The sequence below is a fragment of the Mastigoproctus giganteus genome, chromosome 7 (assembly GCF_048544385.1).
Source record: "Mastigoproctus giganteus isolate SK-2022 chromosome 7, ASM4854438v1, whole genome shotgun sequence".
Classification (NCBI taxonomy): Eukaryota; Metazoa; Arthropoda; class Arachnida; order Uropygi; family Thelyphonidae; genus Mastigoproctus; species Mastigoproctus giganteus.
In genome coordinates this window covers 140,215,279-140,287,367 of record NC_143581.1, presented here as the reverse complement: position 1 = coordinate 140,287,367, position 72,089 = coordinate 140,215,279, and the positions used below count along the sequence as shown (strand labels likewise).

Here is a 72,089-nt window from a genome sequence, read left to right as displayed (position 1 = left end):
GTAAAGGGAAGGGTTTTTGCTTTCGTAAAGGTGACTACGGTAGTCTGAGACAGTATTTAAATTCTATAACCATCTCTAACATCACCAACTGATGTTACCAAAAGCAAATTCAAAATGGAAGCATTCAAAGAATTAATCTTAGAAACTACTAGGCTTTACATACCAACTAAGGAATATTGTTCAAGTTTAGGCCTAAATGGATGTCAGATGAACTAATTAGACATGTGGCAGAGAAGAAAAATGCATGGGAGTCATATAACTTAATGGGTGACATGGAAGCCTATGATAGATATAAGATGGTCTGTAACCAAGTCACAAAGGAGATTAGGCAGGCAAAGGCAGATTATGAAAAATCCTTGGCAAAGATGCAAAGAAAAACAACAAAGAGTTCTTTGCCTATGTAAACTCTAGAAGGAAAGGGATGAATCAAATTGATCCACTGGATATTGATGGTTCAACTGTTGATGATCCTGCTCAGGCGGCTAACAAACTGAATGAGTGTTTTGCATCTACATTCACCCAGGAGGAGTTATTCAGGGAGGGGAATGCCAGAGGTGAGTAAAACTCTGGCAGAGAGCTGGATGATTTTGTAATAACTGAGAGGAAAGTGGAGGAGAAATTGTTGAAGATAAACATAAAAAAGTCACCCGAAGCGAACGGATCTATCCAGTTATATTAAAAGAGGCAGCAAAGGAAGTAAGCAAACCCTTAGCCATAATTATGAGAGCTTCTTTGGACTCAGGGGAGATACCCATGGACTGGAGATGTACAAATGTGGCTCCAATTCACAAAGGAGGATCAAAGAGCAACGCAAGTAATTATAGACCTGTTAATTTAACTTCTGTTCCAGGAAAATTAATGGAGGCACTGGTTAAAGAAGCACTGCAGGATCATCTACACAACACTTCAGTTATAGCTTGGACACAACATGAGTTTGTTAAGGGAAAGTCTTGCCTGACCAATTTGATTGGATACTATGATGTGGTCACAAAGGAACTGGGTGCAGTGAATAACTTTGATATCATATATTTGGATCTTTGAAAGGCTTTTGACACTGTTGCACATGGAAGACTGCTGCACAAATTGGAGCAGTGTGGCATTGGAGGCAAATTGCTGCTATGGATAAAGGGGTGGTTGAGTGGGAGAAGACAGAGTGGTAATCAATGGACACTGCCCAACGTGGACTAATGTTATTAGTGGAGTCACTCAGGGTTCAGTATTGGGTCCATTGTTGTTTTCTGTATTTATAAATGATATTGATGATGGTATATCAAGCTTAATGTCCAAGTTTGCAGACGATACGAAGGTTGGCAGGGTTTTTAAGGATACTAATGACAGTACTCTGCTGCAACAGAATCTAGAAAAGTTGAGCAGATGGGCTGAGTGGTGGCAAATGAAGTTTAAGGTTGACTAAATGTAAAGTACCAAATATGGAAACCAGCAACCCCAGAGTGACGTATCAACTCTGTGGTACTAAACTGACAGTGGCAGAGAACGAAAAGGACCTGGGGTAATTGTGCAGGCAGATATGAAATTTTCTGGACAGTGCAGACAGTCTGCAAGAGTAGCTCATAGTGTCTTGTCAATGATATACAGGAATTTTTCTAGCAGAGATAAGGAGGCGATTATCCCCTTATATAAGGCAATGGTCAAGCCACACCTTGAGTACTGTATACAGGTCTGGAGGTCTCATTTTAAGGAGGATGTAGAGCTGTTGGAACGAGTACAGAGAAAGGCAATCTGGAGACTGCCCTTCTCTGTACCTAGTCTCCAGACCCTGTAAATTTTCAAATTACAGTGTCTGGAGACTAGGCACCTGCGAAGTGATCTGATTGAGGTGTATAAAGCCTTGAATGGTTTGAGCATGCTCAACGCTGATGGAATTCTTCCTCTTGCTCAGAATATTCATTTGAGAGGGCATAAATTCAAATTGAGAAAGGATAGACGTGCGGAAGTTGGCCTTTAGCCAGCTGGTGGTTGGTTGGTTGGTGGAAGAGACTTGCATCCTTTGTTGTGGAAGTTGATAACCTAAATAAATTTAAAGCTGAGCTGGCGAGGTACTTGGAAGGAACGGAGGGGTGAAATGGGAGCGTGTTTTTTTTTTTTTGGCTGATGCTGCATAAGCTTTCTTTCTTGCACCATATGACTCTACTAATGCCAATTTCTCCTCCACTTTCCTCATTTATTAAAAAATCATTAAGCACCCTGTGACAGTTTGATCAATTTCTGGCAGTAGACTATAAAACTACTACAGAGGTCGCTCACTATATCCAAACAGTAATCTTATACTCTGTGACCATGTCCTTCTGTTTGTCTAGTTCTCATTTACTGTCTCATTTCACTTCATATAATTATAGAAATCCTATTTTATTTCCAATTTCAAACAGCTAATGAAAGCCGTCAGCTTTTTTGCTGCTACTTTACTTCAAGTGTCGTCTGTCGTTATTCTGCTTGCAAGTTAGTGCATATGCATCAGATTGGCTCGCAACTAACTACTAAATAGTTATAAGATTGGCATCATTATGTATATCTCATATTGTGAATACCTTCACAACGAGTTGCCATGAAATGGCACTACCTCAAATAAGTAACGCTTCACCATAGGAGAAGTCTATTGTTACTTATTCTCAGCGGATGCCACCACTCATGGTAGTGGCATTTGCAAAGAATAAGTAACATGTTAACTCACTACGCTGAGAATAAGTAAGCATGTTAACTCACTGCACAACTTGAGGCAATTGCCCTAAAATGCGACGCTACCGTTATTCTATAACTCTTTTGAATGCTGCCCCCCCCCCGCCTTCAAACGAATTTCACACGGAATACACGTACATAAATATTTGGAAATACTGTACAGTATAAGGTATTTACTGTACTTTACTTTCTTTTTCGCATTCGGATATATTCAATGGGCTTTTGTTTTTTTAAACCGGCCGAGCTGAACTTTTCAATACGATTCTAATTTCGAATGAACTTCTGTTTTTAACGAATGACAGTTTCGCTTACTTTGATTATTAAAATCTTTCAATATGCCTACCTGCGTAATTCTCTACTATTTATTTCAAAATAGAAAATAATTGGCAGCTGTTTTCTTCTGCACTTAATTAAAAAAAAAAAGTCTGTAAAACGATTACCGTAGATCTGCACCATTCATCATATTACACGAGTTCACCATTGAGATACACAGATATATTCACGGAGAGTAGAAGAAGAGAAATCTTGGTACATATGGAGAAAAATTAATGTTAATAACTTTAAAAAATTGATTTAATTTCAGGAAAAAAATCGGTCATCACGTTTCTTTATAGAGTGAGTGATAACCTCCAAAGATGCACCCACGTGATTCGTGCAAGCTCTGCTATTTTGATAGGATAATGTACTGGCTTATAATTATCCTGTGTAGTGATCTTAAAGGTCACCTGGTCTACAGGATTAAGCAAATAATCTTGTTTGCTCACTCTTATTAGATGACTTTCAGTTCTCGTACCTATTTGCAACTTCTCCAGTTATCACCTAAGAGGTTTGATACAAGTTGAAGCTGCAGAGAATAAATTATGTGTGGTTAGTTCTTTTGATATAATTGGTGCTATATAATTAATTTTCCTAAGTTGCATAAATTTACCTTAATTGAAACAAACTGTCAGTTGGAGAATATTTGTGTTGTGCGCAATTCTACCGCCTTTCAAAATGGTAGTGTTTCTCCTATGTAAAACAAAAGAAAATTTGTAACACGATTATTGATAGATTGATACTTGAGTATAAATGGAGAAATTTTGGACGTTTTCAAAAGTAAGCCTTATATATATGGGTCATGTTAAGTTTCTACATACGGAGAGCAATTTATGTTAGAAATTCAAAATATATTTTGAATTTTTAATTAGTGTGTTTATTGCCCCACCCTTGCAGTTAGTCTTTGCAATCAGGTACCGATCGATCATTGCGAGTAGCAGTGATTGACCTCTTACCGGTTGTTTTTTTATTTGGCGTTAGAGTGTTCTCCCCCCCCCGCTGTTTTAAAATCGGAAAAAGAGTTTCAGATTTTAAAACTATAGCGGTGGGGAATATTATTATTGTTATTAGCTACATGGCACAAGGAAGTCTGAGGCTTGTGCTGTACCAGCCAAAAAAAAAAAAAAAAATTGAGTTACCCTGAGGGAGAGAGAGAGAGAGTCAAAAGTAGAAAGAAATCACCAAGAAAGAGAAGAATGATGATATCCAGCTCAGGACCCTAGTGTGCCAAGCCCTAGGGTCCTGGGCGAGATATATAAACACACTAATTAAAACAGTACGGTATACTAAAGATTTCAGAGCTTCCAATCCAGTGTTGAAACCAGGGGGGTAACCATGGGTGAGTTTTAATTCCGGTAGAATAAAATTCTCCCTCGGCGCAAATAGTAATTTTTATTTTAATCTTTAAAAGCTGGTACATCCGGTTTAATTGAGGGAGGAAGCGTACGTCATTGCAGTGATCGACAACTTTCGCTCTTCCCACTGCTTACGTTCAGTTTCTGTCACATGACCGGTCACAAGGGGTACCAGTTTCTACGATTGCAAAGGTAGCACGGGGGATTGCCGCTATGCTGAAGCGAGCGTCAGTTATCACGTGACCGATTTCCCAAGCAACGATGGCGAAGTAGCGTGGAGGGTAATGCCGTCCCACAACCGACTGCGTGCCGGCGTATCAGTTTCTAAATTTGCGTTGATCACAAGTCATCTCACGATCGCTTCTGCGGCAGTTGTCACGTGATCAGATCATGGCGAAGTAACGTTGTTTTTGTTATTTGGTTTTTAGGAACATTAGCAACTAAGCCATATTGCTCCTGGGATATGCGTTGGTCATTCCCTGACCTTTCCGCATATTTTTTTTTTGCTGGCTCTCAGGTGTGGGCAGCCTGGGAGCGGGATTGCTGGCACCCACCGGTATAGCACTACTTCCGGTGGGTGCGGGATTTTTGTGCATGAGGCACTTAAAATAGAAGACCAGGCCCAGCACCAAGTGAATATGGGCAGCCATTAGGGTCTATTCGCCAACGGGGATCGGCTGTACAGGTGACAGCTTCTCCCTGATGGCGAAGGGACCTTCCATACAGGTCTATTTTGCAGAGGTTCTGCACAAAGTCAACTTTATCAGGTGGAGATAGACGGAAGTCTAGGTGCCACCTTAGACATAATAATAATAATAATAAAAAAAAAAAAAAATGACCTTTCCGCATCCTCCATATTTTGTGGTCACGGGCTCGAACCCCGGTCTAAGCGGAGTGTCGGAGAAGCTGGAGTACCAATTTCTACGGATGCGATGCGATGATCGCAGGAGAACTACGTAATACATGTGAGAAAACAGTCAGTTTTCCGTTTAAAATGTATATACTGTAATTTCTTTTTAAAAATTGTTAGGAGACACTAGTTTACAGTGGTTTTCAACCAGGTGTCGCGGCACCTTAGGCCGCTGCAACAATATTCCAAGGGCCCCACGTAATTTGGGTTTAAGTTACTTAAACTTATTATTTTTTAAAATTTATGTGTTTATTTCATTATAAAAAGGTGTAGAGTATCTTTTTAATTTTGTGGTGATCTATAATTGATGTTTACTTAGTACCTCTATTTTATTAAAGAATAAAATTATTATATACTGTATACAGGGTGATTCACTACCAGTGCGACAAACTTGCAGGAGGTGTAGGGGGCACAAAGATGAATCGGAATCACACAGCATTGCAGGGTCCGAAATGCCTTCGTCATGCGGTAGAGGACGTTGAACGGGAGGTCGCGTGAACAGCGATCCTGCTGGAAGTCAGCATTTGCGAACCGTTTCTGTTGAAGAAACCAAGTAGCAAAAGTCCTCCGGAGTGGATAATCCGCAGGCTCCCATGATTGGACGCGTTGCAGATGCTATGAACTCATTTGGTTTGTTGACAGTATACTCCATACAGTGGATTGGGAAATACCCAATCGTTGGCCTATCGCTCGAGTACTCGTACTCGGATTGCCTTCTGCAAGACGTAGGACATTCTCCTCATTGTCTGGCGTCCTCGTCGTTCGCTCTCGATTCATGGTACCTCTCGTGAAACAACCAGTCTCACGTAACCTTCTGTGCACACGTGCGAAAATCGTATGATGAGGAGCACGCCTGTGCGGGAAACGTTCCTGGTACAAGCGCAGAGCGGCGCGCCCATTACAGTCCACAGCTCCATACGCGAGGTGCATGTCGGCCAGTTCAATGTTTGAATACTCGTCCATCCTACTGCCTCGGGAACCGGTTCGCAAATGCTGACTTCCAGCGGGATCACTGTTCACGCGACCTCCCGTTCAACGTCCTCTACCGCATGCATGACGAAGGCATTCCGGATCCTGCAATGCTATGTGATTCCGATTCGTCTTTGTGCCCCCTATACCTCCTGCAAGTTTGTCGCACTGGTAGTGAATCACCCTGTATATATAATTTGTATTATGAAATGTAATTTTTATAATTAATTTATTGTAACGACTATCATATAACATATATATATTTTTAATATTAGATATATACGAGTACACACACACACAGGGAGAAAATCGGATCTAACAATCAGAAAATTGAGTAGGGGTGCCGCTTTTACAAAAGGTTGAAACCACTGCGTGACTAGTAGGTGAATTTACTCATATGTAAACAGCAGGTAAATTGGCAAAAGTTGCACAGGCTCGCTTAACTTCAAATAGGCCTTGTATAAAAATTCCTCTTTCTTGAAGAAATCGCAATTTATTAAATTGTCGTCGTGACTGAAGTGTGTTTTACACGGATCAATTTATGTAAAAAAAAAGAAAATTAAATTCGAATTCAGCAGCAGAGGACTCATACGTCTAGAAAAAAAAAAAAAAATAATAATAATATATATATATATATATACCGAATGCATTTTTAATTTGACATTTAGTAATAAATCACAGCTGAAAATGCCAATCATGATACGCATTCCGACAAGCATTTTATCCACCCAGTCTTCTTTTTACAAGAATAGTTTTATCAATCATCCTGAAAGATTGAAGTTGGAATATCAGATGCTAATTTAGTTTTACCGGTTTTTTTTTTTTTTTTAGAAAAGGTTTCTTTTCCGACCGACCTGCGTTATAGTTTTTTCTGTCTCCAACTTAGCTGGTATCTTTTTTGTTAGGTGACACTCTCTTACCAATTGTCTTTTGTTTTGGTTTCATTCCACATCTATCAGTATGAAATGCAGAATAGCCATTTTCTGCCTGGAAACTTCGGTCACGTGAATGAATGGTCACATGATTGTTTTGTTAATGATATCGATGATGTTACTTACAAATCTTTTTCTAAAGCAGATGAAATTTATTAACTCCATTCAGTCATTCTAGCGAAAGGATGTCTCTGCATTAAATTGATTTGATAGGTTATCAGTTACCGCTCTTGGAAATAGTGACTAACATTTAACAACGAACATACACCTCTTGGATATTACACATAATTTAATGAAACACATAATTTAATTCGCTCAAAGACCTCGGACGTTGAAATTTTCGCCACATTTTTTGTTTAATTTTAATTGAAATTTTCTTCTTACTCAAAAATTGAAAAAAATTATAAAATACATTTTATAATCTTTTTATTATTTATGTATCTGTACTGTAATATTGCAAGACTGCATGAAGATAAGCTTAGAAGGCCCGAATGAGTTATCGGAAAAATTAAATTAATAAATGAAGTGATTGATATATATGCAAAGAAAAAGCAAAGAAGAATAAATTTATTATAATACTTGCATGTTTAATTATAATTTGAATGATTTTTTTTGCGAATTTTAATTGATGATTTAACTGTGATAATTGTCAGTAATGTGGTTTGTGTGAACTGACTGTTAGTATTTAGATGTTCAATAATAAATATTTCCTTTTGTTTCCTATTTTTATTTCTAATATTCTCTTATTATAACATTCATGAATATAATTTTTAACCGCAGGGGTTCACATCTGGTGAGTATGGGCTTGGCACACCCAGGGTCCTGATCTGGAAATCATCATTGTTCTCTTTCTTGTTGATTCCCTTCTCCTTTTGACTCTCTCTCTCTCTCTCTCTCGCAGAATAACTGGGGAATTTTTTTCTATGCTACTGTCTCCGTGGCAAGACGGTGAAAACCGAATAAGAAATTTGTTTTCTGATAAAATATGAAATAAAAATTAATGATTTTGTCGAAGACAATTTATCTTTAAAATCGAGTGAAATTCCCTTTTCAATTAAGAAAGCCACAAAATATCTTTGAAACCATTGAGATTAGCAGTGCTGAAGCTGAGCGAGATTTCAGCGTAATGAATAATATTGAGTGAATGAATGAATAATGTTGACAATTAAACACGTTGCAGATTATCGCCATACGTCTAAATGGAAAACCATTGCTTCAATTTGATCCGGATCGTTATGTCAAATCATTCCTCCGTAATAATAGCTCAGCTATTGAGCAAAGAAGATCGAAAACAAATATTAATAAAGAAGTAAATTGCATATGGAATTTTTAGAATAAAATTTTCTTGAATATTTGTGCAAATATTTTTTTTTCATGTAATCTGTGATTTTTGTGTACCTATTTTTAGAACATTTGTTTTTTATGTAATATTTGTTTTTATATTCTAGAATGTTTTGTGATAATTCGTTATTTGTAATATGGGAAATATTTTTATGTTATATTTTTATGCAATATTAAAATTTTATCATGAAAACTAATGTATGTATTACATTTCCCTAGTTGTAAAAAATAAAAATAAAAAAGTCGCGCGTCTGCGGTAGATGGTTTTATGTGAAACATACTTCGCGTTTCTTTTAGATACTGTATTTTGATTTGTATAAATTGCTTACGAAATAAAAGAGCTACAAAAGCTCTTTTGTATTGTAAATATTTTATTGATCATTCACAGATTTCCATAATTTCTGGAAGACAAGGTACAATGGATTTATGGTAACTAAAGTACGAGACATTAGCATTAGCATTAGCATTAGTAGAGGCATATGATGCAAGAAAGCAAGCTTATTCAGCATCAGCCAAAAAAAAAAACAAAAAAAAAACAACCCTCTCCCATTTCACCCCTCCGTTCGTTCGAAATACCTGTCCAGTTGAGCTTTAAATTTGTTTAGGCTATCAACTTCAACAACAAGTGATGGAAGTCGGTTCCACCAACCAACCACCCGCTGGCCAAAGGCAAATTTCCGCACATCTATCCGACATCCGTCCTTCCTCAATTTGAATTTATGCCCTCTGAGGTGATTATTCTGAGAAAGATGAAGAATCCCATTGGCATTGAGCATGCTCAAACCATTCAAAGCCTTATACACCTCTATCAGATCACCTCGCCGGTGCCTAGTCTCCAGACTCTGTAATTTGCAAAACTTAAGCCTTTCTTCGTAAGAGCAACCCTTTGTTCCATTTACTAATCTTGTTGCCCTTCTCTGTACCCGTTCCAGCAGCTCTACATCCTTCTTGAAATGAGGCCTCCAGACCTGTATACAGTACTCAAGATGTGGCCTAACCATTGCCTTATACAAGGGAATAATCACCTCCTTATCCCTGCTAGAAAAATTCCTGTATATCATTGACAAGACACCATGAGCTACTCTTGCAGCTCGTCTGCACTGCTCAGAGAACTTCATATCTGCCTGCACAATTACCCCCAGGTCCTTTTCATTCTCCACCACTGTCAGTGTAGTACCGCAGAGTTGATACATTGCTCTGGGGTTACTGTTACCCATATGTAGTACTTTACATTTGTCAATGTTAAACTTCATTTGCCACCTCTCAGCCCATCTGTTCAACCTTTCCAGATCCTGTTGCAGCAGCATAGCGTCAGTAGTGTCCTTAACGACCCTGCCAACCTTTGTATCATCTGCAAACTTAGACATTAAACTTGATATCCCATCATCAATATCATTCATAAACACCGAAAACAACAATGGACCCAACACTGAACCTTGAGGAACTCCACTAATAACATTAGTCCACGTTGAGCAGTGTCCATTGATTACCACTCTCTGTCTTCTGCCACTCAACCATCCCCTTATCCATAGCAGCAATTTGCCTCCAATGCCACACTGCTCCAATTTGTGCAGCAGTCTTCCATGTGCAACAGTATCAAAAGCCTTTCTAAGATCCAAATATATAATATCAACGTTATTCCCTGCATCCAGTTCTTTTGTGACTACATCATAGTATCCAATCAAATTGGTCAGGCAAGACCTGCCCTTAACAAAACCATGCTGCGTCTGAGCTATAACTGAATTCTTGTCTAGATGATCCTGCAGTGCTTCTTTAACCAGTGCCTCCATTAATTTACCTGGAACAGAAGTTAAACTAACAGGTCTATAATTACTTGTGTCAGCCTTTGATCCTCCTTTGTGAATTGGGGTTACATTTGCACATCTCCAGTCTATGGGTACCTCCCCTGAGTCCAAAGAAGCTCTCATAATTATGGCTAGGGGTTTGCATACTTCCTTTGCTGCCTCCTTTAATATAACTGGATAGATCCCATCCACCCCAGGTGCCTTTTTTATGTTTATCCTCAACAATCTCTCCTCCACTTTCCTCTCAGTTATTACAAAATCATCCAGCTCACTGCCAATGTTTACTTTACCTACATCATTCTCCTTCCTGAATAACTCCTCATGCGTGAATGTAGATGCAAAATACTCGTTTAGATTGTTAGCCACCTGAGCAGGATCCTCAACTGTTGAACCATCAATATCCAGTGGACCAATCTGATTCATCCCTTTCCTTCTCGAGTTCAAGTATGTAAAGAACTCCTTTCTGTTTTTCTTTGCATCCTTTGCCAAGGATTTTTCGTAGTCTGCCTTTGCCTGCCTAATCTCCTTTGTGACTTGGTTACAGACCAACTTATATCTATCATAGGCTTCCATGTCACCCATTAATTTGTATGTATCCCATGCATTTTTCTTCTCTGCCACATGTCTCATTAGTCCATCTGACAACCATTTAGGCCTAAACCTTGAACAATATTTCTTAGTTGGTATGTAAAGCCTGGTAGCCACCAATATTAGTTCCTTGAATGCTTCCCATTTTGAGTTTGCTGTTGGTAACATCATCAGTTGGTCCCACTGTATAGAATTTAAATACTGTCTTAGACCATCATAGTCGCCTTTACGAAAACAAAAACCCTTCCCTTTACCTCTGATGGTAGTTACCTCCTTGAGTAAATCCCACTTCAACACACTGTGATCACTGCCACCTAGTGGTTCATTTATCTGCAGGTTCTTAATGCATGAAGAATCACTACTGATAATCAGATCAAGAGTATTGCTCCCTCTTGTTGCCTCACGAACATGCTGATGTAGAAAACAATCATCCAATAAATCCACAAAAGCCTTGCTAGTGTGCGAGTGACCAACCCACAAATTCCAGTCAATATCTGGGAAATTAAAATCCCCCATTATAAGACTCTCTGATTTACTGGCCCACTCTATTTCCCTGTACAATATATTATTATACTCACCAGAGTCATTAGGCCTATAGCACACTCCTACTCTCAATTTTGATTTCCCTATGCTTATGTCACACCAAACTGACTCGACACTGCCCTGTCCATCGATGTCAACTGGCTTCACTTCCTTTGACTTTATGTGTTTCTTAATTAATAGCATAACCCCTCCTCCCCTCCTGTCCTGTCTATCCTTTCTATATACATTGTATTCCCCAAATTCCAGTTCCGCATTACTTATATCTGTGTGACACCACGTCTCTGATATCCCAGCAATATCTGCCTTTGATGTTTTGAGCAATACCTCAAATTCATCAAATTTATTTACCAAACTCCTAGCATTGGTGTACATGCAGGTATACATGCACCTGTTCCTATTCTTAGCTACCCTAACACAACCCATGTGTTTACTTGTAACGCAATGACTACCAGCAGTCTCTGAAATATCCTGCATCTTGTTTTTCAGACTTCTGCTCATTTGAATAGAAGCAGTGCAAGAATCACTTCCACCTCTGCCAGTGGCTACTGTTAATCTATTAGTCCTTGTATCCCCCCCAACTAGCAATTTTCCGACCCACCTAACACTGCCTCGACAGCATCAGCAAAAATTCTTGCACCCTTTCTATTTAAGTGTATCCCATCCCTGTAGAAGCAATCTCTCCTGTTAACAAGTACAGTCCAGGCTGAAAAAAATTCTACCCCTTGAGCCTTGCACAATCCCTCCAGGGCCGAATTGATCGACAGGGCTCTCATCATATACTCCCTCCTATCGTGTCTGGGCAGAATTGCAGACACTTTCAAGTTCAACCCTAATTCACGGCTTTTTTTCAACAGTGACCTGTACTTGCTAAGTAATTCCGCCGGTCTCCTACTCTTAATATCATTAGTGCCAACGTGTACAACTATATCACCCTTTGTGCCCTTAAAAGATGATATCCGCTCTACAACGTCATCAACCTTTGCCCCTGGCAGACATACCCTGGTCCTATTCCACCTATCCTTTTTACAAAGTATGTTCCCCGTTTCCCTGACAATAGAGTCACCAACAACTACTAGTTCCTGTGGGACCAGCGCATTCTGCCTAGGGGGCTGCCCCTGTGTTGCCTGATGACCAAGTGCAAGCTCTGGCGTTGATGTGGGCAGCTGAGAGCTTGATGGGCCCCTCAATTTATTTCCTTCGAGGGCATCCACCCTCTCCTTCAAGGTCTCATAAAGGCCCATAACAACGCTGAGTTGTCGCCTGATTTCCTTGCACTCCTTACATCGTGCACACACAAAGACATCCCCCTTGGCAGTATCATGTCCCGTACCCGACTGCTCCGCAAACATCAAGCAAACAGTGCATTTTAATAGACTGTGATTTGCAACTGCAACGTGTCTAAATGTCTCTGCACCTAACAACATATCTAAATGTCGGGACACCTAAAGGAAGGAATGTTAGGTGCCCCGAACAGCTGCATGTGCGAAAATATGAGACGAAATAAGAAATTGTTGACAAATCTTTGTATTGTTGCAGTCACATGACAAATACTTGCAATCATACTTACTGAAGGAAGTATGATTGTGACGTCATACTATTCAAAAATTCCAAAGAGTTAGAACTCGAGATATCCTACTGGTCACGAAAAATGCGTCAAGCGCTCTAATCATACTACTAGTGAGTGCTCCACACAGACTAGTGGTCTGAGCGTGGTAAGCGACTCTGGCAGACGCCGGATGACGTCACTTCCGTGACCGATCAAACATCCTCCCCCCCAAAGGATGTTTCACATCAAAAAAGTCGGCAAAAGTGCGAGCCCATTGCTAAAATATTCACAGCTCATCCCTGATTGTAGTTATATTTTTTGCTGCATGGTGGATCTGTGGTTGAGGGATGGGGCAGGGGAGTATGTGGGTTTTAAGAGTTGTAAGAAGAGCTTTTTCAAGTATCTTTAGATGGGTAAAGATGGTTGCTACTATCTGTTACTGCTCAAATTATTTGTTACTTGAACCTTGGGAACAGATCTCATCATCTGTTTTATCTACATAAACATGAAATACCCCTTGGCCAAGGCATATTTCCTGAAAATTGAAGATGCTAACAAGAGGATCTATAATGTATGAACTGAAATGAAGGACATCATCTGGGTCAGTTGTTCCTTTCACAGAGTAGTAACATATCTTCCTTCTCTGTGGTTCCTTTGACAAGAGTCTGCTAGAGGGCATCAAGAGGTACAATTGCATGCTGTCGAGCTGTGCTTGATGTAGATGTAGGAATATTTCCACTAGGGGAGAACAAAGAAAACTTCACCATATACAGCAGAAGACGAAGATCGCGGTGAGTATTAGCGATCAAGGTAGGAGCCTTTTCTTGTATGATTTCTATTTATTTATTTTATAGAAATGGAATCTGTTATTTCCTTAAATGCAGGAAAATGGAGTTATATTACTGAGATTCATTTTAACAATATTTCTGAGGTTTTTTGCTGAATCTGACTACTCCAACTTTCTGAACGCTAACAATGGCGATTGCTGTTGTTATTGTTTAAGGGTTGTTTGCTTCTTGGAGGGATTTTCTTCCGATGCTCACATCTGGCTGAACCTCAAAGGTGAGTGTGAGATTACAATTGATCTCACTAAAACAACATTCTATTTATGTAAGACTGTTAAGTGTGTCAAAACATTTGTAATTTTCAAATCGACTAACCACTCGACTTTACCACTTGATTCCACCCCTCCCCCCTTTGCAGAACGAAGCTTACATGCTTATACTGATCCTACAGAAAGAGCTACTTCATTTATGATTTATTTCTGGATTCCTTGGACCCTGAGAGTTAGAAGCTAAGCTCAAATTGAACCAATCTTCGATTAGTCATAAGTATTTGATAGACGAAAATAGCAGGAAATTCCAAAAAGAAAAGAGTACAGATTCAGACACTGGCAGCCATAATTTGCAACCTAAAGGGCATCATTCTTGCAAAAACAATAAAGGCCATTCTGAGGGTGCTATGGGTACACTGGACCCGGGTGGCAACGTTCAAGGGGTGCCTGAAAACCTGAAACTTAAATACACATATGAAGAAAATTTTAAAGGGTGATGCCAAATTGCGATTTGCACCCGGGTGCCATATTCCCTAGGAACTCCCTGGAAAACAATAAAGTAAATATGCAAATCAGCTCAGAGAATGAATCCTTCCAGCTTCTGCTTCAAAAAGGAAGTAAAATACAAAAACCCGAGCTACTACTGAGTCCCCAAAAATCTGAAAAAAATACCCAGGATTGTTACAAAATCAATATAGAGCACACAGATACTTTCTCCCAGGAAGGGCACTGCCCTGGATAAAATTATCATGACTAAGTTCCTTAAACTTCATCACTTAATGACAGATAAATCTTGCAGGGTTACAGCTACAACTAGAGAAAAGATAATCCAGTACTGGACAATACTTGAACATGCAATGACTGACCTGCACATAGAAAATAAAATTTTGAGAACATAATTAGAGACAAATTAAAATACAGAAGCAACAAACTCAATCTTATGCACAAGCATTAAAGAACAACAAGATTCCCAGTAAATCTAGGAAACAAGAAACTCCACCTAAACAGGATAAAGATGAAAAGTGTGGTGACTTGACCTTCTATAGGCTCTGAACTTAACACAAGTTAAGCCATAAAACAAGCCATCACAAATAACTTGGAAAATGAGTTTAAGTCAATTAAAATGAAGGGACTCAGGAAAACTGGACTGGTAATTGAAGCAGCCACTAAAACTGATGCAGACAAAATCAGGAATAATCCCAAGGTAAATAAGATGGGCCTGAAAATGGACAAACCCAAAATCAGAGGCCCAAACATTATTTTTTTTGAAATTGACAACAACAAGACCAAGCGTGATGTCATAGCAGAAATTTATGAATTGAAAGTGGGATGATAGTGGGTTCCGGACGCATGGGATACTATTGCAGAGATGGTACAGAAATTGCACTATCCCCGTTTGACAGTATCAAGAGTGTATCAGGAATGTGCCATTCCGGAATAACTTCTCATTGTGGACAGTGCTGTGGGCAGAGAAAGGTGGTGGATGAACGTGGTCATTGCACTGTTTTGCATTGTTTCAGCCAACTGGAGAGCAGTAATGGCACAAATCATTGCCTACTTTAATGTGCAAGGTGCCAGAAACGTCTCCACCAACAACTTCAGGCGATCTTTAGCTGCAGTAGGTTATGGAAGCCACCGACCCAGCAGAGTCCCATTGCTAACACCACAACACAGGACTCTATGCCTCAACTGGGCAAAAGAACATCAGCACTGGACCTTGGATGGTTGGAGACTGTCTCCTGGTCTAATGAGTCCCATTTACAGTTATTTTGAACAGACTGGAGGGTACGTATCTAGTGGAAACTTCACGAAGCTATGCACCTGTCATGTCAACAAGGAACTGTTCAGGCAGGTGGACAGTCGGTAATGGTCTGAGGCATGTTCAACTGGCACGTGTTGGGACTTCTGATACGTCTAGATGCATCTCTTAACGGTCCGGGTTATGTGTCCATCCTTGCGGACCATCTGCATCCTTTAATGGTCATCGTGCACCCACAGGGCGATGGACTCTTCCAGCAGGGCAATGCACCCCCAACAGGTTCGAAGAGCATTCCTCAGATTTTACCACCATGGAATGGCCTCCCCGTTCATGGGACATGAGCCCTATGGGATGCTTTGGAAAGGTCTATTCGAGCTTTGGATTCTCCACCCAGGAATGTGACGGAATTATGAACAGCGGTGCAGCAAGCATGAATGGAAATACATGGTGAATGCTTTCATGAACTAGTGGACTCAATGCCTTGCCTCACCGTGTGATTGCCCTTATCCGGCCGAAAGGTGGGCCTACCTGTTACTAGGTAGGTATCCCATGATTTTTGTCCATTCAGTGTACATTGGCTGGGGAAGCCATAGGTATGGGAAACATTTCTCAATACCTAAGTGCAATAAGCATTTGAAGTTTGTGTACACTTCAACACCTGCTCCCAAAAAAAGAGCGAACCTGTGGCCTCTATGCTGTCAGAGGCTACTCTACAAGGAATGTAAAAGTCCCAAGAGACGAAATGCTCAAATTGTAAAACAGCTGGGCTGCCTGTCTTACAATCATCTCCTTAGAGATCCCAAGTGCCCCATATATATATATATATATATATATATATCAAAGCAGTCAACCAATTTAAACAGAAAATAAATTATGGAATATTCCCATAATAAAAATAATGGCCAAGCCTTGAAGTTCTTACAAATAAATGCCCAGAGAGCCCATGCAGTTGCAGACCAAATCAAAATTATCATGGGAAAAAAAAGGAATAGGAAGTTTGTTAGGATAAAATAAATTCTTATTGTTTTAATAATAGTAAAATATAGGATATATATTATTATTAAATACTGCTGTTGCTATTATTGTAAATAAAAATAAATAGATAAATAAACATATATGCCTATTTAACTGAAATAATAAATTCATCTCACCACTTTCTGGTCTGCTGGCAACTGCCACTTCAGTTCACAACTTGTTTGTAACTTCTTTTCTCCAAAATAAATAGAAAAAAAAAAAAAAACTTATACTACTACTATTATAAATAAAATACTACTACTACTAGTAATAATAATAATAATAATTATTATTATAATTATTATTACTAGTAGTAATAATAATTATAATTATTATTACTACTAGTAATAATAATTATTATTATTAGTAGTACTAGGAGTCGAGTTGTTGAATGTGAATGGACAGGGAAAAATACATATTGGCACCTTTACATAAAAGCAGAAGCACCTGAAAATTGTTTTTTTTTTTGAGTCCATGTCAGCCTACTATTTTATATTTAGAATTAGATCTCTTTTCCTACAATCTCATATGTATGTGTGTAATAATAAGAATATTGTCATTATGTTTGGACTTGTGTTCACTGGTCCTAAACTTAACTATAATACTGTAATTTCTTTATGGGAAACGTATGAATAGGCCTATACAAAGAAATGCATACATACACATTGTACATATATGCCTATTTAACTGAAATAATAAATTCATCTCACCACTTTCTAGTCTGCTGGCAACTGCCACTTAAGTCCACAACTTGTTTGTAACTTCTTTTCTCCAAAAATTGACTTAATCTTTTCTCAAAGTACAGGTTGAGACGGCACCTCACTCATTAAAATTTCTTTTTAAATTTTACATCTTTTACAAGGTAACCAGCACAAAGCAGGGAGAGGAAGTCTAGTACATAAGCTCAAAATGTTTCTGGCTTGAGAATCAGCAACACCACTTTGTCGCTCGCTGGCATTATGAAGAGTCTCATTTAAACCAATGTGTAGTAAAACTTCACTCACTCACCAGTGTGTAGGGACCCTTATGCTCCTTTTTGCAATGCAACTGAGTAGGACATGATACAGTTATAGGGGATGCCTTTGTGTGTGTTCACTGCAAAAAGCATGAGAAGGTTAAGGGCAAACTCAGTTTTGATGAGATTATATGAGGGTTTGAAGAATAGGGTTAATGCCCTTGAAGGTTAAAAGAGAGGGACTCATCAAGGTCTCAGCTGCCCAGCCCAATGTTTGAGTCCATACTCCAGCATCAGACAACTCAAAGACATCCTCTGCAGTAACAATTCTTGGTTCTACAGGAAATTGCTATAGGTGGTGATTTAATTGTCATGGAAATGTGAAATATATTGTGCAAAAAGTATATGTGGAGTAGTACTAGGATATGTCTGCCAGAGGCCAAAGTAGATGATGTAGAACAACTATTGTCTTTTAAGAGCAAAACAGTGTTATTGTTAAACTGATTGGCTCTAATTGTATTAAGCATAGGAGATCTGAGGATCAGAGATAATGCAGGATCATCTACAGAGGAATGTAGTTATACTGTATTCAGAGAATGGATTTATTAAATTTCTTTCCACTATTAAATAAAATTAAATTTAAATTTCTTTCCATTGAAACTTTTCTTCTGTTTTGAGATTTCTTGGTAAGTTTTTTTCACAACTTTCTTTGGACAGTAAGAAACTTGGAGAACATTTATGTTTAACTTGCTTTTGAATCCTTTTTTATGAATCATTCTTAAAATCCACTTTCTACACTAGCATGCTCTTTGTTTGTTTGCTTGGTTGGTTAGTATACTCAATTTATCATTTAATGCTTTTTATTGATATTAAATACATTAAATAATTAAATACAGATTTTCCTCTTCTCTCTGATACATATGTTGATTCATCCGGATTTATATTTTTATAATGCTGATCACTTGGGTATAACCATGTGTACACAGTAATACATAAGATCACGAGTTTAATCTCATGCTATAATATGACTTCTCTTGTTACATAAATTAGCAGGAGATGGTTAATTTACCATATTTGTAATGCAGGGGCTAAATCTGTCGACCGGGCACCACCCAATTGGTCTCAATATCTGATCCACTTCTTTGGTAATTTTTCATTTACAGATTTAAGAATCTTGACCTTCAGTTCTAAAATAAAATCTTGTAACATTTATAAATAGTTGACAAAAAAAAAAAAAAAAAGTCCGACAATCCATCTCAGCTTAATTTTGTTTCGGTTTGTATGTGCAGTTTTCAATGGCCCAATAATTACAATTATGTAGTTAACGTGTCTGTCTACTTATCTTGAAAACTGCCTCATCACGATTGCTGGATAAACTTTCATGAAACAACCATCTGTTCCAGCTGAATTTCTGCTTCTAGGGAGATTAGCAAATCATCCTAGCCAGGTCTATCTTTATCCCATTCAAGCCCCCAGCACTCAGTCTTTGAGGGCTCTCTTCTTCTTCATTAAAAACTTCATTTGTAATGATCTCTATCCTTGCTTTTTTTTTTTGTACAATTTTAAAATGTAAACATACTTTTTTAAAAAAAATTTCCATAAAGTATTATTATTATTATTAGCCTTCATGTAGAGGTACCATGAGCTCGAGCCACAGTAAACAGAAAAGTATGTGCTACTGCACTCTGCACTGACCACTTGTTTATGTGTTGCCCCCTCCCCCAAGAAGTTCTAAATTTCACTGTATCCTAATTATTCAAATAGGAGATATAATGAGTACTTCTAAACTTTCCAGCTAAGCCAATTCTTTTGAGTGGTGCTAGTTCACCAGATTTAGTCTCTCCATTCTATATATGGTAACTACAGTAGGATTCTCATGGAGAAACCAACTGACTGATATTGAGGTTCTGACAAAAAAAATTATGCATTTTTAAAGGTTATTGTGACGAGTTGAATCCAGGTTCATCGTTGTGATCCAATAAACAAGGACACGGTCCAAGAATTTCACCATCAAATGTCCAAAAAAATTTAAAAGTCCAAGCATCAGCAGGCAAAATGATGTTTGCTGTTCTTTGGTACTTTATGGGCATTATCCCCATCATATTTTTGGAGAAGGAACGATAATAAATTAATTTCAGTACATTGAGGCATTAAACAAACTAAAAAAAAAAAAAAAATGAGTAGGCCTGACAATCAACAATGTTGCTTTGGTGCGACATTGTGTGGCCTCACGTGCACAATATTACCAAGAATTTCGTCTCTAAGATTTTCAGTTATTCTTCATTCAGCTTCTTTTAATTTTTTGGCCCAAAGTGACTTGGCATCCTTGTGACGCCCATAGTAACCAGAGGACAGAGGAATTTGCAACTAAAGAGGCTTGCAAATACACATGTAAATTACAAGCATTTGTATATCTCTTCATAGAGACTTCATAATGTATATATATTCTTGGCAGAACTTGCTAAGTGGCCAGTTAAGAATGTCTGCCAAATAATGTGCAAGCCTAGGGGATGCCATCTAAATGCTGACATGTTTATGTTCTGGAGAACCTTCTGGTTTGTTTTCCTTTAAGGCCAGCCCTGGATGCAAATAGAAGGCCTGACATAGTTGAATGGTCAATCAATGCAATTTAGTACATGCGTTTGAGCCCATATGACTGGTAAATTTATAGTTGTGCAAAAGTTATCACCAGAAAATATTCTGTACAGGATAATCATCCGGGATAAATTTCATAATGAAATAATTGCTCATGCTGCAGATTTAACATTTATTTCAGCTTCCACTATTAAGAGGAAGGGGGTATATTCAATATTTGAGAAGAAAAAAGTAATCAGTATATGATGAGTCATCTCACCCATCTTAATCCAAAAATCAGGTGGCTGAATATCATTTTCTTTCTTTAATGATAACACTCATATGTTGAATATCTTCATTATCACTCATATGTTGAATATCTTCAACATATGAGTGATAATGGTGTTGACTAACTGCCACAGACCTGTACGACTGCAAAGACTAATGCTATCCATACTAGCTCCACCAAACTGACTGTGTTCCTGTATGTGCATAGAGTTTTGTTCTGGATTCCTCTTTCACGTCAGACTAAGACGTAACAAGATTCCGACTGGTGACTGTATCTGAACTCATTTGTGAGGAGTACACAGCACCATTCCTCATTACTCCAATTATGATGTTATGACTACGATGTCAGGCACTCAATGTAATACAATCTCAAAGCATTAGAGATGTAGAGAGACTGGAAAATGTGTATGAGATGACATTTTCAGATTAAAACCATATAAGAATATTATTAGTGTCATGTAATGACTGTGTTCTATTTTATTTTTGCATTTAATTAATACATATAAAAAATTAAACCGTAAATATAAACATTGAACAACAAAAATTAAATCCTATTTTGAAACATGCATAATTAGTGATAAGGAACTGTTCTTGCTGCCCACAAGAATCCTTGCAGCTTGCAACCTTCAGCATTTTATCTGTTTTGGCCCCTGTTCTAATATAAATTATCTCTTATATTAAATCATTTAATATTTACATTTAATGAAATTGGAAAGCACATTACTTTTAGAAAATGTAATAAATAATAATACATGTATAATTCTTTTCCAGCTAAATCAAATGATTCTGACAGATCAAGTATGGAGATACTTGGCTACTTTAATTATCCAGATGGAGCGGTGTATACTGGCGAATGGAATGAAAAGTTTGTAAAGCATGGAATGGGACAGATGAAATTTCGAAATGATAACTTCTACATTGGACGGTTTGAGAATGGCCTTCCCTCCGGTCTTGGTCTCATGCATTTTTCAGATGGCTCGAAGTAAGTGGAAGATCTATACCACTAATTTCAATGGAGATTCACTTCTGAGAAACAGCTTACCATGGCTTTCAGCCCAGAAATTATTACAAATCTCACTTAATCAGCATATCATTTTTAAAGTGAGACAGACAGAAGTCCACTGTATTTAGATTAGATAATTTAGCAAAGTAAAATTCTGTTTTTAGCCCTTTGCAGCTCTTAAAAAGAATATTAATTTCATCATATCAGTAATGAAGGATTATGAACAAGTAAATAACTTCATTGATTCAAACCTTTTACTTCCTGAAGCTGTTGGGTGGTTCATTGAAAATCAAACTCAGCTGTGCATGTTTCTTATTGTTTGCGCCTAATCAGGACTAACAGCTATTATCAATCAAATAGTACATCAAGCAGATGTTCAGTTTGATTACAAGCATTTTTTTTTTTTTTGACATTTTAGAATGATATGTCATCATGCAACTCTACTTTAAAAAATTATACTTTTTTCAAATTTTCGGTAACCTAACTTTCTTTTACAAAAAAATGTTAAATATTATGAAGTATACCTTCATAGTATTGTATGTATAGTATACACTAAGTGGACAGAATTCATGGAATACCTACCTAGTAATGGGTAGGCCCACCTTTTGCCTGGATAAGGGCAGTCACACAGCGAAGTATTGAGTCTCCTAGTTTACGAAAGCATTCCACAGCTATTTCCATCCATGCTTTCTGCACTGCTGTCCATAATTCTTTCGCATTCCTGGATGGAGGATCCAAACCTTGAACGGACCTTTCCACAGCATCCCAAAGATGCTCCGCAGAGTTCATGCCCGGTAAACTGGGAGGCCATTCCATGATGGTAAAATCAGCAGAATGCTGTTCAAACCATGTTCTAATCACCACAGCTCTGTGGGGAATCGCATTGTCCTGCTGGAAGAGTCCATTGCCCTGTAGGTGCATGATGACCATGAAAGGATGCAGATGGTCTGCAAGGATGGACACGTAACCTGGACCATTCAGAGATGCTTCTAGATGTACCAGAGGTCCCAACTTGTGTCAGTTGAGCACGCCCTAGACCATTGCCGACTGTCCACCTGCCTGAACAGCTCTGTGTTAACATGATGGGTGCATAGCTTTGTGTGGTTTCCACCAGATACGCACCCTCTGGTCTGCTCAAAATAACTAGAAATGGGACTCATCGGACAAGGAGACCCATCTCCAATCATCCAAGGTCCAGTGCTGATGTCCCTTTGCCCAGTTGAGGTGTAGAGTCCTGTGTCGTGGTGTTAGCAATGGGATTCTGGTGGGTCAGCTGTTCCCATAATCTGTTGTGGTCAATGATTGCTTGATGGTCTTGGTGGAGACATTTATGGCACCTCCCTCATTGAAGTCATGGTGATTTGTGCCACTGCTGTTCTCCGGTTGACTGAAACAATACGAGACAGACATCGATAGCCACGTTCATCTACCACCTTTTCCTGCCCACAGGACTGTCCACAATGAGATGTTATTCTGGAAATGGCGTATTCCTGATACACTCTTGATACTGTCGAATGGGGATAGTGCAAATTTCGTACCACCTCTGCGATAGAGTGATCCATGCATCAGGCACCTGCTATCATCCCTCTTTCAAAGTCAATTAACTCGTGACATTTATCCATACTGACATTGAATTATGGTCTATGTGAATGCAGTGTACCTATGTACCTGCCAAGCTGTGGGTTTGTCCGCTAGCGAGAGGAATGACAGCATCATGTTGCCCAGGAACTAAGTATCCCACAAATTCTGTCCTTTCAGTATATAGTATGTATATAGTATACTTTCACAGCTTTTAGAAAAAATTTGATTATTTTTTTGTACTAGCATTGCCTGCTAATATGTAGCACCAGAAAATTATGTTTCTTTAATATTGTCTTTATTATTGATTATAAGCAGAAGGAGTTAAGATTTTGTTTGTTGTCATAGTCTGTTTTCTTAGTAGTCAAATTGCTAATTATAATTACCAAATCATTTACTGAGGTGCAATGGTGCAGTTCCTCTAAGGACCATGCACCATTAAAAACCAAACCAAACCAAAAATCCTCTAGGGACCGAAAAGTCACAGAAGTTCTGGAACAACACAATTGTTCATCTGGGTACCCATAGCCTATTTTTTAACACTTATAAAAATATACATGTCTGGTCTCTAGACTACCTAAGATCACATTGGTAATCCCAGAACTCATTTAATTCTATATTAGACAGGGAACATATTGATATCCATTATTATACATTATGTGATAGCAATTATATTGCTAAAATGTCTATTATAATGTGCAGTTGTATTGGCAGTAACTATTAGATGTGATTAGTTGCAAAGAATGAGAAACATGCAACACTGAGTTTGATTATCAAAGAGTTGTCCAATAATATAGCATTTTGATCAATGTTGGCAAAACGATGCAACTTCGGCATGTGAAAACCTAGAGTCAATAAGTTGCATATGTCAATGAAGTTTATTTGTCTTTAATACCAATTTGTATTAGTATTACATGCCAAAATGATGCAGAGGAAGTGAGTTTTTTTGCACCTACAAAAAAAAAAAAATATATATATATATATATATATATATATATATTATTCATACCTTACCCCTTCATCATAAAAGTGCCTATCTAATTCCACTTTGAACTTTACCAAACTATCTCGTCCACTGTTGCAGGCCATTCATTCTGTTTATTGACAACATGTTGCCCCCGAAAGTAAACTTCATATGATCCAGCATTTTATTTACTCACCAAAATTCTGTATTTGTGCCCACTGTTTCTTCTCTCTCTCTCTCTCTCTCTCTCTCTCTCTCTCTCTCTCTCTCTCTCTCTCTCTTTTGGCGCCTCCCTAGCCAGGTGGGCAGGAGCAGCAGTGCTTAGCACACGCTTCTTGAGTAGACCGGGGTTCGAGCCCGTGACCACCAAATATGGAGGATGCAGAAAGGTCAGAGAATGACCACCACATATCCCCGGAGCAATATGGCCTTAGTTGCTAATGCTCCTAAAAACAAAATAACAACAACAACAACAACAACTCTCTCTGTTTTTCCTTGGAAAAAGAGAGATGCCTAGTTGCCAAGCTTGGACAAGAAATAGCACTCCTTACCAATCTGGTTGCCCTTTTTTGAACTCTTTCTAGAACTTCTATGTCTTTTTTCCAAGTGTGGCCTCTAGGCATGAACACAATATTTTAAATACTGTCTCACTATTATCTTATATAAATGTATGATGACATCCTTTTCTCTGCTTGTAAAGGTCCTATATATATCATAGACAGGACACCATTTGCCTTCCTAGCCACTTATTTACACTGCATTGAAAATTTCATGTTTACATCTTAACCCCTAAGTCTTTTTTGACATTCCAACTCTTAACTCCATTCCTTCTAACTTGTAACCCCTATATGGTAAGTCCCCGACTTATGTAAGCCTGAGTTATGTAACTTCGGACTTACGTAATTTTTTTTTTCACTCAATTTTTTTTTTTTTTTTTTTTTTAGGATTGTAAAATTTAAAACAGTAAAAATATAATAGCCAAGGCTGCGAAATAGATATCAGTTTTTACAGTACAATAATAACATGTTTTTTTTTTTTCTTTTCTTATATGCCACTCCGGCTACGTCACTGCTCTTCCCAGATAAAGTTTTAAATTGAAATAATTAAAAATATATAACTCTTTCTATATATAAAACTAATTAATTGAAAAATATATAGCTATTTTTCTTTATTCTTCTGAGGCTATGTGGTTTTTGTAATTTTGGCATATGAGGAATATAGTAGCAATATTTTATTAGTCATTCCTGAGTTACGTAAAATTCGTAAAACACTATTACTGTATGTCAAAATCTTAATTTAGCAGCATTATGCTTCAGTTGCCATTTTTCAAATCATTTGTGAATCTAAGTCATTTTGAAGCAATATGACATTAACAACCTTGTCATTAACCACCCCTTCTTACCTTCAGCTAAAGTCTCTCTTTCTTCCCTGAAAAGATGACACCCAGTTTCTACTACTGCTTGTAAAAGAAACTTTTCTAATCAGTGGTAGAAACTGGCTGTCATATTTTAGGTTTTAGTATAACGTTTGAGGAACATCCTGCCCCTTCAAATCCACTACTGTTTCCAATATGCCTAAGTTTTGTCAAAGGATTTTTCTTGTTCGCAGCACAGACACAAAGTCACCTTGCTTTGATTTAATAGATGTAACTAGGGTTGCTGAGTGACCAGTTTTAACTAGTCAGTATATGAGCTTGCTGTCCAGTATTTGCTCAATTAACATGTCTAAATTTCTTACTCTGTATGTTTTGAAACCGTTATTGCTATTAGGGAGAACTGTATTCTGCAATCTCAATTATTCTTATATAGTCAGAATGATAAAATTTCAACTGTTTCAATGAAATATCAACTCATCTTCTATGGATAGATGAAACAATGTAAGTTGCAGATTATTATTTTGAATAAAGTTTCAGTTTAATTCCATTATATTTTAGATTAATATTTCTTACTGTAATCTAATTTTATTATTATTATTTTTTATCCTGGCCACCTAATTCAAGGTGAATTAGTTGGCCAGGGTAGATGTTGGAAATCTTAGGAATGTTACTCAAATCATTCAGATACAATTTTTGCATTGTGCAAAAATTGTTGTTTTTGAAAGGATCCATCGCATTGTGTTGTGGTCTTGGAAGAATCCATTGGAATGCGAGTAAAAATGAAATGCTGCAGACAAAAATTTGACTGATATAACAGAAAGATATTTATTGGAAGTAACATGACCTTTAATGGTATGAGTAGACTCAGTTTGTACAAACAGAACATGCTTCATATCACGAGACCATCCAGCCACTTGAGTGGTGGACACACGACAGTCTTTGATGCATAGCTTTGTGAGGTTCACACTACTCGCCCTGCCATCAGTACAAAACTGTTTAAAATGAGGTTAATTACCCCACGTTATTTTTTCACTATTCCACGGTTCAGTCTTGGTATTGGCAACATGACTCTAGTCGAATCTTTCGATTTTACTTTACAAAAGTGGCTTTCTGAGCAGACATCTATAGGCACATGACTACAAAATCCCCCTTCATGGTTGGAAATGGGTTTTTCTTTGCCTGATTGAATTTTTCAGTTATTTGCTGCACACTGGATCTTCTGTTCTCTTTCTTGCCAATTTTGTATACTTTCTGCCACATTTCTTCCTTTTAGAGCTATATTCTCTTTTTGTCTTCCATTCATCATATACACTTTTGAAATGGTTGCTTTCAACACCCTAATGATTTCCTTTGTTTTCTCAATTGTGGCTCCTGCCAATTGCATTCTCAGCAATAACACGATTTTTGAAAATTGGAAAGATCACTTGTCCTTCCCATGACCATTGGCTAAAAAGTGCTAGGAAAGCATGCATCCCCAGGGGCTCACATCTGGTGAGTATGGGCTTGGCACACCCAGGGTCCTGAGCTGGATATCATCATTCTTCTCTTTCTTGGTGAGTCCCTTCTACTTTTGACTCTCTCTCTCTCTCTCAGGGATACTCTGGAACTTTTTTCTTTCCTGGTGCAGCATAAGCCTCAGGCTTCCTTGCATCATATGGATATTAATAATAATAATAATAATTTATCTGATACCAAAGAACTTGTGATCACACTATGTGAAAATTTATATTTGCATGCATTTAATTATCTGTTGATGTCAATTGCAAAAGATTTCAATTTTTGGCCAGGGAGTGCATGCTTACTGAATACCCAAATTTAGTATTCAGTAAAACTAATTTTAAAATAAGTTTATATAGTTTGAGAATTTTTAATTTGACAGGTATGAAGGAGAATTCATGCAAGGATGGTTTCATGGACATGGCACTTTTTGGCGAAGTGATGGTATGAGATTTGAAGGAGAGTTTCGAGGAGGACGAGTCTGGGGAAATGGTATGTAATTGTATCCTTAGTGTCTGTCTCCTTTTTCATTAATAGTAATATATTCCAAGTTTCTTAGTAGTGATGAGCATATTCAAATGATTAGTTCAGTAATCGAAATGTTCATTCAACAATTTCATTTGAAATTTGAATGATGGAAAAACTTCAGCTACTTTAGTTTAGTAAGACGTAAAATTTGAGTTAGTATGTCTTATAGAGGGGCTGATTCCATATTAGACAGCCTGGACAGAGTGATATCTTGTAAACCTCTCTAGCAAGAAAAAAATCATATAAAAAAAGTTGTCTCGGAAATTGGTAGATAAGTCATAAGCAAATAAAACCAAAGATACATAAAAAAATCTTACAATAATTTTAAAACAGTGCTAAAACCTGTGAAAAATATAAATACAAAAATTCACAGCTCTGCTCTAATGTTATTTCCTTCCAAAATAGTTTTCTCCAAATTCATTAATATAATGAATTTGGAGAAAACATTATTCATTAATATAATGAATTAATATAATGAATATAATAAGCGAATTAAGAAATCAGTTGTCTTCCAAACATTTAAATAATAAAGTATTCTTTTGAAGAGGATATTTAATTTTGTAGTAGTTCTGTTTTTATGAAAAATGAAGCTAGAAGCTTCTCCATAACTGTGAGAGTTGGAGATTATTTTTTCTCCCATATTTGGAATCAGTTTGAAAAAATCAATCAGAGATATCAATCAATCAATCAATCAATCAATCAATCAATCAATCAATCAGAGCAAAGATAGTAAGAGAAACAAATGTTGATCAGTGTTATTATACAGGGAGTTCATTTTAAAATGTGACCGGAGTTTCACTTCATAATATTTGTTATAATAACAAGCAAATATGTAAAACAATAAAAAAAATTATTTAAATACAGTTCACAAAAGATACTGGAAGTACCCACCAGTCTACTGAATGCAAGCATTCACTTGTTTCACCATATTCTGTGCCACTTGATAATGAGTTATTTGATTTACTTTTGCAATAGCTTCTAAGATGTTCGTTTTCAGTTGTTTTATGGTGCAAGGGTTATTGTTACAAGTCCTTTGAAATGTGGCTACAGAAACAAATCTGTTGGAGATAGATCTGAGACATGGGGGGGGAGGGACATAAGCCCTGTGAAATCATCTGTTCTTCAAAAATAATTTGTTTGTGCAGTATGGCAAGTGGCTCTGTTCTGCTGAATCCAGGAATATCTCTCATTGACCTCAAGTGAAGCGATAAACTGCATTAAAATATTTTGATAAGTTCATGGTCATTCACCTGGTATGGCAAGTGGCTCTGTGATAAATTGCATTAAAATGTTTTGATAATGTTCTGGTGTCACAGTGTCCTCAAAGAATATTGGACAGATAATCTTGCATCATGAGAATGCACACATTTAGTGTGCATTCTCGTGATTTAATTGAATGCAATAGATTTTAGTGATATGCATGGGGATTGTTAAATTCCATAATTGATCATTTTCACTATTAACATAACAACTCAGGTGAAACCATGCTTGCTTCATCTGGAAAAACAAGTTTTGTCTAACATTTGAATGTTGTTATGGACAAAGGCTCTAAAACAATTATAGTAATGAAGCCTAGCAGCATGATCGATATTCCACAATTCATGGATGCAATATGCTCTCAAATGCAAGAAATGTGTAGCTTTATACCTAAAGACATGTTTTGCACTACCTAAAGACATGTTTTTCTGTTGGGACAGATTTCATAATGATTTAGAGGACTGCAACAAACCAAACCTCACACCTTCCAGCACATTTAGGACTGCATGCCTGTGATTATTTTTTGATCACACACACACACACAGATCCTTTCTCTTCAAAAATTCTAATACGATAGTAAATTATGGTTTTGTTTGACACCTCCACTTCAGTGAACACATCTTGGAATGCATCTTGACACAACGTATGTGATTTCTTACCAAAATAATGCTTCACTACGAAAATTTTTTGTTCAAGAGTAAGAACCATCGTTCTTGATCAAAACTTCACATTTCTCCCTGGCAGTACACCAACTCACGTCAGTTTTCTATAACTGCTCACTTGCTTAAAGTTATGCCTCACTGGTTAAACTCAATCAGCTCCTTCTACCAACGACTAATAAAATCTTGCACAAACAACATATATATATACATATACAGGCATACCCTGCAGTTACGACAGGTTAGGTTCTGGACCTTTGTCGTAAAGCAGATCACTACCTTTTTTCACTCGCAGATGCATGTGATGCTCAAAAGTCGCACAAAATTAAGCATAGCACTTACTGTTAACACTAGAGTTGCATTAAATATTAATGCAACAACTTACAAAATTGTGAAAGAAAGTCCCTCCACTCTGCATTTACATAAAGGCTTGTGACCTTCAAACATAAAATATAAACACTTTGTTTGGCAGCATTAAAGGGATGAAAAAATTTAGTAAGAGTAAAAGATAGGAAAATATAAAAAGTAGGAGGTTGCAGATACGATTAGAGGGGATTGATTATTTTAAAACCTTTAATTTGGACAAAATAAATGATAAAAACCTGCTTCTGCTTCAATACATTCACTTTGTCTGTACACCCTACTAGGTGTACAGTATAAATTTATTAAAGCAAATCTTAAGTGAATGGCACAAATTCTACATCATCTGGATCTTTTTTCGTCTACATGTATACACTTACTTGCAGGTGGTTTGGATGGATTTTTTGTAGACCTAGTTGATGTTCGGATACGACTTTCAGTTGGTATGAGAGGATGCTGTCTTTTATGAAAGTCGGAATCCAATGAAGTTTGAATTGTGGCTCTTCTTTTCTCTTCTCTGTAGCTTTCTCTATAACAGAAATATTGATCTAAAATACCATTTTAGATCAATATGTCTGCATTTGTTTTGGGACTTACTTTGGAACTTCGTTCAAAATCGGTATCCGCCTTTTCAAAAATGGACATAGCTCCTTCTAAAAGCCTGAATGCTTTTGAAAGTTTCAAGGACTAACTTATTATTATTATTATTAGCCATATGGTGCAAGGAAGCCTGAGGCTTATGCTGCACTGGCCAAATAAAAATTTCCCTATTACCCTGAGAGAGAGAGAGAGAGAGAGAGAGAGAGAGAGAGAAGTAGAAAGGAATCACCAAGAAAGGGAAGAATGACGATATTCAGCTCAGGACCCTGGGTGTACCAAGCCCATACTCACCAGATGTGAGCCCCTGGGGATAACTTCTTCCAAACACCTTTGTGTTGACTGTTTCACTTCATCCCATGCATCCCTAATAGTCGATGCCATCCAAGATGGTGAAGCCTTTCCAGCATGCTGTTAGTTATTAGTTAAGAAAGCACATCCAGTTGACATTAGCATTAGCATTAGCATTAGCATTAGTAGAGGCATTTGATGCAAGAAAGCAAGCTTATGCAGCATCAGCCAAAAAAAAAAAAAAAAAAAAAACCACTTCCACTTCACCCCTCTGTTCGTTCAAAATACCTGTCCAGCTGAGCCTTAAACTTATTTAGGCTATCAACCTCCACCACAAGGGATGGAAGTGTCTGTTCCACCAACCAACCACCCGCTGGCTAAAGGCAAATTTCCGCACGTCTATCCTACATCTGTCTTTCCTCAATTTGAATTTATGCCCTCTCAGGTGATTATTCTGAGCTAGAGGAAGAATCCCATCAGCATTGAGCATGCTTAAACCATTCAAGGCTTTATACACCTCTATCAGATCACCTCGCTGGTGCCTAGTCTCCAGACACTGTAATTTGCAAAACTTAAGCCTTTCTTCGTAAGAGCACCCCTTTGTTCCATTCACTAATCTTGTTGCCCTTCTCTGTACTCGTTCCAGCAGCTCTACATCCTTCTTGAAATGAGGCCTCCAGACCTGTATACAGTACTCTAGGTGTGGCCTGACCATCGCCTTATACAATGGAATAATCACCTCCTTATCCCTGCTGGAAAAATTCCTGTATATCATTGACAATACTCCATGAGCTACTCTTGCAGCCCGTCTGCACTGCTCAGAGAACTTCATATCTGCCTGCACAACCACCCCCAAGTCCCTTTCATTCTCTACCACTGTCAGTGTTGTACCATAGAGTTGATACGTTGCTCTGGGGTTGCTGTTTCCCATGTGTAGTACTTTACATTTGTCAATGTTAAACTTCATTTGCCACCTCTCAGCCCATCTGCTCAACCTTTCCAGATCCTGTTGCAGAAGCATAGTGTCAGTAGTGTCCTTGACAACCCTGCCAACCTTTGTATCGTCTGCAAACTTGGACATTAATCCCGATATACCATCATCAATATCATTTATAAATACAGAAAACAATAATGGACCCAACACTGAGCCCTGAGGGACTCCACTAATAACATCAGTCCACGATGAGCAGTGTCCATTGATTACCACTCTCTGTCTTCTCCCCCTCAACCACCCCTTTATCCATAGCAGCAATTTGCCTCCAATGTCACACTGCTCCAATTTGTGTAGCAGTCTTCCATGTGCAACAGTATCAAAAGCCTTTCTAAGATCCAAGTATATAATATCAAAGTTATTCCCTGCATCCAGTTCTTTTGTGACTGCATCATAGTATCCAATCAAATTGGTCAGGCAAGACTTCCCCTTAACAAAACCATGCTGTGTCTGAGCTATAACTGAAGTCTTGTCTAAATGATCCTGCAGTGCGTCTTTAACCAGTGCCTCCATTAATTTTCCTGGAACAGAAGTCAAGCTCACAGGTCTATAATTACTTGTGTCAGCCTTTGATCCTCCTTTGTGAATTGGGGTCACATTTGCACATTTCCAGTCTATGGGTACCTCCCCTGAGTCCAAGGAAGCTCTCATAATTATGGCTAAGGGTTTGCTTACTTCCTTTGCTGCCTCCTTTAATATAACTGGATAGATCCCATCCACCCCGGGTGCCTTTCTTGTGTTTATCTTCAACAGTTTCTCCTCCACTTTACTCCCAGTTATTTCAAGATTCTGTAACTTACTGCTAGAGTTGAATACACCTCTGGCATTCCCCTCGCTGAATAACTCCTCATGTGTGAATGTCGATGCAAAATATTCATTTAGTTTGTTAGCCACCTGAGCAGGATCATCAACACTTGACCCATCAATATCAAGTGGACCAATCTGATTCATCCCTTTCCTTCTAGAGTTTACATAAGTAAAGAACTCTTTGCTGTTTTTCTTTGCATCCCTTGCCAAGGATTTCTCGTAATCTGCCTTCGCCTGCCTAACCTCCTTTGTAACTTGGTTGCATATCAACTTGTGTCTATCATAGGCTTCTGTGTCATGTGTTAATTTGTAAGTATCCCATGCATTTTTCTTCTCTGCCATATGCCTCATTAGTTCATCTGACATCCATTTTGGCCTAAACTATGAACAATATTTCTTAGTTGGTATGTAAAGCCTAGTAGCTTCCAAGATAAGTTCTTTGAATGCTTCCCATTTTGAATTTGCTGTTGGTAACATCATCAGTTGGGCCCACTGTATAGAATTTAAATACTGTCTCAGTCCATCGTAGTCGCCTTTATGGAAGCAATAACCCTTCCCTTTACCCCTAATGGTAGTTACCTCTTTGAGTAAATCCCACTTCAGCACACTGTGATCACTGCCACCTAGTGGTTCATTTATCTGCAGATTCTTAATGCATGAAGAATCACTGCTGATAATCAAATCAAGAGTATTACTCCCTCTAGTTGCCTCCCGAACATGCTGATGTAGAAAACAATCATCCAATAAATCCACAAAAGCCCTGCTAGTGTGTGAGTATCCAGCCCCCAAATTCCAGTCAATATCTGGGAAATTAAAATCTCCCATTATAAGACACTCTGATTTACTGGCCCACTCTATTTCCCTGTACAGTTCCTTATTATACTCATCAGAGTCATTAGGCCTATAGCACACTCCTACTCTCAATTTTGATCTCCCAATGTTTATGTCACACCAAACTGATTCCACACTGCACTGTCCAGCGATGTCGACTGGCTTCACTTCCTTGGTTTTTATGTGTTTCTTAACTAATAGCATAACACCTCCCCCCTTCCTATCCTGTCTATCCTTTCTGTAGATGTTGTACTCCCCAAATTGCAGTTCCGCATCCCTTATATCTGTGTGACACCACGTCTCTGATATCCCAACAATATCTGCCTTTGATGTTTTGAGCAATACCTCAAATTCATCAAATTTATTTACTAAACTCTTAGCATTGGTGTACACACAAGTATACCTGCACCTGTTTCTATTCTTAGCTACCCTAACACAACCCATGTGTTTACTTGTACCACAATGGCTCCCAGCAGTCTCTGAAATACCATGCATCTTGTTTTTCAGGCTTCTGCTCATTCTAATAGAAGCAGTGCAAGAATCTCTTTCACCTCTGCCAGTGGCTACTGTCAATCTATTGGTCTTTGTCTCCCCCCAAGCTAGCAGTTTTCCGACCCACCTAACACTGCCTCGATAGCATCAGCAAATATTCTTGCACCCTTTCTATTTAAGTGTATCCCATCCCTGTAGAAGCAATCTCTCCTGTTAACAAGTACAGTCCAGGCTGAAAAAAATTCTACCCCTTGAGCCTTGCACAATCTTTCCAGGGCCGAATTGATCGACAAGGCTCTCATCATATACTCCCTCCTATCGTGTCTGGGCAGAATTGCAGACACTTTCAAATTCAACCCTAATTCTCGGCTTTTGTTCAACAGTGACCTGTACTTGTTAAGTAATTCTGCCGGTCTCCTACTCTTAATATTATTAGTGCCAACGTGTACAACTATATCACCTTTTGTGCCCTTAAAAGATGATATTCGCTCTACAACGTCATCAACCTTTGCCCCTGGCAGACATACCCTGGTCCTGTTCCACCTATCTTTTTTACAAAGCATGTTCCCCGTTTCCCTGACAATAGAGTCACCAACAACTACTAGTTCCTTCGGGACCAGCGCATTCTGCCTTGGGGGTTGTCTCTGTGTCACGCGATGCCCAAGTGCAAGCTCTGGCATTGATGTGGGCAGCTGAGAGCTTGATGGGCCCCTCAATTTAGTTTCTTCGAGGGCATCCACCCTGTCCTTCAAGCTCTCATATAGGCCCAAAAGAACGCCGAGTTGTTGCCTGATATCGATACACTCCTTGCATCGCGCACACACACAAAGACATCCCCCTTGGCAGTATCATGTCCCGTACCCGATTGCTCTGCAAACATCAAGCAAACAGTGCATTTTATAAGGCTGTGAGTCAGAGGACAACTGTCCCCCTCAGTTCTGCTCTGAGCCACAGCACTTCCATTAGCTTGAGCCTTTTGCTTTGCTGCTCTGGTCTGAGTCATGATTCTATTAATTTATTAATTAATTATGTTATGTTATTAATTATATTACGTTTGTAATCTAAGTCGTTATATGTATTTATTTAAACGTACAATTTAACTGCTAACGAAGTTCAACTAACGCTATCTAGTACGGTATATAACCTACGGTATATCTAGTACGGTATCACAATGGCGGGAAAGTTAATAACGGTAGCGGTAGTTACGAACACGTGGAAACCCTTACCGATACTTTTACAAGGCCGAGTAAAGAATAAATACACCAAATTATTCAAAAAATCACAAAATAATGTTATACTACTAAATTTAAATCAAAAGTTTTAGAAAAACAATAATTTCAAATCAATAAATAAGAAAAATCCACTTAGCGGCTTGGAACACGACCGTCACTAGTAGCCTCGTCAGCAGACTCCGTTAGTGGACAATGCAATGTTGAGTCAGTGTGGTGTGACATAAGCACTGGGAAAGGGAAAATGAGAGTAGATGTGTGTGTGTGTGTGTGTGTGTGTGTGTGTGTGTGTGTGTGTGTGTGTGTGTGTGTGTGTGTTATAGGCCTAATGAATCTGATGAGTACAATGAGTAATTGTGCAAAGAAACAAAGTGGGCCAGTAAATCAGAATGTCTTATAATAGCAGATTTTAACTTTCCAGATATTGACTGGAACTTGTGGGTTGGCACTCACACACTAGCAAGACTTTTGTGGATTTATTGGATGACTGTTTTCTACAGCAACATGTTTGAGAGGCAACCAGAGGGAGTAATACTCTTGATCTGATTATCAGCAGTGATTATTCATGCATCAAGAATTTACAGATAAAGAAACAACTGGGTGACAGTGATCACAGTATACTGATGTGGCATTTACTTAAAGATGTATCTACCATTAAGGGTAAAGGGAAGGGCTTTGCTTTCGTAAAGGTGACTGCAGTGGTCTCCAAGAGTTTTTAAATTCTATACAGTGGGATCAACTGATGATGTTACTAATGGTGAATTATAAATGAGAAGCTTCAGGGACTTAATCTTGGAGGATACTAGGCTTTTCATACCAACTACAGAGGGTTGATTCAGCATTTTGATAACAATTTTGACAGTCCTTTAAAACTATGAAATTCCGTGCAGCAACCACCAGTTGTGTTCTGTTTGCTTTCCATGCTCATGGACTATTGCACGACATCGCAATTTCCATTGAAGTAAAGCGTGCTGCAAAACTGCCAAGTCCTTCTTATCCCATTCCTGCTGGCAGACTTTCCACAATCCTTCAAAAGTTCTGGGGTGGCAGTTTCCGAGAGTTCTTTTCAAAAGTTTGAATGCACAAAAATCATGTGTGATTTAACAGGTGATTTAACCATCAGGTGATTTAACAGGTATATCTTCAAATGGGATTGAATGAATACCTCTCGCCACTTCCATTCTCTCCAAAACAGCGCAAGTGTAACGTGACGTGTGGTCGGACACCTTATCCTGGTGTACCCAGACCTTTTCTGCGTCAGACCCGTACAGTGTGGGTATTTCACGGTCAAACAATGGCTGTAGAACTTCAGTCTGGTAACACACTGAGTTGACTTTCCCGTTTTTAGTGACTCTAAGCAGCTCAAATTTGCTGTTAAAACAAAAACCAGCTACAACCATAAAACCTCGGCCAAAACTTTCCTTGCTCTGACGTGCCCATGTTGGGAAGGCCTTGTCACCCTTTTGACGGTAATAAATTGTCCGAATTTTGTTACAATCAGAAAGGTATACCCACGCTTCGTCCAATGTTGCTATGAATTTCCATCTTTCAGCTGCCAGATATTTTTTGTAGAGTTTTCAAGCATCGACCCACCGCTCTGCAATGTGCCTTGCTCCTAGGTGGTGTACGTTGGCCTTGCGCATCTTCTCCAGTTGCAAATTTTCGTTGATTATGCAAAAAACAGTTGACTGGGAGGTTCCCACATGTGACGCTATAGCTTTTGGGTTTTTGGATTTTCACCAACAACGAGCAACTGCACTTTTCTTACTACCTCCCTCGTTCGACTTGAAGCAGGTTGCAGTTTCTTTGGTGTTTGCCGCCCACTTGCAGCAGCTTCGCAGAATTTTCCTTTGCCATTCAAAACCTTATGGATACTAAACCGATACACTAAAATTTTTCGACTTGCACCTATCAATAATTTTCGCATAACTGTACCAGTGTCTCAGTAGCCAGGTGGGCAGGAGCAACAGTGCGTAGCACACGCTTCTTGATTAGACTGGGGTTCGAGCCAGTGACCACCAAATACGGAGGATGCGGAAAGGTCAGGAAATGATCACCGCATATCCCAGGAGCAATATGGCCTTAGTTGCTAATGCTCCTAAAAACCAAATAACAACAACAACAACAACAACAGCATAACTGTACCCCTCTTTGGAAAGCGTGATTATGTAACCTTCCAACCATGGGTCCAATTTCTGAAGCATATTGACATTAAAACAACCTCTACAACTGATGCACCTGTTCATAAGGTTTGGGATCGCACCTGTGTGGAAAAAAAAGTTACATTGCTGCCGTACGTCATAAGCAGGATTAATGTCAAAATCGTTATCAACCCTCCATAAGAAATACTGTTCAAGGTTTAGGCCTAAATGGATGTTAGATGAATTAAAGAGACTTGTAGCAGAGAAGAAAAATGCATACAAATTATCAGGGGACACAGAAACCTGTGGCAGATATAAGTTAGTCTTTTTTTTTTTTTTTTTTTTTTTTTTTTTATGAAAACCCCAAACACGAAAGGTATAGTACTTAGTACCGTGCATGGGTTTCAGGAGAAGTATGGGGGGAGGGGATGCCGGAAACTTTGCTCTAGAGACTAAACATGGGTTTCACCACTTCAAGCCTCCAATAAGCAAAGTGGTGGTATTTCACCAGTTGATGAAAGTCATCTACCAAGTCTGTAACTAAGTCACAAAGGAGGTTAGGCAGGCAAAGGCAGATTATGAGAAATCTTTGGCAAAGAATGCAAAGAAAAACAGCAAAGAGAAGGAGAGGGATGAATCAGATTTGTCCACTTAACATAGATAGTTTGACTATTGATGATCATGCTCAGGTAGCTGATAAACTGAATGAGTATTTTGCATATACATTCACACACGTGGAGTTATTCAAGGAGGAGAATGCCAGAAGCTTATTAAATTCTAACAGGGAGCTAAGTGATTTTGTAATAACTGAGAGCAAAGTGGAGGATAAATTGTTGAAGTTAAATATAAGGAAGGCACCTGGGTGGAGGGATCTATCCAGTTATATTGAAGGAAGCAGCAAAGGAAGTAAGCAAATCGTTAGCCATAATTATGAGAGCTTCTTAGGCTCAGAGGAAGTCCCAATGGACTGGAGGTGTGCAAATGTATCCCGAATTCACAAAAGGGGTTCAAAAGGTGACACAAGTATCTATAGACCTGTTAGTTTAACTTGTGTTCTGGGGAAAATAATGGAGTCACTGGTTAAAGAAGTTTTGCAGGATCATCTAGACAAGATCTAGACACAGCATGGGTTTGTTAAAGGGAGGTCTTGTCTGACAGTTTTGATTGGATACTATGATGTGGTCACAAAGGAACTGGATGCAAAAAATAATTTTGATATCATATACTTGGATTTCAGGAAAGCTTTTCATACTGTTGCACATGGAAGACTGCTGCACAAATTGGAGAGGTATGGCATTAAGGGCAAGTTGCTACAGTGAATAAAGGGATGGTTGAGTGGGAGTCAACAGAGAGTCGTAATCAATGGACACCGTTCTTTATGGACTAATATTATTAGTGAAGTTCCCCAGGGTTCAGTGCTGGGCCCATTGTTTTTTTGTGTATTCATGAACAGTATTGATGAGGGTATATCAGGCTTACTGTCCAAGTTTGCAGATGATACAAATGTTGACAGGGTTGTTAATGATAGTAAAGGCAGTATGTTACTGCAAATGGATCTAGCTAACTTGGGCAAATGGGCTGAGAAGTGGCAACTGAAGTTTACCATTGACAAATGCAAAGTACTGCATATGGATACCAGTAAACCAAGAGAAATGTACCAACTGTGTGGTACTACACTCAGGGAAGTGGAGAGTGAAAAAGACCTGGGGTAAATGTGCAGTCAGATATAAATGCTGAGCAGTGTAGACAGGCTGCCAGAGCAGGTCATGGAGTCTTGTCATGATATATAGGAATTTTGGTATCAGGGACAAGGAGGTGATTATCCCATTGTACAAGACAATGGTCAGGCCACACCTGGAATACTGTGTACAGGTCTGGAGGCCTCATTTAAGAAGGATGTAGAGTTGCTAGAACGAGTACAAAAAAGGGCAACAAGATTGGTGAGGGGAACAAAGATGTGCTCTTACCAAGATATGCTTAAATTCTACAAATTGCAGTGCCTGGAGACTAGGCACATGTGAGATGATATGATTGATTTGTATAAGGCTTTGAACAGGTTGGAATTCTGATGGAATTCTTCCTCTTTCTCCGATTAAGAACCTGAAGGGGCATAGATTCAAACTTAGGAAAGACAGTTGTAGAATAGATGTGTGGAAATTTGCCTTTAGCTAGCTGATAATTAATTGCTGGAACAGACTTCCATGTCTTGTTGTGGAAGTTGATAGCTTAAATAAATATTTAAGGCTGAGCTGGATAAGCATTTGGAGCGAACAGATGCATGAAATGGGAGTGTTTTTTTTTTTTTTGGCTGATGCTGCATAAGCTTGCTTTCTTGCATCGTATGCCTCTGCTAATGCTAATAATACACAGCAGAGTTTGCTATAGATTTATTGGTGCTACCCACACAATAAATATGAAAAAAATAAATGAAATGAAAAAATATCCTATTCTTTTCCTTGATTTGAGGTTTTGTCTTGGGTGAGAATGAAGCATTTCTTTCTTGATTTTCCTGTTTGCTAATGTGCTGTTATGTTTGGCTATGTAGACTGATTTCTTCTCTTTCGGTGTTCTTTGTTTGTTAGTTTGTTTGCAGAGAAAGTTTAATGCTAGCTTGTGAATTATCACGGAAACGATAATGGTAATCATATTTAAAGTTCACGCCTTGTTTTTCATTGATATTCCTGGAGCAATATGGCCTTAGTTGCTAATGCTCCTAAAAACCAAATAACAACAACAACGACAACCTTGCTACCATCTGTTATGCTGGCATGAGGTATCCAAAAGATTTTCTGTGGTTCCCTTTTTTTTGTGGACAATGTTGTTAATCCAAATTCCCAAGTTTCAGTGCACTTAAGTGCATGTAAATTGGATTTAGGTTTTTTGTTGGAGGCCTCAAAAGTCTGAATGGGATTAACATGCACATAAAAAAAAAAACGTAGCTGAGTGGTCAGGAGCGGGAGTGCAGTAGCACATGCTCTTTGAGTAGACCAGGGTTCAAGCCCCTGACTGCTGAATATGGTCGATCTGCCATCCCACACTGGACCAGCTTGGCAGATTATGGTCCATTTCCCTCAGCATGAATCGTTGAGGAGGCTTCCATCCTGCAGTGGGTTGATAATGGCTGCACTTTACCTTTAACATGCACATGAATGAGTGAAACTGGGAATTTCGATCACATGTGCAATCACTTTGACAAATTACCTTTCAGCCATCATCTCTTCCACAGATTAACTTTAGAATTATCATATAATCACATACCCAAAATTGCCAGAGACACCAGTAATATATACTACATTCCTACTAAGCCCAATTGGATCTATACATAAATTTCAGGAAAGATTTTGATACTTTTGCACATAAAAGATTTGAGCAGTGTGGCCAGGGACATTCCTAGGGTATGTGGTGCCCCGGGTGGCAATTGAAATTTGGTGCCCCCTTTAAAATTTTCTTCATATGTGTAAGTAAGTTTCAGGTTTTCAGGTGCCCCTTGAACATTGGCGCCCGGGTGCAGTGCACCCCTTGCACCCTTAGGACAACCCACCCCTGAGTGTGGCATTGAGGGCAAGTTACCTCTCTGAGTGAAGGGATGATTGAGGGGCATTCAACTGCCAGTAAACTTTCACCAAGAAGACAGAGAGCAGTTATTAATGGACACTGCTCTTTATGGACTAATGTTATTAGTTGAGTCCCCTAGGGTTCATTGCTGGCCCATTGTTGTCTTCTATATTCATTAATGATATTGATGAAGGTGTATCAGGTTTAATGTCTAAGTTTGCAGATGATACAAAGGTTGGTAGGGTGGTTAATGGCAGTAATCAAGGTAAGCTACTGCAGTGAGGTCTAGAAAAATTAGGCAGATGGGCTGAGAAATGGCAGTTGAAGTTTAACATTGAAAAATGCAAGGTATTGTATATGGGTTATCGTTCCTCATATCTTGTTCCCTATTATTTTCAGATCTATCAGAGGTCTCCAGGGCACCACTCCCTGGAGATCTTTGATGCTTGCAAGAAATAACCTCACTCTAGCAGGGCTCATAACATGGCACAGAGGTACCCCAACTGTATCATATTTTATTTTTGGACCAAAGAAAGTGAGAAGAGGTCATCCTAACTTACAAAACTTAATTCTCTGAAGGATACGTTTACCGCCAATCCTAGAAATCTTCAACAAATTAAGCACCCATTTGGATAAATTCTGTAAAGATAACCTTGCAGAAAGAAAACCCTAGAGAACTGTTATCAGCTGACGAATCACCTGATCAGTGAATGCCTTTCTACAACTAATTTTGTATAACTTTAATGTATATATATAATTTCAGCCTTATGCATATAAATGAAATTCTGTGTAAATTTTTAGGTCTTTTTCAAAATGTGTCTGAGTTAGTCTCAGGCAAGAGTAGCATAGATTTTTCTCCCCAAAATTTGGGTTTTTCATTCAGAAAACAGCAAATTGACCACAGAATACACACACTTTTCAAACATATTAGAGAGAGAGAGAGAGAGAGAGAGAGTTGCTACTGCCCCTTCATGGCCAAAGCCCAGGGGGTCACATCAGAATTAAATAATTAATTATGTACACAATGAATAAAAAGTAAAAATTAAAAAATGTAAAATTTTATTATGAATCCTTATAATATATATAATGCAGTATTAACTATATTTACATGCTGCATCATATAAGGTTAAATTTACAATAATATACACGATTGGCACTCATGCTTTTGCCTTCTCTGTGGAGATGCATCGATGCACTCTTGTTTAAAGATGCGTGTGTATGGTGAGACTTTACCCCCCATAAGTAGCAAACTAGTTTTGTCGTAGCACAGGAGAGCTTGGCAGATGGTGTGAAGAGAGGTGCATGAGTGAATTATATATGGTACCGAATAAATGCCAATGCACCTCAAACCGTACACCAATCAACCATTGTTGGTTGTTGTATGGTTGAAATACAATAATAGTATACACGATTGGAATTTAGAATATGATGAAAATTTATCTGTTTGCCATAATATTTACCTATAATTTAATGTGCTATGAGGGGCATCAACTGCCAGTCAACTTTCATCTAGAAATACTTGAGTTTGGAAAGTGAAAGTTGACTGGCAGTTTCGTCCCCATATATGTAGCTGCCTTCTAGAGCTATACATTTTCCTTATCTGTGGGTAAACTCTTTCTTTCTTTTTTTTTTTTTTTTTTTTTATTATGAAAACCCCAAACATGAAAGGTGTCAAAACCTATAGTACTTAGTACCGTGCATGGGTTGAAGGAGAAGTATGGGCTGCTGAACATAAAATCAAGCTTCTGCTTTATTAGGTGTGTTAGCATATATGCATAATATGCCTGTTGTCTTCACCATGTCCATCCGACTGCACATAACATCTCAACTTCCAGTCAGAGCAATATGGCCTTAGTTGCTAATGCTCCTAAAAACCAAATAACAAACAACAACAACTTCCAGTAGACAGATTTTTATGAAATTTTATGTATGGGCCTAATAAAATGATTTGTCTCGTAAATACAAATTTCAATGAAATGTAACCAATAGAAATCTGGCAATTATTATTATTGTATTATCATTGTTGCTCTTATATTATTTCTCCCTGATTGGGGGTTCCACCTTGTGAAGGGTATTGCTATCAAGTACACAGAGTGGTTGTTATGTGGTGTTACTGTTGGTCAAGGAACTCTCTGACTATCCTACAGATGTTCAGGATTGCCTTGTCGGTCATTCGATGAGAGCCTTGTCGATCAATTCGGCCCTGGAAAGATTGTGCAAGGCTCAAGGGGTAGAATTTTTTTCAGCCTGGACTGTACTTGTTAACAGGAGAGATTGCTTCTACAGGGATGGGATACACTTAAATAGAAAGGGTGCAAGAATATTTGCTGATGCTATCGAGGCAGTGTTAGGTGGGTCGGAAAACTGCTAGCTTGGGGGGAGACAAAGACCAATAGATTGACAGTAGCCACTGGCAGAGGTGAAAGAGATTCTTGCACTGCTTCTATTAGAATGAGCAGAAGCCTGAAAAACAAGATGCATGGTATTTCAGAGACTGCTGGGAGCCATTGTGGTACAAGTAAACACATGGGTTGTGTTAGGGTAGCTAAGAATAGAAACAGGTGCAGGTATACTTGTGTGTACACCAATGCTAAGAGTTTAGTAAATAAATTTGATGAATTTGAGGTATTGCTCAAAACATCAAAGGCAGATATTGTTGGGATATCAGAGACGTGGTGTCACACAGATATAAGGGATGCGGAACTGCAATTTGGGGAGTACAACATCTACAGAAAGGATAGACAGGATAGGAAGGGGGGAGGTGTTATGCTATTAGTTAAGAAACACATAAAAACCAAGGAAGTGAAGCCAGTCGACATCGCTGGACAGTGCAGTGTGGAATCAGTTTGGTGTGACATAAACATTGGGAGATCAAAATTGAGAGTAGGAGTGTGCTATAGGCCTAATGACTCTGATGAGTATAATAAGGAACTGTACAGGGAAATAGAGTGGGCCAGTAAATCAGAGTGTCTTATAATGGGAGATTTTAATTTCCCAGATATTGACTGGAATTTGGGGGCTGGATACTCACACACTAGCAGGGCTTTTGTGGATTTATTGGATGATTGTTTTCTACATCAGCATGTTCGGGAGGCAACTAGAGGGAGTAATACTCTTGATTTGATTATCAGCAGTGATTCTTCATGCATTAAGAATCTGCAGATAAATGAACCACTAGGTGGCAGTGATCACAGTGTGCTGAAGTGGGATTTACTCAAAGAGGTAACTACCATTAGGGGTAAAGGGAAGGGTTATTGCTTCCGTAAAGGTGACTACGATGGACTGAGACAGTATTTAAATTCTATACAGTGGGACCAACTGATGATGTTACCAACAGCAAATTCAAATTGGGAAGCATTCAAAGAACTTATCTTGGAAGCTACTAGGCTTTACATACCAATTAAGAAATATTGTTCAAGGTTTAGGCCAAAATGGATGTCAGATGAATTAATGAGGCATATGGCAGAGAAGAAAAATGCATGGGATACTTACAAATTAACACACGACACAGAAGCCTATGATAGATACAAGTTGATATGCAACCAAGTTACAAAGGAGGTTAGGCAGGCGAAGGCAGATTACGAGAAATCCTTGGCAAGGGATGCAAAGAAAAACAGCAAAGAGTTCTTTACTTATGTAAACTCTAGAAGGAAGGGGATGAATCAGATTGGTCCACTTGATATTGATGGGTCAACTGTTGACGATCCTGCTCAGGTAGCTAACAAACTGAATGAATATTTTGCATCGACATTCACACATGAGGAGTTATTCAGCAAGGGGAATGCCAGAGGTGTATTCAACTCTAGCAGTAAGCTACAGAATCTTGAAATAACTGGGAGTAAAGTGGAGGAGAAATTGTTGAAGATAAACACAAGAAAGGCACCCGGGGTGGATGGGATCTATCCAGTTATATTAAAGGAAGTAAGCAAACCATTAGCCATAATTATGAGAGCTTTCTTGGACTCAGGGGAGGTACCCATAGACTGGAAATGTGCAAATGTGACCCCAATTCACAAAGGAGGATCAAAGGCTGACACAAGTAATTATGTACCTGTGAGCTTAACTTCTGTTCCAGGTAAATTAATGGAGGCACTGGTTAAAGAAGCACTGCAGGATCATTTAGACAAGACTTCAGTTATAGCTCGGACACAGCATGGTTTTGTTAAGGGGAAGTCTTGCCTGACCAATTTGATTGGATACTATGATGCAGTCACAAAAGAACTGGATGCAGGGAATAGCTTTGATATTATATACTTGGATCTTAGAAAGGCTTTTGATACTGTTGCACATGGAAGACTGCTACACAAATTGGAGCAGTGTGACATTGGAGGCAAATTGCTGCTATGGATAAAGGGGTGGTTGAGGGGGAGAAGACAGAGAGTGGTAATCAATGGACACTGCTCATCGTGGACTAATGTTATTAGTGGAGTCCCTCAGGGCTCAGTGTTGGGTCCATTATTGTTTTCTGTATTTAATAATGATATTGATGATGGTATATCGGGATTAATGTCCAAGTTTGCAGACGATACAAAGGTTGGCAGGGTTGTCAAGGACACTACTGACACTATGCTGCTGCAACAGGATCTGGAAAGGTTGAGCAGATGGGCTGAGAGGTGGCAAATGAAGTTTAACATTGACAAATGTAAAGTACTACACATGGGAAACAGCAACCCCAGAGCAACGTATCAACTCTGACAGCAACGTATCTACACTGACAGTGGTAGAGAATGAAAGGGACTTGGGGGTGGTTGTGCAGGCAGATATGAAGTTCTCTGAGGAGTGCAGACGGGCTGCAAGAGTAGCTCATGGAGTATTGTCAATGATATACAGGAATTTTTCCAGCAGGGATAAGGAGGTGATTATTCCCTTGTATAAGGCAATGGTCAGGCCACACCTAGAGTACTGTATACAGGTCTGGAGGCCTCATTTCAAGAAGGATGTAGAGCTGCTGGAACGAGTACAGAGAAGGGCAACAAGATTAGTGAATGGAACAAAGGGGTGCTCTTACGAAGAAAGGCTTAAGTTTTGCAAATTACAGTGTCTGGAGACTAGGCACCAGCGAGGTGATCTGATAGAGGTATATAAAGCCTTGAATGGTTTAAGCATGCTCAATGCTGATGGGATTCTTCCTCTAGCTCAGAATAATCACCTGAGAGGGTATAAATTCAAATTGAGGAAAGACAGATGTAGGATAGACGTGTGTAAATTTGCCTTTAGCCAGCGGGTGGTTGGTTGGTGGAACAGACTTCCATCCCTTGTGGTGGAGGTTGATAGCCTAAATAAGTTTAAGGCTCAGCTGGACAGGTATTTTGAACGAACAGAGGGGTGAAGTGGAAGTGGGTTTTTTTTTTTTTTTTTTTTTTGGCTGATGCTGCATAAGCTTGCTTTCTTGCATCAAATGCCTCTACTAATGCTAATGCTAATGATTGCAACTTTCTGGAGTTCCTTGTAGGTGTTAATTGGGAGACCATAATTTGTTATGTAGGGTCTTTGGCACCATACTAGTGGTTGACATGATGGTCTGGATGGTAATTACTTATTGCATAGCCACATCTCTCTGATCTTCTGTCTTAGATTCATGTACTTCCTATTTTTTTCCTCATGGGTTTTCTGGAGGTTGCCAGTGTTGGGCACTGCTATGTCAAGCAGATAGGTAGCGTTTTCCTTCTTGTCCACAAGGGTTATGTCCTGTCTGTTATATGGGATTGTCTTATCTGTTATTATGGCCTGGTCCTAGTATAGGTTGGAGTCTCTAGTACTGCCTGGGGTTCGTATAGTACAGTACACTTTCTTTGATCAGCTGGTATTTCCTTGCTAACTTCTGATATATTATCCTGGTTACCTGGTTGTGCCTACGGGTGTACTCAGTCTGGGTGATCCTGCAGTGATGTGCTGGCTCATTTCTGAGGCTAGGTGGCATCGTCGACATGTGTCATCTGACACTCAGGGCTCCTTGGCGATATATTTTCCATAGTTTCTGGTGTTGATTACCTGGTCTTCGATGGTGAGCACGAATCCTTCATCTTGGGGAAGAGTGTCCCGTTTGTGAGCCATGTGTTGGAAGCAATTTTATCTATGTGTGAACTTGATGGAGGTCATTATAGTGGCTGCCATGGAATATCTTCCTTGCCCATCGTTCTAGTTTGGTTTATGCCATCTGGGCTAGAGGGGACTCCTTGCTTAGGTTGAGTGGGGTATGCCACTTGTCTATATTCCTTATGGCCTGGTAGAGTGCTGCTGCATGTTTCTGGAAGTAATCTTCAGGTTAGCTATTGCTGTTTTCTTTTGCTTGATAAGGTCTATCAGGTCCCTTCCTCCCTCTTCCCTAGATGTTTTAAGTCTCTCCACTGCTGACTTCATGTGGTGTTGGTGGCTCTTGGTCACCATTGTCCTTGTTATTATTATTATTTATTATTATTTTCATGTAATAATTTGACTCCTAACTTGTTAATTACCTGCTCGTCAGTGTGAAATTTGTGATTTCGTAATGGTTTCTTCATTTTAGGGAAGGGGAAGCAGTCTGAAATAGGGAGAATAATGTGAGTATTGCAAGTTTCAATGCCACACTGATTGCAAAGTCCACTGTGAGACCAGCATTGCAAGCAGGAACATTGTTGGCCAGGAGGTGGATAGCTTTCTACATCTCTTAAATTTGATAACCTCTCATAACTTTCCAGTAGGTTTCTGTAGCACTACTGCTACTATTACTGCCCACTGATTCTGTTGCCTTTTGAGAGATCATCTGTAAGAATGATACCTTTAGAGTCCCAGAAGACAACCTGATCTTGTTAGCAGACAGTTATACCTTTTTTGGAGGTGGTGAAGGTGAATGTTTCCATTGTTTGTTCATCTGATTTGTTTCTGGGTCATAGTAACATACAGTCAGTCCTCGTATAGCACGATAGTTGTGTTCCAGAGATCCTCATGCACTATAAATAACAGGCCCTATGGGAAAAATAGGGTTAGGTGCCGACCACCCAAGATTGAACACACATTTGTAACCAAAACATTACCAAACAATAAATAATCGTAATAAAATATGTAAGTATTTTATTACGACTATTACGTAATAAAATATTGCTAATGGTTTTGCTTCTATTGCAAGTAAACTTGTTCTTTGTTTGATCTTCTATCCAAACAGGTGTTCCATCTCTTCCACTTCTTTTTGTCTTGATCTGGATTTTGTTACACTTTGAGTTTTTCCTGCTATGAAAGTTGTTTTTATTTTTTCTGCATTCTTTCTAATTCCTGGCGTAGCCTCATTTAGGCCTGTAGCACTTGCAATATCATATGGTCTTTCATTTCGCTCACAGTGTTTCACAATTTCATATTTTTTTCTCTATCGACAGAGGCGGACTGGCCATAAGCCTTACCGGGGAAACCCCCCGGTGGGCCAGAGGCCAATGTGATTTTGGCCATAACCACTAGTATGAGGCCACTACAAATTTTCCTGGGTAATAATTTTTGACCCAGTCCACCTCTGTCTATCGATATTGCTTTTCTTTTTCTCTCTGAATCCGTAGTGTCTTCACCAGGATGCTTCCTTTTCACAACTTTTAAGTATTTTACTCATTTTTAGGGAATAAAGCACAATTACAAAATGAGGAGGCACGCTTAATACACATAAACAAAGCTGCGTGCTTGTAGCAACTGAATAAACAACACCGTAAAGGCAGAGACACATTATTAACACCTCACTAGCTCACATTTCACTAAAGCACATTTCTGGGGGTTACTACCATAAAACAATAAAAACAATTTCCAGTTGTGTTTCTGCTAGTGGAATCTGTTATAAATGGGTAGTAAACTCTATCTAATTGCATTTGCTATAATACTGATAGCTGGAATTGTGTTGGTTTTTACGTTATTATGGTGAAATGTGGTTCCCCTTCACTGATATAAAAAACATAAATACATTTTCAGAATCTTCTCTTCATTGCTATTGTGTTTTGTTCAGTTGGGGTGATTCCGCGTTCTACTGCCATTTCTTGTAACCACAAAGGCAAATCGTGCATAAGCAAATTCGGTTTGTGTTATATACGATATCGTTCCCGTATTTATAAATCGCGTATGATCGAATTCGTGTAATGTAAACACATGTTATATGAGGACTGACTGTACTTAGCATTCCTCCCTTGTCATAAGTTGGTAAAAAAAAAAAAAACAACATTCTCTCTACAAAGCTTCAACAATTGTATGGTACACTCTTTTCTTGGAGCTTTTGAGGCGGTGTCAACAATCTCAGAACCCATCAGGCTGCCACGTGCAAAAAAGATCCATGGCTAATGCTCACATCATTTGCTGTTAAATTTATACTAATTAAAGTACACAACTATCTTTGAGAACTAGCTGTTTCACTTTAGCCACAATGCCAGGATCTGTGGCTGAGATGAGTCTTTCTTCTCTTGGATCATCATATGCATTGCTTTGCCCCACCCGAACTGTCTGTCTTTTCCAAGTTTTTTCAGTCTCATATGATGAGCAATCTTACCCATATGCAGCATTCTCTCCTCAAGGATTTGTTTTGCTTCTTTGCCTAGCAAAGGAAATTTTATACCAGATCAGACCTCAACCTTCTCTAGCATATCACCTCTCATATTCATGGCTCTATTATTATTATTATTATTATTATTACTAGCCACATAGTGCAAGGAAGCCTAGAGAGAAGGATGATGATATCCAGCTCAGGACTCTGGGTGTGCCAAGCCCATACTCATCAGATGTGAGCCCCTGGGGGTAGAGTTCAGTAACTGATGGATCTAGAAAAACAAAAAAATATACATTAGCTTATGACACATAGTAGTAATATATACATAACACCAAATCCCTAACTCAAATACATTTATTTCTAGGTGAGAATATTTTTCTTCTGATCGCAAGATATTGTTTTTGATAAAGAAATGTTCAAATATTCGACCTTTGCGAGTGGCACAGTGGATATAATCAACATCCTCCCCATACTGAGCAGAAAATTCCCAGGTTCAAATCTTCTCAATAACGCAAATTTTTATGGGCTAATTTCCTGTGTTTGAGTTAACCGGACTCAGGCTTGGGTTGCATGGTTTTTTTCTCCTGGAAATTTAGGTGTTTCATTCAGTAAACAGCCAATCAACCACAGAATATATGCAATTTACAGACACAACATACTGTTGCCTCATAACCTGAATTGCTCTGGTGCTTAACATGTTCATTTCAAATATCATGATCTATAAAGGTTATCAGTGGTATACCAGAATTAATTTAAAACTTACTGAATGAAGAGGAGGTAAGTGCTAATAGAGATTCAGAGATGCGCAGTAGTTGGTGGTAAGTAAGTGAAATGTGTGTCCATGTTGTTGTTCAGAAATTAAGCATTCCAAAATCAAAAATTTTCAACATGATGAAAAGAAGGAAGTCTAGGGTTTCAAAATTCTGACTGGAGTGCACTCATTTTGAGAGTGTAAATGATGAGGGGTTACCTCATCTCCCCATCATACTCTAGAGAATTTCAGCAGCCACAGGAAAACCTGTGACTGTTCCTTATAGCACAGAGAGAGAGAGAGAGATGAATTCTACGAACTTTCACAGAAGAGCTAGCCCACAAGCTTTTGATAATAAAACTGAATATACTCACCAGGTTTCAGGGTGAAATTATAGATTCAATGGAAATCAGTCTTGCGGAGTGACAAGTCATGCCATACAATCTTTCCACTCGTGGATATGCATTTACCACCTGAATGTGTTGTTCCAACTGTGAAGTTGAAAAAACCCACTCTGGAAGAGAAACTGTTGTGTTCAGGAGATGTTTTTGGTCATACAGACTAGGTCCACTGGTCAAAGTGTAGAATCATGAATAACCAATTTTCAGTACAGTGCTTAACAGACAAAAAGGAATGGCTCAATTATAATCATTTTCCCATGTACATATAGATATAGCATCACTATGAGCCACATCTGTGCCTGTAGGTTTTGATTTCACAACCTACATAAGGGAGAACTTACCACTTTACAGTTTATTGTGCAGTATAATATTATATTGTGCAGTTTTTTACTTGATTGGGTGCTATACAGTGTCACAATGTAAATTTTAAAAAGAAAGAGCAGAAATAATTTAAATAAAAGTACATAGTGGTAGTTCTTTTTGAAGATTTTGCTGTAATACACTACTGTGTGAAATGCGAAAAATGAAGAAAAAGGGGATCGACTTTTATGGGCATGTTTTGTTGCAGTGCCCCCAAAACCTCTCCCAGGCTTCTAGACTACATGCAAGAGAGGGCAGTTAGTTTAATTAATGACCCATCTCTGACAAAAAAGGGTAGCCGTGGGGATAAGCACCAGACTGCCAGTAACGATGACATGGGTTCGAGCCTGGGGAAAATAAAATTTATGATGGTGTATTGTCGATGATATATAGGAAATTTTCTAGCAGGGGTGATTATTCCCTTGTATAAGGCAATGGTCAGGCCACACCTAGAGTACTGTATACAGGTCTGGAGGCCTCATTTCAAGAAGGATGTAGAGGTGCTGGAACGAGTACAGAGAAGGGCAGCAAGATTGGTGAATGGAACAAAGGGGTGCTCTTACGAAGAAAGGCTTACGTTTTGCAAATTACAGTGTCTGGAGACTAGGCACCAGCGAGGTGATCTGATAGAGGTGTATAAAGCCTTGAATGGTTTGAGCATGCTCAGTGCTGATGGGATTCTTCCTCTTGCTCAGAATAATCACCTGAGAGGGCATAAATTCAAATTGAGGAAAGACAGATGTAGGATAGACGTGAGGAAATTTGCCTTTAGCCAGCGGGTGGTTGGTTGGTGGAACAGACTTCCACCCCTTGTCGTGGAAGTTGATAGCCTAAATAAGTTTAAGGCTCAGCTGGACAGGTATTTCGAACGAACAGAGGGGTGAAGTGGAAGTGGTTATTTTTTATTTATTTATTTATTTATTTATTTTTTTTTGGCTGATGCTGCATAAGCTTGCTTTCTTGCATCAAACGCCTCTACTAATGCTAATGCTAATGCTAAAGTCTCTCTGTCTCACATGTTCTGTTTCTGCAGCATGCCTTTTCTATAGCTACTTGCATGAAGAAGTATCTGTAGAAAAGTTCTGAATTGGCTTCTACATTTCTTTCCCTCTCTTCCAAACCAGGTCGAACACATGCTGTAACCAGTCAGCATCCTTTTACTGCTCAACTTCAAACTTACAGAACCAACTTTTCTTCTTCCTCATTTATTCCTTCAACTTCCGTTTTCTCGAACAATCTCCCTTCATACGTATATCCTGAAAATTGCAATGTACAGAAATTAAACTCCAGTATCAAGAAGTATCTTCTTTCATCTTCTCAACCTTTGACCCATGCACAATACTAAATATTATATTTTCTAATACCTTTCATGCTTGGGATTTTCATTAAAAAATATATTTATATGATCCTAGAACCATTCCTTCACAATTCTGGGCTTGTGACATGGGGTCTTGTTGAAAGAGTCCATGGCCATATAGATAATAGACAAAACGTGGTTCAGAACAGTGCTGAGGTAGGATCTGGTGGAGAGGGTGTGTTCAATGAGAATGAGGGGGACCCAGTGATGTCTACGAAAGCATACCCCAAACCATCATACCACTGCCACCAGCCTGTTTTCATGTTACCATGCAGTCTAGTGGCAGCTGTACACCTTCTTGCAATTGAATATGCATTTATCCATCAGCATAATGGAGCTGGAACCTTGATTCATCAGACCAGATGACTCTTTTCCAATTGTCCAGTGTCTAGGAATGGTGCTCTTGTGCCTGCTGCTGACATAGGTGTCAATGGAAGACGAACATAGGCACACGAAACAGATCACTAAAAAGGCCTCTGTGGTCAGGAAATCTATCCATATTTGATGCCGCCAACTCAGAACAATTATAACTTTATAAAAATATAAATGAAATAAAATTACGAATAAAATAAAATAAATATGTAAAATCGACTGTAAAGTATAGATTAAAATCGTTAAGCCCATACTACTGTAAAACTGAAGCTTTCAGCAGAATCTGCCGAAAGCTTCAGTTTTATATTGAGGAAGGCAGCTTATGTTGAGGAAGTTCTACTTATGCTTAGGAAGGCAGCATCTGCCTTCCTCAACATATGTAGTGCTGCATCAACAATTCATTATAAAGCACTAAGCCTTCCCAGCAGACCCAGGGATGTACTATGGTACCTGCACATACTCCGTTTCCCATATGTTAGCACCGGAAGTGGAATGGGGGCTGTACGACCTTAAAACATTCATCCCTATCCAGGATAACGGTCTCAAACATTACATTAATCCTACAACCGTTATCCTTATTCAAGCTAAGATCACCCAAGGAACAAATTCTTAGGCTCTCCAGCCACTTCCGGTTCCAGAAACCCTCTACCTTATCTGTAATTACAGCTCCTTCAGCTGTCATACCCCCGGTTTCCCAGGCATGTTCCGCCATGGCCGACCCCGAGAAATTAGCCAACCTAAGTGCCCTACTATGCTCCCCCAGTCTACCCCTGCGGGCATGGAAGAGGTATGAGGATGATAAGTTTGCTATATAGGGGGACGTGGGCCAGAGGTTCTCAATTGGCTTAATAGTGGCTCCCCCTTTATAAAGTTTACCTCCGAGGGCGAGCGGGGGGGGGGGGGGTGCCTGCCATTTTTGAATGTGGTTTACAGGGTAGGCCGACAATTAAAAACAAGAGTGTTTAGGAAGGAGATGTGTCGGGCCCAGTATACTCATAAGAAGAGTGTGGTTAGGGCTTTAATGAGCAGGGCTCTTGGTTGCACTGCTCTTCCTTGGAGGATAGGGAGGAAGAAATCAAGCGAGTCACGGCCGACCTTATGAGATGTGGATACCCCCAGAATGTGATTGAAGATTGTTGTGGACATGGTACTCGGAGGGAGTACCTTGCTCCATCACATACATTCCCTACTATCTGGGTGTGTTGCAGCCAATAGCCCACATTTTACAGTTGCACCAATTACGTTGTGTGCAGCTTCTGGGGCGGAAGCTGCACATGGTGATGGCTGCTGTTAAAGACCCTGTTGTGGGAGTTGACAACAGTGGAGTTGTCTATAAAATTCAGTGCCCAGATTGTAGGGGATGTTACACAGGTGAGATTAAGTGCAGATTACAAGATAGACTGGGGGAGCATAGTAGGGCACTTAGGTTGGCTAATGTCTTGGGGTCGGCCGTGGCGGAACATGCCTGGGAAACTGGGCATGGTATGCCAGCTGAAGGAGCTGTAATTACAGATAAGGTAGAGGGTTTCTGGAACCGGAAGGTGGCTGGAGAGCCTAAGAATTTGTTCCTTCGGTGATCTTAGCTTGAATAGGGATAAGGGTTGTAGGATTAATGTAATGTTTGAGACCATTATCCTGGATAGGGATGAATGTTTTAAGGTCATACAGCCCCATGCCACTTCCAGTGCCAACATATGGGAAACAGAGTATGCGCAGGTACCATAGTACATCCTGGTTCCTGGGAAGGCATAGTGCTTTATAATGAATTGTTGATGCAGCACTACTTATATTGAGGAAGGCAGCAGATGCTGCCGAAAGCTTCAGTTTTATAGTAGTACAGGTTTAACGATTTTAATCTATACTTTACAGTCAATTTTACTTATTTATTTTATTTTATTTGTAATTTTATTCAGTTTTATAGTAGTACGGGTTTAACAATTTTATTCTATACTTTACAGTCGATTTTACTTATTTATTTTATTTTATTTGTAATATTATTTCATTTATATTTTTATAAAGTTATAATTGGTCAGAGTTGGCAGCATCAAATATGGACGCAAACAGATCGCCTACTTTGTGAGCCTATCTGCATGAGCATCCACTGGATGGCATATGCTCATGCAACCATTTCTTTGTGTGCCCTGGTTATAATCTGCTGTTAATTGAAGACCACCACCTCAATAGTGGTGGTCTCCCCATCCGAGCACGGTGGTTTGTGTGTCCCTCTTCAGACTAGTCCCAGGCTCACTTGAACTCACTACGTGGCCAACAGTGCCTGCAGTTCCCAAGATGCTGCCCCAGCACGACAGATTATTTCCCATTGCATGATCTTCATTACTGGCAAAGTGAGAGGCACTACTGTGCTGTCACTATATATACCGTGCCAATGGGTGACATCACTCCTAGGTGCTGTGGGATGTGTCCACTCATGGAGACTGAGGTGATTATAATGCTTTGGCTCATGAGTGTGACTAATTGAGTACTGATTTTAAAGGCAAAAAACAGAAGTTGGCTTATAGCATACCTGAAAATATAAACAAAAAAATGTGTTTCGCTGTAGAACAGTGAATTGAATTGAATTGAAACTGTATAATTTTCATGCTTTTTTGTGATCTCTCTCCTTCCATCCCCTCCTCAGATTTATTAGCATTATTGTTAATTCTGAAATATACTCTCTGTGTCTTTATCAGTTTTGCTATTAATCAAATGTTAAAAGCACATGCTGCATTATTAAACTTACTTGCAATGCTTTATTATTAAACTTACTTGTGATTATTTATTATTAAACTTACTTGTGATGCTTTATAATTAAACTTACTTGTGATGCTCTATTATTAAACTTACTTGTGATGCTTTATTATTAAACTTACTTGTGATGCTTTATTATTAAACTTTACCTGTTGCATTTAAATGTTGTACTGAAACTGAATTTGCTTCCATGTTTCATGTGTTTAATAGTGCAAGTTATATACCATTAGAGGTAGAGTTGGTTTTTAGAGAGAAAGAGAGAGTTTTTTTTTTTTTCGGAATAAGAATTTAATGTCACACTTTATTGTTGATAAAAAAAAAAAGAGAGAATCATGCAGAATTATTTCGTATGATTTTTCAGTATGCTTATATATCTACACCGGTGTTAACATAAGAAACAAATAATCACTGTTTAGATATGAATATCTTCTAGACTTGTAAATTATTTATCATCTATTTGTGAATGAAATTGTAATACAGTGAAGTAAATTTCTGTTACTTTTCGCCATCAGACAACATTTGAATTACGCCAGAGGCAGTTAATTCTCTGAAAAACTATATATTTTCATAATGGAAGCTAGTTATCAGTCATTTATGGAAGTATTCATAGATAGGAGAGGTTGTTGCTAATTTTTCGATCTAAAAGAACTGTCAAAACAGATCAGAATCAAACAAAAAGAACAGTAGCTTCTAAAAGAGTTTTAATGAAGAAGACTGTTAATGCCTTTCTTTTGTAACTATTTATCCAGGCTGTGATGCTTGAAGGATCAAGAATGTTTTTTATTTAAATGCAAATATTGGATTACCTTTAGCATTTGAGGTGGCCACCAAATGCAATAAAATATAAGGTTTCTTTTAGAAGAATGTATTGAAATAATCAATTATGGCAATTTAATAATCAATTTTATGGAAATTTGGTGATTACAGCATTGATATCAGCTGACAACACATGACATCATTGACATCAACTGACATCATGAATGATGAAATGATGACCACACACACACACACACACACACACACACACACACACACACACACACACACACACACACACACACACACACACACACACACACACACACACACACATCGATTATGTATATATAATGAAAATTCCATATTCGATTATTGAAATAATCAATTATTAATCATTCCATTATGCTCATCACCAGCATTATATGCTTTGTATTTAATTTGCTTGTATGCTAAATCTTGTAAATGTTACATACTGAAATGTACTCCCTTTATTTGTTTAGAGAAGTTTGTCTTTGTTTATTAAGAAAAAGAGCACTACACATTTAATGAAAATACATCTTTCTAAAGAACACTCAAGTTCTGTGACATATGCATGTATCAAGGGAAATCAGACTTGGCTATACTAAGCACCTTCCCACACTTTTTTTTTTTTTACAAACATGTTTTATTTGATTTTAAGGTTAAAGGAGGCACAGGAATTTTTCGGAAAAGGAAATTTTAAAAAATTCATATAAATGTATGTGTGGTGCAGCATTTTTTGTAGTGCGAAACAAGAGGTTCAAGCTGAGTGCCTTGTATTTTTGAGATAAAAAAAGGCCACGCTCAACAACATCCCAGCACAATGAAGTAGTAATGACACCCAAATGTGAATTAAGATGCTATTGATTTTGATAAAGAAATAGATGTTTATTTTATAACTACAATTGTCCCCTGACTTTTGGCATGTTAGCATAATTCACATTGATGCCAGTGAAATTGGCTGTCTCTTTTTAATTTCTTAAGAGTTAAAAGATCATTTTTTGCACGTGACCATTTCAGTGTTATTTGAATATTTGTGCATTGGTAGTTTTTAATCTGCTGTTGGACATAATTTTGTACCCAATAAAAAATATTATTTTATCTGTGGGATTAGTTTTATATTTCTTTCATGTTAAAATAATAATTGGGCACCTCATATAAATAACATTTTATACCTATGACCATGAAATAGCATCATCCCTACTCAAGGTCGCACACCAGTCTATCTGAAGTAGACTGTACAATGTGAGCTATATATGCTCATGAAACTCTGGCAAATTTGCAGGGTGGGGCTTCTTTGCCATCCACATTTGACAAAGTTTTGTCATAGTTTATCAAAGTTGTTTTCTTTTATTGTTGATAGAAATTAGATAATAAAATTTTCTTTTATGGTTGATAGAAATTAGGCAGTGTTTGAAGTAAGGCTACTTTATAATTTAAGGATATATATACACTGCGCCCCATGCAGTTAAACCTGTTCAAGATTAAATTTTCTTCAGTGTGTATAGCTTAGTTTACCTCATGACGACAACCTTTCTTAATTTGAAAGGGTAAGTGGTATTAAAGAAAAAAACTGAGAGCCTATAGTGCAGACAGGATACAAGAGTGGCTCATGGTGTCTTATCAATGATATACAGAAATTTTGCTAGCAGGGATAAGGAAGTGATTGTCCCCTTGTATAAGGCAGTGATCAAGCTACACCTTGAGTACTGCATACAGATCTGGAGGTCTCATTTTAGGAAGGATGTAGAGCTGGAATGAGTACAGAGAAGGGCAATGAGATTGGTGAGTGGAATAAAGTGCTGCTGTTACCAAGAAAGACTTAAGTTTTGCAAATTGCAGCATCTGGAGACTAGGCACCTGTAAGGTAGTAGTACTAGTAGTAGTAGTAGAGGCATGTGATGCAAGAAAGAAAGCATATGAGCCAGTAGCGTAGCTACCTTTTTCGGGCCTGGAGGCAAAGAACATGTTTCGGCCCCTACTTAATTAATGAAAATTGCAAAAAGACGAGACAGCTAAAGACGTTGGGCCTCTAAAGGGCTTTGGCCCGGAGGCAATTGCCTTGCCTGCCTACATGGTAGCTACGCCACTGGTATCAGCTTATGTAGCATCAGCCAAAAAAAAAAAAATTTACACTCTAAAAGTTTGTTCAGTTTCTCCTTGAATTTATTTAAGCTATCAACTTCCACAGTGACAGATAGACGTTTCTTCCAGCAATCAACTACCTGCTGGCTAAAGGCAAATTTCCACATATCTATTCAACAACCGTCTTTCCTCAATTTGAATTTATGCCCACTCAGGTTCGTATTATGAGCAAGCGGCAGAATTCCATCAGGATTCAGCATGCTCCACCCATTCAAGGCCTTATACACCTTAATCAGATCACCTAGCAGGTGCCTAGTCTCCAGCCGCTGCAATTTGCAGAACTTAAGCCTTTCTTGTTAAGGGGGTACCTTCGTTCCACTCACCAATCTTGTTGCCCTTCTCTGTACTTTCTCAAGCAACTCTACATCCTTCCTAAAATGAGGCCTCCAGACCTGTATGCAGTACTCAAGGCATATCCTAACCATTGCCTTATACAAAGGGATAATCACCTCCTTTTCCCTACTAGTAAAATTCCTGTATATCATTGATAATACCCCATGACCTGCTCTGGCAAGCCTGTCTGCATTGCTCAGAAACCTTCATATCTGACTATACAATTACTCCCAGGTCTTTATCATTTTCTACCACACAGCTGGTACATTTCTCTGGGGTTGCTTCTACCCATATGCAGTACTTTTGCATTTGTCAATGTTAAACTTCAGTTGCCACTTTTGAGCATATCTGCTAAACTATTCTAGATCCTGCTGCAGTAGCACACTGCCATTACTGTCATTAACAAATCTGCCAACCTTTGTACATCTGCATATATATTCATCAATATCATTGATATTGTATATTTATCAATAACATTGCAAGTAGAGATAGGGACGTGATAATCCCATTATATAAGGCTGATGTTAGACCATACTTGGAATACTGTGTTCAAGTATGGAGACCGCACCTAAAGAAAGACATCGAGCTTCTTGAAAGAGTGCAAAGACGGGTAACTCGCCTGGAGAGATCGGCAAAAGGGCGTCCATATGAGGAAAGACTTCGAATATGTGGGTTGCAGAGTTTGGAAACTAGACACCTTAGAGGAGATTTGATTGAGGTGTTTAAGGCTCTGAGAGGCATCAGTAAAATGAATGAGGATGAAATTTTCAAGATTATAAATGATGCTAGAACTAGGGGACATAAATTCAAGTTACAGGGGGAAATGTTTAGATTGGACTTCAGGAAGTTTTATTTTAGCCAGCGAGTTATCAATTACTGGAATAAGTTGCCTTCATGGGTCGTAGAGGCTGATAGTTTGGGGAAATTCAAAAGTCATCTGGATAGTACTTTCGGGTGAGGGAAGTGCATAGGATGATAGGTTTAATTTCCTTTTTTTAATTAATTATTATTATTTATTTATTTATTATTATTTTTTTTATCATTGTTTTGTTCGGATTTTTTTTTTTTTTTTTTTTTTTTTTGGCTGGTGCAGCATAAGCCATAGGCTTTCTTGCACCATGCGGCCATTACTAATACTAATACCAATAAATATACAAAAGAACAGCGGGCCCAACACTGAATCTGGGGGACTCCACTAATAATAATTAGTCCACAAAGAGCAGTGTCCATTGATTACCACTCTCTGTCATCTCCCACTTAACCATCCTTTTATCCATTGTGGCAACTTGCCCTTAATACCAAATCGCTCCAATTTGTATAGTAATCTTCCATGTGCAACAGTATCAAAAGCTTTCCTGAAATCCAAGTCTTTGATATCAAAATTATTTTTTGCATCCAGTTCCTTTGTAACCACTTCATAGTATGCAATCAAATTTGTTAGACAAGACTTTCCCTTAACAAACACAGATGTGTCTGAATTATTACTGCAGTCTTGTCTAGATGATCCTGCAGTGCTTCTTTAACCAGTGACTCCATTATTTTCCCTGGAATGGAAGTTAAACTAACAGGTCTGTAATTACTTGTATCATCTTTTGATCCTCCCTCTGTGAATTGGGAATACATTTGCACATCTCCAGTCCATGGGGACTTCTCCTGAGTCCAAGGATGCTCTCATAATTATGGCTAAGGGTTTGCTTATTTCCTTTGCTGCCTCCTTTAATATAACCAGATAGATCCCATTCACACCAGGTGCATTTCTTATGTTTAACTTCAACAATTTCTCCTCCACTTTGCTCTCAATTATTCCAAAATCATTAAAGTCCCTGTTAGAGTTTAATAAGCTTCTATCCTTCACATCCCTAAAGAATTCCTCATGCGTGAATGTAGATGCAAAATACTCATTCAGTTTGTCAGCTATCTGAGCAGGATCATCAACAGTTGAGCCATCGATATCAATTGGACCAATCTCATTCATCCCCTTCCTTCTAGAGTTTATATAAGTAAAAAGGTCCTTGCTATTTTTCTTAGCATCCTTTGCCAAAGATTTCTAGTAATCTTCCTTCACTTGCCTAGTCTCCTTTATGACTTGATTACAGACTAGTCTCATTAGTTAATCTGACATCCGTTTAGGCCTAAACCTTAAAGGGTTGCTGTTACCAAGAGAGACTTGAGTTCTGGAAATTGCAGCATCTGGAGACTAAGCACCGCCAAGGTGATCTAATTCATGTGTATAAGGCCTTGAATGGTTTTGAGCAAGCTCAATGCTGATGTGATTCTTCCTCTTGCTCAGATTACTCACCTGATTGGACATAAATTCAAATTGAGGAAAGACAATTATAGAATAAATGTGCCTTTAGCCAGCGGGTGGTTGATAGTTGGAACAAACTTCCATCTGACATGGTGGAGGTCAAAAACTTAAATAAGTTCAAGGCAGAACTGGACAAGCATTTGGAGTGATGGATAGGTGAAATGGGAAGAGATTTTTTTTTTTTTCCCCACTGATATTATATAAACTTTCTTTCTTGTACAGCCAGGCCTCGCATAACGCGAGTTCGATTAATGTGATTTTCAGTTAATGCTATTTGAAAAATTATACCACTTTTCACTTTACACGATGCAAATTTCCAGTTAACGCAATTTTTTTTTTTTTTTTTTATGTGATAGTTGAAAAAGATTTGAATCGCGCGTTAAGCTTATCGCGAGTCGTACGGTCAATAAACAAAAGTTTGCCTGCTGCCCACCTCGGTGTGTTCCATCAACCATCGGAAGAAGACATGTTACTTGTTTGTCTCCTGCTAATAAAGTGAATGCACACTTGCATAAAAATTCAGATTTTTAAATGAACCAGATGAAAACGTTACCGCGAAGGAGATAACAGTAAAAGAATTAGATGAAATCTTTCGTGTCACATAGAACCTCAAACAAAAGGTTTGAAGTTCTCTGTGATATTTATTTCGCCAGGGCCCAGAGAAGATTGTTGTTGGCTATCGGAAATTTATTGATGAAAAGAGAAAGTCAACACTGTTCAAATATTTCCGCAACAGTCATTTCTTCATTGTGTATTTTATGTCAATGGTTCCCAAACTTTCTCGGTTCACGGTGCCCTTAGTGTCTCAGTAATTTTTTCAAGGCGCACCCAGACCAAAAGAAATACCTAACAGTTCCATTTAGTAGTTAGGTCCAAACAACTTAATAAGAAATGCTGAAACTGTGAACTACTTCGAGCTAGTAGTTCGCACGGTGTCCGACAGATGTTGAGTATCGCTGTGTTTCCCTCGAAAATTTAAAATATTCCGTGGCGCACAGTTTGGGAACTGCTGTTTTATGCAATAAACATTTAATTCCATAATTATTTGCATTATCTTTTACATTGTATACAGTTAAAAAGTTATTTAAAAGGTATTTTTAAAATTCTTTATGGACATTCCAGAAGGTCAAGGACCAATTATAATTTTTCCTATTGATTATTATATTCGATTAACGTGTTTCCATTTTGCGCAATGCGCTCGCAGGACGAATTAATCGCGTTAATCGAGGCCAGCCTGTATTATATGCCTATGCTAATGCTAAGAAAACATTTAAAAATTTCTAATCTTCTTAATTAAAGCTAATTACAACAAAAAGATTCTGCTTTTAAATAAACTCCATTCACTCCCACTTGAACTATTTTACTATTTTTGATTTTATTATTATTATTATTATTATTATTATTATTATTAATGTCATATGATGCAATTAAGCAAGTTTTTAAAGAATCAACCAAAAAAAAAAAAAATCCCACATCACTAATCCACTCCCTCTAATAATTTCTCTAGTTGTTCCTTGAATTTAATTACAACAAAAAGATTCTGCTTTTAAATAAACTCCATTCACTCCCACTTGAACTATTTTACTATTTTTGATTTTATTATTATTATTATTATTATTATTATTATTATTATCATTATTATTATTATTATTAATGTCATATGATGCAATGAAGCAAGTTTTTAAAGAATCAACCAAAAAAAAAAAAAAATCCCACATCAGTTATCCACTCCCTCCAATAATTTCTCTAGTTGTTCCTTGAATTTATTGCTAATGCTAATCTTTCCACTTAGCCATGCAACTTGTCAGTTAAGTTCTAAGATAAGTGCTAACACTACTAATTGATTTAAGTTTTTTTTTTTTTTAATCACAAGATCCACAATTACTTTTGATTCATGGCAAAAACATCATATACATATCTGGTTGTGATTAATAAAAACATTTTCAAGCAAATTTTAATGTGGTTTCACTTATCCGAGTAAAATCATTAATTAAACAGTAGGAAATACTTTATACCAAATTTCATATTTTTGTGTTATGTTATTTTGTTATAAGTTTTTGTAATTAGTGGAATCATTTCTGTACATTCATTATTGGGCTGACTGGGCTAGCTGGGTTTGTAAAGTGCCTGCCTGGCAACCCAAAATTCGCGGGTTCGAATCCTGCCTTGGGCTTGGATCAGAGTAGTGCAAAAACCTTGGGAGCATTATGGCCACAGAAGTTGATGCGCTAACAACTAACAAAAAAAAAAAAAAAAAACCCATTCATTATTAGAGAGCAGATCGAGGAGGGATTTTGGTCCGGATTTTTTTTTTTTTTTTTTATTAATCAGCTCATACTCCATAGCTGAATGGTCAGGAGCAGGAGTGCAGTAGCACACTCTCCTTGAGTAGACCGGGATTCAAGACCCTGACTGCTAAATATGGTTGATCTGCCAACCTGCACTGGACCAGCGTGGCAGATTATGGTCCATTTCCCTCAACATGAATTGTTGAGGAGGCTTCCCATCTTGCTGTGGGTTGATAATGGCTGAAGTTTACTTTTTTGTTATATTGCAAATATATATATTTTATTAAACAAATTTAAAAAATAATATTAGTTGGAAAAAATTATATTTGTAATAATTTATGTCCACAGGTATTTAGGAATTTTCTTTACACATCATTTTGCTCAGATATGTGAATGAATTTTTTCTTCATTGATATTCTTATAGATATCTGGTGCTTTCCAAACATTAACACGAAATCCTCTGTATGTGGTGATGCCATAGTGGATCAAAGTATTTTTAATAAATTTTAATTCAGAAAAACTTTGTTCACAGGTTACTTGATTTACTGATAATGTTAACAAATATTTATAGCATGTAAATAAAACATATACATCTGAGAACAAACTATATTTGTGCAATATGCAGCAGCATAATGGACACTCTTTGCAAGCCTTTGCTCTACTGTGTAGTCAGCTTTAATTTGGACTTATTGGCATTATTGTGTTTATTTTTCAGTGTTAATTCAGACTCTTCATCATTACTGTGTTCATCACCAGTGTTACCACTGCCATTATTTTATAAGTTTTGTGAAAGAGTTGTTTTATTATTTTTACTGCTGAGCTGGTTTGTGACTTTTATTTTGTTACACAGCAAATATTTTTTATTGATACAGAAAATTTTAAATTTTGCCGGGGCATAATTAGCAGTTGGCTTGCCAGTGCATGTCCAAATGATTGATCTCTCCTGATACAGTATATTAATTTATGCACAGAAAAGGGTTCACTTTTAAAAATCTTTTTTCCAGGACTTATAACTTATGCCGACGGATCACATGGCTTTCCACGTGAAGAGGGGCTTTTTCAGGATTGCCGTTTTGTTCGGAAACATTGTTGCACCAATGTCATTTGCAGAGCTCAGAAAATATCTTTAATTGCACGGGCACAGTGCCAGTAAATTCATCAAAGTCACCATATGAGAGTCAGTTTTCAGATATTGCAGACGATCCTAATTGTCATTTAAAGATGAAAAATTTTAAATTGTGAATCTTATTTGTGTTTTGTTAAATAATGAAGATGAAAGTGTTTAACTGGATTCTATTGATTTTTAATTTATTTTAATGGAATTGCAAATTTATAAATTTATTGCACTTATGTAGTATATCAGATTCTTCTGTTTAATAGTATTTATGCTAAAGTAAACCAAATGACAGAATAAATTAAAACATAATGAGAAAAAACAAGGGCTAGGCATGAGCATTCAAACTAAGGAGGAAAGGGTGAGAGAAGATTGCCAAAAAAGGAGGGGAGAGGGAACAAAAGGAAATTCAGCAAACCAAGTTACATCTATATCAAAAGTAACTTTACACATTAAAGTGTTACACGTCTGTTTGGGACAGATTTGAGGTTTAAAAGGAATTGTTTGAGCGTTTCTTTCTTTCTTTATTTTATTTTTTTCAATCACTTCTACCAATGGTCTCTTTTTGCAATCAATTGGTATTCACCAGGTTAGCATCCTTTCTGTACTATTTTTTGAACTATTGGCTCCTTTACTTTTTTCTTATAGTTAAATTTCAACCCTCCAGAAATAATCCACAGTCAGAAGTGGGGAAAAAACAAATAGTAAAAATAAAAATACATATAATTAAAACTAACAACTACAGAAATAAGTGCACATACAAAGATATGTAATTAAATTAATTTAAAAAATAAATCAATTACAAAATTTGTTTCAATAGTGTGTATATATGGAAAGTTTACCACTGTATTTAAATGGAACAAAAAGGATTCTACAGGAGTCTAGGAGAAGATGGAAACGGACCACCTGAGCAGAAGACGATTGAGGAGTTCTGGGGCAACATAGGGAGCAGGGAAGTAACACACAACAGCTGAGCCCACTGGCTAGAACTAGAACGCAAGAAAACCAAGGGTGAGAGAGTGGGGGATTCAGGAAGAAGTGGTAAAACAGATAATCGAGGACTATCACAACTGGCAAACTCCAGGAATAGATGACGTCCACAACTACTGGTACAAGAAGCTCACTTGCACACACACAAGCACTTGGCAGAGCAGTTCACCAGAATGATAAGGCACCCAGAGACAATTCCAAAGTTTCTCACTCAAAGAATGGCATATCTGAAGCCTAAAGATGAAGATACAAGAAATTCGGTGAAATACAGGCCAATCACTTGCCTCCAAATGATGTATAAGATCCTGACCAGCTGCGTGACCAAGAAGATATCAGACCACTTAGAGAGTCAGAACATAATGGCCAAACAGCAGAAAGGATGCAATTAACTATAGATGCCACAGTTATGGAGCAAGCCTATAAGAAGCACCACAACCTATACATGGTCTGCATCAATTATTGCAAGGCCTTTGACTCCGTGCCTCATAGCTGGCTAATAGGGGCACTGAACACCTATGAAGTCAATACGATAGTACAAATTTCCTAGGAGAAACGATGGTGATATGGAGTACCACAATTAATGTTGAGAAGATCACAAGCAGGGCAATCCCCATTATGAGGGATTTTTCAGGAAGATGCCTGAGCCCACTGTGTTTCTGTCTAGCACTTAACCTGCTATCCACCATGCTCAACAGCAGCAAGTACAAATATAACCTCAAAGAAGGAAGGAAGGCCTGTAGACCGTCACCCACCTGATGTACATGGATGACATCAAGTTCTATGCACGCGAACCAAGAAGCAATTCGAGCAACTACTCCAGATTACAGAAAAATTCAGCAATGATATTAGGATGGAATTTGGTCTAGACAAATGCAAGACCCATGGATTGCACCAGGGAAAATTAGTCACCGAAACTACTAGCTACAGACTGGTAAAGGGATTGATGTCATGGCAGAGGTAGAGTCCAACAAATACTTGGGGATGATGCAGGCATAGCAGTTACAGCACAAGGAAAGTAAGGCCTGCCTGACCGAATAATACCATCAAAGAATTAGAAGCCTGCTGAAAAAACAAATGTGCTAACATCGGGATCATAGATTGGACTAATCTGAGCTGCAGAAAGACAAGGACAATGATTAACAAGAGTCGCCAACACCTCCTGAAGTCAGCCATGGAGAGACTGACAATTGCTCGGAAAGAAGGAGGAATGGGCCTGATAGACCTCATTGAGCAACAGAAAACAGCGATTTCTACCTGAAGGATTATTTTCAGAAACACACACATCAGCACACCACCAGGCCATAAAAAGATAGACAAGCTGTATACCCCACTCAACCTAAGCGAGGATTCCCTCCCAACCAGGAGGCACAAACGAAGCTAGAAAGATGGGCAGCAAAAACACTCCATGGCAGACACTACAGTGATCTCCATCAAGACCACGTAGATAAAATTGCTTCCGATGCATGGCTCACGAGCGGGATGCTCTTCCACGAGACTGAAGGATACATGCTCACCATCCAAGACCAGGTAATCAACACCAGGAACTATCGAAATACATCACCAAGGAGCCCGGAGTGCTGATGACACATGTCGACGATGCCATCTGGCCTCGGAAATGATCCAACACATCACCGCGGGGTGCAAGGTGATCGCCCAGACTGAGTACACTCATAGACTCGACCAGGTTGCCAGGATAATACATCAGAAGCTATCAGTTGATCAAAGACAGTGTACCATACTACAAGTACCAACCCCGGTCAGTACTAGAGAGCTCAATCCACAAGCTGTACTGAGACCACGTCATAATGACGGACAAGAAAATCTCACACAACAGACTGGACATAACCCTTGTGGACAAGAAGGAAAAGGCTACCTATCTGATTGACAAAGCGGACCTGGCAACCTGCAGAAAACCAATGGGGAAAAAATCAGGAACTGCACAAATCTAAGACAGGAGATTACTGATATTATTATTGCTCATATTATTTCTCTCTGATTGGGGGTTTCACCTCATGATGGGTATTGCTACCAAGAATACAGGGTGGTTATTGTTATGTCTAGTGTTTTTGTTGGTCGAGGAACTCTCTGACTATTGTACAGGTTTTCAGGATTGCGACATTCTGGAGTTCCTTGTATGTGTTTGCTGGGGAAGACCTATTGCTGCTAGGCTGTTATGTAGGGTCTTTGGCTCCATACCTGTGGTTCACATGATGATCCGGATGGTCATAACATGTTGAATATGCCACATCGCTTTGATCTCCTGTCTTAGGTTTGTGTTCTTCCTGATTTTTTCCCCCTTAGGTTTTCCGTAGGTTGCCAGTGTTGGATACCTCTATGTCAATCAGATAGGCAGCGTTTTCCTTGTTTTCCACAAGGGTTATGTCCGGTCGGTTGTGCGGGATTGTCTTATCTGTTATTATGGCATGGTCCCAGTACAGCTTGTGGGTTCTCTAGTACTGCCTGGTGTTCGTACTTGTAGTACAGTACACTTTTTTCGATCAACTGGTATTTCCTTGCTAGCTTCTGATGTATTATCCTGGCTACCTGGTCGTGTCTGGGTGATCACCTTGCATCCCATGGTGATGTGTTGGTTCGTTCTTGAGGCCAAGTGGCATCGTCGACAAGTGTCATCGGCACTCCGAGCTCCTTGGTGATGTATATTCTATAGTTTCTGGTGTTGATTACCTGGTTTTGGATGGCGAGTATGAATCCTTCAGTCTCAGGGAAGAGCATCCCGCTCCTGAGCCATGCATAGGGAGCAATTTTTTTTTGTTATTGTCATTATTATTATTATTATCAAGTGTATTAACTGAAACGTCTTGTGTTAAAACTAACTCTACTCCAAAGGTTTGCAAATATGAGTCACAATATATGCAAAAAATGTACCTACTGCTGCGTGTGCTAGAGGTGGTATGTCGTAGCTGCAACAATGGGTATCATTATTGATGCTCATTGAAAGAAGCAACCTATAAAAGGTTGGCGAAACAAAAGAAACAGCAGTGGAGATGTATATTTTGCAGGAAAGAAGAGGGAAGAAAAATGTGATATTTCCTACTTGGCAGAAAAATATCACGATTTGCTGCATTCATTAACTGTAGCAAAACGAAGAGTTAGAGGTTACACAAAAGCTGGCGAGAGGACATAGTAAGGAAGCTATCCAGTAAAATCCATTTGCTGGATTTACTAATAGAAATTGTACCAATAAAGAAGCAAATGGAAGATCTGAAGACAGGAGCTGAAGATATCAAGAAATCAATTTCATTTGTCTCAGATTTCTTTGACAAAATGCAAAAAATCATAAGTGAACTGCAGGACTCCAATGCTGCAATCACTAAAAGAACTGTGGATCTGGAAGCTTCATTCAAGCAAAATGAGGAAAATTCCAATTTATTTAACTTAAGAATTGACTCAATAGAACAATAACTGTTAGCAAATAATGTAGAAATGGTAGGATTAACTGGATTAGCAGGACAAGATCTAGAGCATGTTATACAACAGCTAGGGCTTGCATTACAGCTACAGCACAATAAAGAAGTAGTAGTGCATTATTATATACACCTAACAATAAGAAAAAAAATTATAAGCCTACACTAATTGTGAAATTTGCAAATCATGTGGTAAAGGAAAAATGGATTAGAAAGGCAAAGGAGGTCCGACTGTGCAAATGATGTCTATCAGAACAATAGCAGTATTCCAATCTTCATAAATGAACACTTAACAACTCATCTTAAGCAGTTATTTTGGGAAACAAAACAATAAAAACTCACAGTTACAAATTTTTATGGTTGAAATGTGGAAGGATTTATGTGAAGAAGAATGAATCATCAAGAGCCATGAGAATTTTGAGTTCAAAAGATCTGCAGTATATAAATAGACTCTTTATTTTGCATAATTGAAATTTCTTGAAATCTAGAGCTAAGGTAAAAAGACATCAGGTATGCTTTTTGAGGACTCGCAGATTTTTAATTCACCTTTACATTTTTCAAATAATCCAAATATTCAAGCTCTTATAATTGATAAAAATCAGTTCTTTCTGGTAGCTCTAAATATCGGGTCATTAAGAAAAAATTGGTTTAACACCTTGCAATATATAAATGTAATGAAAGAATTTATTTCATGTATAGTTTTAACAGAGGTTAATATAAAAAGTGATGAAATTTCTTATTATAACGTACAAGATTATGACAAGGTCTGTATGTTGAGAGATTTGAGAAGGGGTGGAGGAATAATAATATACTATAGAACATGCTTTAAGGCAGTACAGGTTTACCACTTAACTCAGTCTTGTGAAAACTGTTGTGTCAAATTGTTAGGAGAAGATCCTGAAAACACATTCATGATTTGTGCTTTTTATATGTCACCATCAGATTCTATAAACAGTTTCCTAATAGAATTAGATAACACAATTTTGCAATGGGATGACATACAGGCTGATAAGACTATTCTAGTAGGAGATTTTAATATTAATTTACTAACCAATGAAACTGATAATGTGATATTCAAATACTCTGTAATCTTAATTTGAACACACCTTATTTGGAATAACTAGGCAACAAAGGATGGAGGATGATAGAACAGTAAGCTCCTGTTTAGATCACCTTATAACAAATATAAAGTTGAAGTATGCTAATTCTTAAATACTATTAAATCAATTTTCAGATCACAGAACATGTATACTAATAGTGGATATGTACTCAAAACAACATCCATGTGAAGATATAAAATTAACAAATGTTATGAAGAAAAATTATTTATCAACAGGTAAACTGAAACAAAACATAGATAATATGTTAATACAAGAGCAAGTATCTTACACAACAAATGTCAACAAAATCAAATCAAAACACTATTAGAACAGATTTCTGGTACAAAGAAACAATATGAGGCTGCAAATAGGTTTGCCAAAGCTATATTAGATCTCAATAGATATTATTTTCGTTATTGCCAAAATTTTTTTAATCAACAAGATAGTCTTCCTCAGATAGTGAACTCTTGTGTAGTCTTAACTCCACAATATATACTGAGATTCTTAAGATTATAGAACAGTTAAAGAACAAGAAATCTTATGAACTGGACTGTATTACAGTAACCAAAGTGAAGAGAAATAAAGAACAGTTCTCTGTTCTCTTGGTGGAGCTTATAGCAATGATGTTTGAGTCAAGAAGCTATCCTACAAATTTACTTCCATTTAAGGTAATTCCGATATATAAAAACGGATCTCCAGATGATTTTTGCAATTATAGACCAATAACAATACAGTCAGTTATAAATAAGATAATAGAAAATTATATTTTTCCCCCATATTAGCAAATACTTACATCAATATGGACTGCTAAACAACTCTCTATTCTCATATCAGAAGGGTAAGAGCACAGAGACATTATTAGAAAATTTAGTAGATTCTTTTAATTAACTTACATTTAAACAACAATAACTTCATAATGATTTTATTTATAGATTTGACAAAAGCATATGACTTAATTATTTCAATATCCCATATTTGAATCAACTTTTAGCATGTTATTTAATCAAAAGAAAAATAATAGTTGAAGTAGAAAATACAAAGGGAAAATCATATAATGTAAAGAGAGGAGTACCTCAGGGCTAATCATGTTCAATATCTATATAAATGAAATATTTGAAGTAATTAAGAACTCTATAAAAATTTATGCAGCTGCAATCATATACAATTGGAAAGAACTTAACTAAAATTACTAAAGATTTACAGCAGGACGTAATACATTTACAAACTTGGTTGCATGATAATAAATTAGCACTCAGCTTTGAAAAAACAAATTTTTGATAATTAGACCTCCTCATCAAATCTTGGATAGTCATCCTTCTATTAAATTACATAAACATGACTGCCTACATGATCAGAATTTCCAGAATTGCAAATGTCAAACTATGGTAGACGTTTCAAATCATTGTTACCTTGGTTTATGGATTGACTACAGTCTAAGTGGGCAATTCATATAACAAATTTGTACAAAAAAAAGATTTTATGTCTACTATTTTTTACTACATTAAGAATAAGTTCTTAGAACAAAAGTTACCTTATTTATGCATTAGTGGACTCCCAACTTAATTATTTAGTAAATGTATGGGCACAGCAAATATAACCGAAATAAGGGTAATAAACAACTTAATTTAACAGGATTTTGAGACTTTTAATGGGAATGAACTTTTGGAGTGACCTGAATAAGAGAAGGCAATTTTTGTTGAAATATAAAATACTTTTTCCAGTTCAAAACCTGAAGTTAAATGTAATCTTGAAAAATCTTAACACTATTTTTGAAGAGCTGAATCTGCAAAGGAATTTCTCACATAATTTAAGGAACCCAAAAGCAATTGTTTTGTCCCACCCTAGGATACTAAATAGATTTAGAGATAGGCATACAATGAATATAAACAACTTGTTGGCTAGTGTTGATTTCAGGCTCAGGAGAAGTTATCCTATCTCCAAATTAAAATTCCTAAGAAGAAAATTTTTGATACTCAATGACACAGTAGATTAGAATTGTTATGCAGATAAATTACTATCTCTGTTTGCAGTGTGGAATGTACTATGTGTTGTGATTTCATTATCTTTTCTATTAGATAAATTTGTATGGAAAAACTGTTGTTTATGAAGAATTGCAACTTGTTGTCAAGAAATTTACTTTTCTTAACAGGTTCATTTATTGTAAACAAATTCTTTTGATGGAAATAAATTGTATTCTATTGTATTGTATTATTATTGCCCTTATATTATTTCTCCCTGATTGGGGGTTTCACCTTGTGATGGGTATTGCTAAAAAGTACACAGGGTGGATTTTTTTGTTATGTTTGGTGTTACTGTTGGTGGAGGAACTCTCTGA

The 72,089-nt window shown here is 38.0% G+C and overlaps 1 protein-coding gene across 1 annotated transcript; it reads left to right on the top strand.

Moving 5' to 3' along the window:
- The first annotated feature begins 13,747 nt into the window (after positions 1–13,747).
- On the top strand, positions 13,748–64,319 carry LOC150083228 (MORN repeat-containing protein 4 homolog). The gene is made up of 4 exons (XM_090377124.1): positions 13,748–13,789; positions 21,414–21,624; positions 27,442–27,551; positions 64,130–64,319. The coding sequence occupies exons 2-4, from the start codon at positions 21,443–21,445 to the stop codon at positions 64,276–64,278; spliced, it is 441 nt and encodes a 146-aa protein (XP_090233250.1). The 5' UTR covers positions 13,748–13,789; positions 21,414–21,442; the 3' UTR covers positions 64,279–64,319.
- Positions 64,320–72,089: the final 7,770 nt, after the last annotated feature.

What these genes read in the sequence shown, in the direction of transcription:
- LOC150083228 (XM_090377124.1), top strand. Translation starts at nt 21,443, where the DNA reads ATGGAGATACTTGGCTACTTTAATTATCCAGATGGAGCGGTGTATACT. An exon ending in CATTTTTCAGATGGCTCGAA is followed by an intron (nt 21,625 to 27,441) that starts GTAAGTGGAAGA and finishes TTAATTTGACAG; the next exon opens with GTATGAAGGAGAATTCATGC. An exon ending in AGGACGAGTCTGGGGAAATG is followed by an intron (nt 27,552 to 64,129) that starts GTATGTAATTGT and finishes TCTTTTTTCCAG; the next exon opens with GACTTATAACTTATGCCGAC.